The sequence below is a fragment of the Pongo abelii genome, chromosome 15, assembly GCF_028885655.2.
Source record: "Pongo abelii isolate AG06213 chromosome 15, NHGRI_mPonAbe1-v2.0_pri, whole genome shotgun sequence".
NCBI lineage: Eukaryota > Metazoa > Chordata > Mammalia > Primates > Hominidae > Pongo > Pongo abelii.
Window position 1 is genome coordinate 4,883,905 of NC_072000.2, and position 72,089 is coordinate 4,955,993.

Sequence of the window (72,089 nt, forward strand, 5' to 3'; positions counted from 1 at the left end):
TCGATTCCATTCCACCTACAATTGCATTCCATTCCGTAGTCCGTTGCATTCAATAACACATTCCGTTCCATTCCATACTTCTCCACATTCCATTTTATTCCATTCCACATTCCATTCCTTTCCATTCCATTCCTTTCCATTTTCCATTCCACTTTCCATTCCATTCCATTAAATTCAACATTCCATTTCATTCCTCTCCTTTCCATTCCACATTACATTCCACATTCCATTGCATTCCAAATTCCATTCCACATTCCATTCCATTAGATTCCACATTCCATTCCACTTCTCATTCTTTTCCATTCCATATTCCATTCCACATTCCACATTCCATTCCATTCCACATTCCATTTCCACTGCAGTCAATTCCATTCCACATTGCATTACATTCCTTTCCACATTCCATGCCATTCAACTCCATTCCATTCCACATTCCATTATATTCCATTCCATTCCATTCCACATTCCATTCCATTCCATTCCACATTCAATTCCATTATATTCCATTCCACATTACATTCCATTCCATTCCACATTACATTCCATTCCATTCCACATTACATTCCATTCCATTCCAAATTCAATTCAAATTTCCCTTACATTCCATTCCGCATTCCATTTCTTTCCATTCCAATCCATTCCTCATTACATTCCACATTCACTTCCATTCCATTCCACATTCGATTGCATTCCATTCCTTTCCATTCCAATATCCGTTCCATTCCATTCCACCTTCCTTTCCATTCCATTCCACATTCAATTGGTTTCCATTCCGCATTCCATTCCATTCAATAACACATTCCATTCCATTCTATACCACACCATATTCCATTTCATTCCATTCCACATACCATTCCATTCCATTCCACATACAATTGCATTCCATTCCGTATTCCTTTGCATTCAATAACAACTTCCATTCCATTCCATACCTCCCGACATTCCATTTCATTCCATTCTACATTCCATTTCTCTCAATTCCATTCCATTCCACATTCCATTCCCTTCCATTAAATTCAACATTCCATTTCATTCCACTCCTTTCCTTTCCACATTCCATTCCATTCCATCCCACATTGCATTCCATTCCATTCCACATTCCTTTCCACATTCCATTCCACATTCCATTCCACATTCCATTCCATTCCATTCCACATACCGTTCCACATTCCATTCCATTCCTTTCCACATTCCATTCCACATTCCATTTCATTCCATTCCACAATCCATTCCATTCCATTCCGCGTTCCATTCCACGTTCCATTCCATTCCATTCCACTTTCCGTTTAACATTTCATTCCATTGCATTCCACATTCCTTCCACAATCCATTCCATTCCATTCAAGATTCCATTCCACTTTCTATTCTACATTGCATTCCACATTCCATTACATTCCACATTCTATTACACATTCCATTCCATTCCATTCCGCATTTCATTCCCCATACCATTCTACATTCGATGCCATATTACCTTCCAATACAAATTCCTTTCCATATTACATTCTACATTCCATCCCATTCCATTCCACATTCCATTCTATTCCTTTTTACATTCCATTCTTTTCCACATTCAATTCCATTCCTTTTCCCATTCCATTCCATTCCATTCCACATTCCTTTCGATTACATTCCATTCCACATTCCTTTCCATTGCATTCCACATTGCATTCCGCATTCCCTTACATTCCACTCCATTCCATTCCATTCCACATTCGATTCCATTCCTTCTCACATTCCATTCTATTCCATTCCACATTCCATTCCGCTTTGCATTCCATTCTATTTCACATTCCATCACATTCCATTCCACATGCCATTCCATTCCATTCCACATTCCATTCCATTCCATTCCACATTCCATTCCATTCCATTTCACATTCCATTCCATTCCATATTCCATTCAATTCCATTCGATTCCATTCTACAATCCTTTAAATTGCATTCCACATTCCAATCCATTACATTCCATATTCCATTCCATTCCATTCCATTAAATATTCCTTTCCATTCCATTCCACATTCCATTCCGCATTCTCTTCCATTCCACTCCTTTCCATTGCATTTGTTTCCATTCCATTCCATTCCACATTCCATTCCATTCCACACCACATTGCATTCCACATTCCATTCCATTCCATTCCCCTTTCCTATCCTCTTTCAATTCCATTCCATTCCACATTCCATTCCATTCCATTTCACATTCCATGCCATTCATTTTCACTTTCCATTCCATTAAATTCCACAATCTATTCCACATTCCATTCGATTCCATTCCATTCCACATTCCTTTCCATTCCATTGCACACTCCATTCCATTCCTTTTTACATTCCGTTCCATTCTATTCCAGATTACATTCCATTCCACATTCCTTTGAATTCTGTTCCACATTCCATTCTCCATTCCCTTCCATTCCATTCCATTCCTTTCCTTGGCATTGCATTACACATTCCATTCCTTTCCATTCCATTCCACAATCCTTTGCTTTCCATTCCATTCCATATTCAATTCCATTCCATTCCATTCCATTCTATAATCCATTCTATTCCATTCCACATTCCATTCCATTCCACATTCCATAGCATTGCATTCCATTCCACATTCCTTTGCATTCCATTTCACATTCCATTCTCCATTCCCTTCCATTCCAATCCGTTCCATTCAATTCCATTGAATTCCAGAATCCTTTCCTTTATATCCCGTTTCACATTCCATTCCATTCCATTCCATTATATATTCCATTCAATTCCATTCCATATTCCATTCTATTCCATTCCATTCCATTCTACAATTCATTCCATTCCATTCCATATCCCATTCCATTCGACATGACATTACGTTCCACATTCCATTCCATTCCATACCACATTCCATTCTATATTCCATTCCATTCCATTCCATTCCAGATTCTATTCAATTCTATTCCACATTCCATTAGATATTCCATTCCACATTCCTTTCCATTCCATTCCACTTTACATTCACTTGCATTCCACATTCCCTTCGATTCCATTTCACATTCCATTCCAATCCTTTCCATTCCAGTCCACATTCCATTCCATTCCACATTTCATTCCATTCCATTCCACATTCCATTCCACATTTCATTCCATTCCATTACACATTTCATTCCATTTCATTCCACATTGCTTTGCATTCGATAGCACATTCAATTCTACATTCCATTCCACATTGCATTACATTTCCTTCTACAAACGATTAAACATTTCATTCCACATTCCATTCCATTCTACCTTCCATTCTGCATTCCATTGATTTCCATTTCTCTTTCTTTCCACATTCCATTCCAATCCGTTCCAAATTCCGTTCCATTCCATTCAATTCCATTCCACCTTTCATTTCATTGCATTCTACATTCCATTCCATTCCATTCCACATTCCATTACATTCCATTGCACATTGCATTCCATCATCCATTCCATGTTCCATCAAATTCCATTCCACAATCCATTCCACATTCCTTTACTTTCCGTTACACATTCCATTCCACATTCCATTCCATTCCTTTCCACTTTCCATTTCATTCCATTCCACATTCCATTCCCCATTCCACTACTTTCCATTCCTCATTCCATACCACATTCCATTCCACATTCCATTCCATTCCATTCCATTCCGCAATCCATTCCACTTTCCATTCCATTCCATTCCACATTGTATTCCACATTCCATTCCATTCCGTTGCACATTTCATTCCATTCCATTCCATTCCAATGCACATTAAATTCCATTCCATTCTACCTTCCTTTCCATTCCATTCCACATTGCATTCCATTCCATTCCACGATATATTCCACGTTCCATTCCACCTTCCATTCCACGTCCCTTTCCAGTTTACACTCCATGTTCCATTCCATTCCATTCCACTTTCCATTCCATGTTCCATTCCACTTTCTATTCCACATTCCATTCGACATTCCATTCCATTCCTTTGCACATTCCATTCCACGACCCATTCTGCATTCCATTCCATTCCATTCCACATTCCATTCCACATTCCATTCCATTCCACAATTCATTCTACATTCCACTCCATTCCATTCCACATTCCACACCATTCCCTTCCACATTCCATTCCACATTTCACTCAATTCCAATCCACATTCCATTGCACATTCCATTCCAGATTGCATTCCACATTCCTTTCCATTCCATTCCACATTTCATTCCATTCCATTCCACTTTCCATTCCTTTCCATTCCACATTCCATTCCATTCCATTTCAAATTCCATTCTTTCCATTCCATTCCATTCCTCATTCCATTCCATTCCATTCCAAATTTCATTCCATTCCTTTATATTCCACATTGCATTCCATTCCATTGGAAGTACCAGTCCACCTTCCATTCCATTGCATTCCACATTCCATTCCATTGCACTCCACATTTCATTTCATTGCATTCCATTCGATTGCATTCCACATTCCATTCCTTTCCATTCCATTCTACATGCCATTCCATTCCATTCCACATTCCATTCCACATTACTTTCCATTCCATTCCACATTCCATTCCACATTCCATTCCATTCCATTCCACTTTAGATTCCATTCCATTCCACAATCCATTCTATTTGCATTTCACATTCCATTCTCTACCATTCCACACTCCATTCCATTCCATTCCACATTCCATTGCATTCCATTCCACTTTCCATTCCTTTCCATTCCATTCCACATTTCATTCCATTCCATTCCACTTTCCATTCCTTTCCATTCCACATTCCATTCCATTCCACACCACATTCCATTCCACATTCCACATTCTATTCAATTCCATTCCATTCCAGTCCACATTCCATTCCATTCCATTCCATTCCATTCTATATTCCATTCTGTAGTATTCCACTTTTGATACCTTTCCACATTACATTCCAATCCATTCCAGTCCAGTCCAAAATCCATTCCCATCCTTTCCATTCCACTTTCCATTCTATTTCATTCCGTATTCTTTCCATTCCTTTCCATTCCATTTCATTCCGTATTCTTTCCATTCCTTTCCACATTCCACTCCATTCCATTCCACTTTCCATTCCATTCCATTCCACGTTCCTTTCCACATCCCATTCCACATTCCATTTCATTCCATTCCATTCCAAATTCCATTCCATTCCATTCCAGTTTCCATTGTACATTCCATTCGATTCCACTCCAGTCAATATTCCATTCCACGTTCCATTCCACTTTCCATTCCACGTTCCGATACTTTCCATTCCATTCCACGTTCAATTCTACTCCTTTCCACTTTCCATTCCACGTTCCATTCCACGTTCCTTTCCACGTTCCATTCCACTTTCCATTCAACATTGCATTCATTCCATTAAACATTCGATTCTACATTCCATTCCATTCCGTTCCACATTCCATTTCACATCCCATTCCATTCCATTCCATTTCACATTGCATTCCACATTCCATTACATTCCATTTCAGTCCATATTCCATTCCATTCTATTCCCCATTCCATTCCTTTGCATTTTACCTTCCAGTATATTCCATTCCACATTCCATTCCATTCCATTCCATTCCTCATTCCATTCCACATTCCAATAAATTCCATTCTATTATACATTCCATTACATTCGATTCTACAATCCATTACATTCCATTCCACATTGCAATCCATTCCATTCCATTCCATATTCCATTCCATTCCACATTCCATTCAACTATCCATTCCATTCTATTCCACATTCCATTCCACATTCAATTGCATTCCATTCCATATTCCATTCCATTCCATATTCCTCTCCATTCCACATTCCATTCAACATTCCATTCCATTCCATTCCACATTCTATTCCACTTTCAATTGCATTCCATTCCACTTTCCATTTAATTCCATTCAGTTCGTTTCCTCATTCCTTTATATTCCATTCTACTTTCCATTCCACATTCTATTCCACGTTCCATTCCACGTTCCATTGCACGTTCCATTCCACGTTCCATTCCACGTTGCATTCCACTTTTCATTTCATTCCATTCCATTCCATTCCTTTCCATTCCATTCCATATTCCGTTCCATTCCATTCCATTCAACTTTCCATTCCATTCCATTCCATTCCACATTCCATTCCATTCCATTCCACAATCCATTCCACAATCCTTTGCATAACTTTCCACAACATTCCACATTCCATTCGATATTCCATTCCACATTCCATTCCATTCCATATTCCATTCCATTCCACATGTCATTCAACATTCCATTCCATTCCATTACACATTCTATTCCACATTCAATTGCATTCCATTCAACGTTGCATTCCATTCCATTCAATTCCATTCCATTTCCCATTACATTACATTCAACATTCCATTCCACTTTCTATTCCACGTTCCATTCCACGTTCCATTGCACGTTCCATTCCACGTTGTATTCCACATTTCATTTAATTTCATTCCATTTCATTCCTTTCCACATTCCATTCCACATTCAACTCCATAAAATTCCACATTCCATTCGATATTCCATTCCACATTCCATTCCATTTCAATCCAGATTCCACTCCATTCCATTCCATTCCATTCCACAATGCACACCGTTCCATTCCACATTCCATTCCATTCCATTCCACATTCCATTCCTTTCCAGATTGCCTTCCATTACATTCCATTCCACATTCCTTTTCATTCTACATTCCATTCCATTATCTTCCTTTCTACATTCCATTCCACATTCCATTCCATTACAGTGCATTCCACTTTCCATTCCATTCCATTCCACTTTCAATTCCATTGCATTCCACATTGCAGTCCATTCGATTCCATATTCCGTTCCATTCCATTGTACATACCAATCCATTCCATTCCACATTCCATTCCATTCCACCTTAAATTCCACATTCGATTCCACATTTCATTCCATTCCATTCCATTCCACATTCCATTCCATTCCATTCCACTCCACATACTCTTTCATTCCATTCCATATTCTATTCCTTTCCATTCCATTCCATATTCTATTCCATTCCATTCCATTCCTTTCCTTTCCAATCCATTCAATATTCAGTTACATTCCATTCCATTCCACTTTCCATTCCATTCCTTTCCATTCCACATTCCATTCCATTCCATTCCATTCCACATTCCATTCCACATTCCTTTACATAACATTCCACAACATTCCACATTGCTTTCGATATTCCATTCCGCATTCCATTCCATTCCACATTTCATTCAACTTTCCATTCCATTTCATTCCACATTCTATTCCCCATTCAATTGCATTCCTTTCAACGTTCCATTCCATTCCTTTCAATTCGATTCCATATTCCATTACATTCCATTCAACATTCCATTCCACATTCTATTCCACGTTCCATTGCACGTTCCATTCCACGTTCCATTCCACGTTGTATTCCACATTTCATTTCATTTCGTTCCATTCCATTCCATTCCAAATTCCGTTCCACATTCAATTCCATAACATTCCACATTTCATTCGATATTCCATTCCACATTCCATTCCACATTCCATTCCATTTCATTCCACATTCCACTCCATTCCATTCCTTTCCATTCCATTCCACAATCCATTCCATTCCACAATCCATTCCATTCCATTCCATATTGCCTTCCATTCCATTCCACATTCCATTTCATTCCACATTCCATTCCATTCCATTCCATTCTACATTCCTTTCCACATTCCATTCCATTCCAGTGCATTCCTCTTTCCTTTCCATTCCATTCCATTTTCAATTCCATTCCATTCCACATTGCAGTCCATTCCATTCCACATTCCGTTCCATTCCATTCCACATTCCATTCCATTCAGTTAAACTCCACATACCCTAACATTCTATTCCATATTCCATTCCATTCCTTTCCTTTCCATTCCATTCCACATTCCATTCCATTCCATTCCATTCCTCTTTCCATTTCATTCCATTCCATTCCACATTCCATTCCATTCCACATTCTGTTACACATTCCATTCCAAATTGCATTTCATTCCATTAATCATTCCATTCCATTCCATTACACGTTCCACCCCATTCCCTTCTACGTTCATTTCCACCTTCCATTCCACGTTCCATTCCATGTTCCATTCCACGTTGCTTTCCACATTCCATGCCATTGCATTCCACTTTCCATTCCGTTCAATTCCAATCCAGATTCCATTCCACATTCCGTTCCATTTAATTCCAAATTTCATTCCATTCCATTCCACATTGCATTCTATTCCATTCTACTTTCCATTCCATTCCATTCCATACCCTTCCACATTTCATTCCACATTGCATTGCATTCAATTCCACATTCCGTTTCACACCATTCTACATTCCATTCCACATTCCTTTCCAATCCATTTCACTTTCCCTTCCATTCCACTCCTGACTCCATTCCATTCCATTCCATTTCACATTCAATTCCATTCTACTGCACATTCCATTCGACATTCCAATCAATTCCATTCCACATCCCATTCCACATACCATTCCATTCAGTTTCACATTCCCTTCCATTCCTTTCCATTTCACATTCCATTCCATTCAATTACACATTAAATTCCATTCCCAATTCCCTTCCATTTCATTCAAATTTCCATTCCATTCCATTCCACGTTCCATTCCATTCTATTCCACATTGCATTCCATTCCGTTCCATATTCCATTCCATTACATTGGACGTTCCATTCCATTCCATATTCCCTTCCATTCAACATTCCATTCCGTTCCACATTCCATTCAATTCTATTCCATTCCATGTTCCATTCCATTCCTTTCCACCTTCCATTCCATTTCATTCCACATTGCATTCTACTACATTCCAAGTTCCATTCTATTCCATTCCATTCCACATTCCATTCTATTCCATTCCACATTCCATTCCACCTTTCATTCGATTCCATTACACATTCCTTTCCATTATATTCCACGTTCCATTCTATTCCATTCCATTCCACATTCCATTCCACATTGCATTGCATTCTATTCCACAATCCATTCCTTTCCATTCCACATTCCATTCCTCATTCCATGGTATTCCATTCCACATTACATTCCATTCCATTCCACATTGCATTCCATTCCATTCCACATTCCCTTCCATTCCATTCCACTTTCAATTCCAAAATCCATTCAGTTCCATTCCACATTCCGTTCCACATTCCGTTTCATTGCATTCCACATTTCATTCCACATTCAATTCCATTCCATTCCAGATTCTTTTCCACATTAAATCCCAATTCATTTCATATTGCATTTCTTTCTTTTCCATTCCATATTCCAATCCACATTTCATTCCAATCCACTTTGCTTTCCATATTGCATTCCACATTAAATTCCACGTTCCATTCCACATTCCATTCCATTACATTTTAGTTTCCATTCCACATTCCATTCCATTCCTTTCCACATTACATTCCACATATCATTCCACGTTCCATTCCACTTTCCATTCCATTCTATTCCAAATACCACCCAACATTGCATTAGAATCCATTCCACATTCCATTCCATAGCATTCCACATTCCATTCCACATTCCATCCCATGTTCCATTCCACATTCCATTCCATTCCATTCCACCTTCCATTCCATTCCATTCTACTTTCCACTCCACATTCCTTTCCTTTCCATTCCACATTGCATTCCAATCCATTCCAAATTCCATTCCATTCCATTCCACATTCTATTCCACATTCCTTTGCATTCCAGTCCACGTTGAATTCCTCGTTCCATTCCATTCCTTTCCACATATCATTCCACTTTCCATTCCACAGTCCATTCCACCTTCCATTCCATATTCCATTCCGTTCCATTCCACATTCCATTCCATTCCATTCCACATTCCATTCAATTCCATTCCACAATTCATTCCATTCCATTATACTTTCCATTGCACGTTCCATTCAACGTTCCATTCCATTCCATTCCATGTTCCATTACATTCCATTCAACGATCCATTTCTTTCCATTCCACGTTCCATTCCAGATTCCATTTCACATTCCATTCCACCTTCCTTTCCACCTTCCATTCCATTCCATTCAATATTCAGTTCCACATTTCATACCACTTTCCATTCCACAATCTATTCCACATTCCATTCCTTTCCATTCCATTACATTCCGCATTCTTTTCCATTCCATTTCGCATTCCATTCCATTCCATTCCACATTCTAATCCAGATTCCATTACATTCCATTCCACATTCAATTCCACATGCCATTCCACTCCATTCCACATTCCATTCCATTCCATTCCATTCGTCATTCAATTCCATTCCATTCCACATTGCATTCAATTCCATTCCATTCCATATTCCATTCCATGTTTCATTCCACTCCACGTTGCATTCCATACTCCTTTCCACATTCGATTCCACGTTCCATTCCTCATTTCATTTCACATTCCATTGCATTCCACGTTTCCTTACACTTTGCATTCCACGTTCCATTCCACATTTCATTCCACTTTCCATTCCATGTTCCAATCCATTCTATTCCACGTTCCGTTCCATTCCATTCCACGTTCCAAACCGCATTCCATTCCACGTTCAATTCCACGTTCCATTCCATTCCATTCCACTTTCCATTCCACGTTCCATTCGACGATACATTCCACCTTCCATTCCACATTTCATTCCATTCCATTTCATATTCCATTCCACATTCCATTCCACATTTCTTTCCATTCCATTCCAAATTGCATTCCATTCCATATCACATAACATTCCTTTCCAATCCATTGCATTCCACATTCCACTCCATTCCATTCCTTTCCACATTCCACTGCATTCCACTACACGTTACATTCCACGTTCCATTCCACTTTCCATTCCACGTTCCATTCCATTCCCCATTCCATTTCACATTCCATTCCATTCCATTCTACGTTCCATTCCACATTCCATCCCATTCCATTCCACCTTCCATTCCATTCAATTCCGTTCCACATTCCATTTGATTGCATGTGGCATTCCATTCCATGCCATTCCACATTTCATTCCACATTCAATTCCATTCCATTCCACATTCCATTCTATTAAATTGCACATTTCATTCCATTGCATTCCACGCCAAATTCCATTTTACTCCATTCGGAATTCCATTCCACTCCATTCCACATTCCATTCCATTCCATTCCACATTCCATTCTATTACACAATCCATTCCACATTCCATTCCATTCCACGTTCCATTCCATATTCCAAGCATTCCATTCCACGTTCCATTTCACATTCCATTCCACATTCTTCCACATTACACGTTCCATTCCTCATAGCATACAAGGTTCCATTCCACAACATTCCATTCCACGTTCCATTCCATTTTTCATTCCAGGTTCCATTCCACGTTCCATTCCACTCCATTACACCTTCCATTCCATTCCATTCCACTATCCATTTCATTCCGTTCCACATTCCATTCAACAGTCCATTTCACATTCCATTCCACATTCTATTGTACATTCCATTCCGTTCCATTCTATTCCGCATTCCATTCCATTCCATTGCACATTCCATTCCATTTCATTGCACATTCCATTCCACATTCTATTCCACATTCCATTCCATTCCATTGTATTCCACATTCCATTGCATTCCATTCCACATTCTATTCCACATACAATTCCAGTCCATTCTATTCCACATTCCATTGCATTCCATTCCACATTGTGTTACATTCCATTCCACATTCAATTGAACATTCCATTCCACATTCCATTCCACAATCCATTCCATATTCCATTCCACATTCCGTACCATTCCATTACACATTCATTCCATTCATCTCTACATTCCATTGCACATTCCATTCCAATCGTTCCATCCACATTCCATTCTACATTCCATTAAATTGCATTCCACATTCCATTCCTCATTCCATTTCACATTCCATTCCAAGTTCCATTCCATTTTGCATTCTTTTCAATTCCATGTTCCATTCCATGTTCCGTTCCATTCCATTCCACGTTCTGTTTCACATTCCATTCCACATTCCATTCCACTCTCCATTCCACATTCCATTACAAGTTGCACTCCAAGTTTCATTCCAGGTTCCATTCCACATTCCATTCTACATTCCATTCCACTTTCCATTCCAGATTCCATTACATTCCATTCCACATTGCATTCCACATTCCAAGAATGGAATGGAATGGAATATGGAATGGAATGTGGAATGCATTCCATTCCACATTTCAATCCACATTGCATTCCATTCCAGACCACATTCCATTCCACATCCCCTTCCATTCCATTCCACATTCCAATCCATTCCACTCCACATTCCATTCCACATTCCATTCCACATTCCATTCCATTGCATTCCAGATTCCATTCCACATTCCAATCCATTACATTCCACTTCCCATTCCACGTTCCATTCCACCATTCATTCCACATTCCATTCCATTCCATTCCACGTTCCATTCCACATTCTATTGCCCATTCCATTTCACTTTCCATTCCTCATTCCATTCTACTTTCCGTTCCACGTTCCATTCCAAGTTCCATTCCATTCCATTCCCCGTTCCATTCCACATTCTATTCCATTACATTCCACTTTACTTTCCACATTCCATTCCACGTTCCTTTCCATATTCCACCCCATTCCATCGCACATTCCATATTATTCCATTCCATTCAATTCCAAAATCCATTCCATTCCTTTCCACTTTCCATTCCGCATTGCATTCCATTCCATTCCACATTCCGGTCCTTTCCATTCCACATTCCATTCCATTCTATTCGACATTCCATTCCACATTCCATTTCACGTTCCTTTCCACATTCCATTCCTCGTTACATTCCACGTTCCATTCCACTTTCCATTCGACGTTCAATTCCATTCAATTCCATGTTCCATTCAACATTCCATTCCATTCCATTTCACTTTCCTTTCCACATTCCATTCCACATTCCATTCCACGTTACATTCTGTTCCACTCCACATTCCATTCCAGTTTCCATTCCACATTCCATTCCATTCCATTCCACGTTCCATTTCACATTCCATTCAACATTACATTCCACTTTCCAAACCATTCCATTCCACTTTCCATTCCACTTTCCATTCCATTCCATTCGGTGTTGCATTCCACATTCTATTCCATTCCATTCCAAATTGCATTGCACACTCAAATCCATTCAATGGTACACTATATTCCACATTCGTTTCTATTCCATTCCACGTGGCACTCCACGTTCCATTTCATATTCCATTGCACATTCCATTCTACGTTCCACTCCATTCCATATCGCGTTGCATTCAACATTCCATGTAATTAAATTTCACGATCCGTTACATACTACATTCCACATTCCATTCCACATTTCATTCCACGTTCCATTCGACGATCCATTCCACGTTCCATTCCACGTTGCATTCCCTTCCGTTTCACGTTCCATTCCAAATTCCATTCCACATTCAATTCCATGCCATTCCACACTCCATTCCACTTTCCCTTCCATTCCATTTCTCATTCCATTCGACATTCCATTCAACATTCCATTCCATTCCATTCCACATTCTATCCCAGATTCCATTCCATTCAACTCCGCATTCAATTCCACATTCCATTCCATTCAATTCCACATTCCATTCCATTCCATTCCGCATTCCCTTCCACATTCTCTTCCAAATTCCATTCCATTCCATTCTAATCCACATTCCATTCCTCATTGCATTACTTTCCATTCCACATTCCATTCCACTTTCCATTCGATTCCATTCCATTCCACATTCCGTGATATTCCATTCCGCATTCCATTCCACATTGCATTCCATTCCAGACCACATTCCATTCCACATCCCCTTCCATTCCATTCCACATTCCAATCCATTCCACTCCACATTCCATTCCACATTCCATTCCACATTCCATTCCATTGCATTCCAGATTCCATTCCACATTCCAATCCATTACATTCCACTTCCCTTTCCACTTTTCATTCCACCATCCATTCCACATACCAATCCATTCCTTTCCACGTTCCATTCCACTTTCCATTCCATTCCATTCCACGTTCAATTCCACATTCCATTGCGCATTCCATTCCACGTTCCATTCCACATTCCATTCCACTTTCCATTCCATGTTCCATTCCACATTCCATTCCATTCCATTCCCTGTTCCATTCCACATTCTCTTCCATTACATTCCACTTTACATTCCACATTCCATTCCGCATTCCTTTCCACATTCCAACCGATTCCATCGCACATTCCATAATATTCGATTCCATTCAATTCCTAAATCCATTCCATTCCTTTCTACTTTCCTTTCCACATTGCATTCCATTCCATTCAACATTCCGTTCCATTCCATTCCACATTCCATTCCATTCTATTCCACATTCCATTCCACATTCCATTCCTCGTTCCTTTCCACATTCCATTCCTCGTTATATTCCACGTTACATTCCACGTTCCATTCCACTTTCCATTCCATCTTCAATTCCATTCAATTCCATGTTCCATTCAACATTCCATTCCGTTCCATTCCACTTTCCTTTCCACATTCCCTTCCACATTCCATTCCACGTTACATTCTTTTCCACTCCACATTCCGTTCCAATTTCCATTCCACATTCTATTATATGCCATTCCACGTTCCATTTCACATTCCATTCAACATTCCATTCCACATTCCAAACCATTCCATTCCACTTTCCATTCCACATTCCATTCCATTCCATTCAGCGTTGCATTCCCCATTCCATTCCATTCCATTCCAAATTGCATTGCACACTCCAATACATTCAATTGTACACTACATTCCACATTCGATTTTATTCCATTCCAAGTTGCACTCCACCTTCCATTTCACATTCCATTCCACGTTCCACTCCATTCCATATCACGTTGCATTCAACATTCCATTCCATTAAATTTCACGATCCATTCCGTACTACATTCCACATTCCATTCCACATATCATTCCATCTTCCATTCGACGATCCATTCCACGTTCCATTCCACGTTGCATTCCATTCGTTTCGCGTTCTAAATTCCATTCCACATTCCATTCCATGCCATTCCACATTCCATTCCACTTTCCCTTCCATTCCATTTCTCATTCCATTCGACATTCCATTGCATTCCATTCCACATTCTCTTCCAGATTCCATTCCATTCCACTCCACATTCAATTCCACATTCCATTCCATTCCATTCCGCATTCCCTTCAACATTCTATTCCAAATTCCATTCCATTCCATTCTATTCCACATTCCATTACATTCCATTCCTCATTGCAGTACATTCCATTCCACATTCCATTCCACATTCCATTCCACTTTCCATTCGATTCCATTCCATTCCGCATTCCGTGCCATTCCATTCCACATTCCATTACACTGCATTCCACATTCCATTGTACATTCCATTCCATTCCACCTTCCATTTCAAATTCCATTCCATTGCATTCCACTTTGCATTCCAGTTTCCATTGCATGGCATTTCACTTTGCCCTCCACATTACATTCCACATTCCATTCCACGTTCCATTCCACATTCCATTTCACCTTCCATTCCACGTTCCTTTCCTTGTTCCATTCCATTCCATTCCACGTTCCATTCCACCTTCCATACCATTCCATTCCACGTTCCATTCCATTGCAGTCCACGTTCCATTTCATTCCATTCCATGATCCATTTTCCCTTCCATTACACTTTCCATTCCAGCTTTCATTCCTTTCCATTCCCCATTCTATTCCCCTTTCCATTCCATTAATTTCCAATTCCCATTCCATTCAATTCCACTTTCCTTTCCATTCCATTCCATTCCATTCCACATTCCATTCCATTCCATTCCTCAATCCATTCCATTCCATTCCATTCCATTCCACATTCCACACCATTCCATTAAATTCCACATTCTATTCCATTCCATTCCACATTGCATTCCATTCTTATCCATTCCATACCATTCCACATTCCATATCATTCCATTAAATTCCACATACTATTCTATTCCATTCCACTCCACATTGCATTGCACTCTAATCCTTTCCATTCCATTCCACATTCCACTCCACATTCCATTCCCTTCCATTACACATTCCATTCCCTTCCCTTACACATTCCATTCCCTTCCATTCCACATTCCATTCCACGTTCCATTCCAAGTTCCATTGCATTCCATTCCACATTCCATACCATTCCATTCAATTTCATTCCGTATTCCATTCCTTTCCATTCCACATTCTATTCCACATACCGTTCCATTCTATTCAACATTCCATTGCATTCAATTCCGCATTCCATTCCTTTCCAATCCACTTTACAGTCCACCTACCATTCCATGTTCCATTCCAAATTCCATTAAACATTCCATTCCACGTTAAATTCCATTCCATTCTACGTTCCATTCAACGTTCCATTAATATTTCCGTTCCACATTCCATTACATGTTCCTTTCCATTCCATTCCACGCTCCATTCCACGTTCCATTCCACATTCCCTTACACATTCCATTATACGCTGCATTCCGTATTCCATTCCATGTTCCATTCCACTTTCCATTCCAAGTTCCATTTCACGTTCCATTGAATTCCATTCCATGTTCCATTCTGTTCCATTGCACATTACATTCTGCATTCCATTCCACATTCCATTCCACATTCCATTACTTTCCATTCCACATTGCATTCCACATTACATTCCACGTTCCATTCCATTCCTTTCCACATTCCTTTCCACATTGCATTCCATTCCAGTCTACATTCCATTCCACATTCCAGTCAATTCCACTACACATTCCAAACCATTCCATTTCACATTACATTCCACATTCCTTTCCACGTTCCATTCCATTCCATTCCAGATTCCATTCCACATTACAATCCATTGCATTCCATGTTCCATTACACTTTCCATTCCACAGTCCATTCCACATTCCATTCCACATTCCATTGCATTCCATTCCATTTTCCATTCCACTTTCCATTCCATTCTCCATTCCAATTTCCATTCCATTCCATTCTACGATGCATTCTATATTCCATTGCCCATTCCATTCCACGTTCCATTGCCCATTCCATTCCACGTTCCATTCCACTTTCCATTCCACGTTCCATTCCATTCCACTCCCCTTTCCATTCCACGTTCTATTCCGTTTCATTCCACTTTCCATTCCACATTCCATTCCATTCCATTCCACATTCCATACCATTCCATTCTATTCCATTCCACAATCCATTCCATTCCTTTCCACATTCCATTCCAATTTGCACTCCATTCCATTCCACATTTCATTCCATTCCATTCCTCTTTCACTTCCACGATACATTCCACTTTGCATTGCTCGTTCCATTCCACATTCTATTCCACGTTCCATTCCACGTTCCATTCCGTTCAATTTCACGTTCCTTTCCATACTAAATTCCACATTCCTTTCCACACTACATTCCACATTCCATTGCACATACCATTCCACGTTCCATTCTACGATCCATTCCATGTTCCATTCCACGTTGCATTGAATTAAATTTCGCGTTCATTCCATATTCCATTCCACGTTCCAGTTCACATTACGTTCCACATTCCATTCCATTCCACATTCCTTTCCACATTACTTTCCACATTCCATTCCATTCCAATTCTCATTCCATTTCACATTCCATTCCACATTTTATTCCACATTTCATTCCGCATTGCATTCCACATTCCATTCCATTCCATTCCACATTCCATATCACATTCCGTTCCACTGCATTCTATTCCATTCAATTCGACATTGCACTCCATTTCGTTCCATTCCGCATTCCATTGCTTTCCATTCCACATTCCATTCCATTCATTTCCACATTTCATTGCATTAGATTGCGTTCCATTCCACATACTATTCCATTCCACATTCCATTCCACATTCCATTCCACGTTCTATTTCACGTTCCGTTCCATTCCATGCCAATTTCTATTTCATTCCATTTAACATTCCATTCCATTCCCTTCCACATTTCATTACATTCCATTCCACATTGCTTTCCACATTTGATTCCATTCCATTCCACATTCCATTTCACATTCCATTCCATTCCATTCCATTCCATTCCACGTTCCATTCTACATTCCATTCCTCATTCAATTCCACTTTCCATTCTTCATTCCATTCTCATTCCATTGCATTTCATTCCACATTCCATTCCACATTCCATTGCGTTCCAATTCACATGCCATTCCACGTTCCATTCCATCCCTTGCCATTCCATTCCACATTCCATTCCACATTCCATTCCACATTGTATTCCATTCCATTTCACATTCCTTTCCACATTCCATTCCATTCCATTCCATTCCACTTTCCATTACACATTCCATTCCATTCCATTCCACATTCAATTCCACATTCCATCCCACGTTCCATTCCACATTCCATTACACGTTCCATTCCACGTTACATTCCACGTTCAATTCCACTCCATTTGACATTCCATTCCCATTCCATTCCATTCCATTCCAAGTTCCATTCCAGATTCCATTCCACTTTCCATTCCATTCCATTCCACTTGCAATTCCACGTTCCATTCCATTCCATTCCACGTTCCATTCCACCTTCCATTGCATTCCATTCCGAGTTCCATTCCACATTCCATTCCATTCCAAATTCCATTCCATTCATTTCCAAATTTCATTGCATTCCATTCCCTACCATTCCACATACTATTCCATTCAATATTCCATTCCACATTCCATTCCACTTTCCTTTCCTTGTTCCATTCCATTCCATTTCACATTCCATTCCATTCCACATTCCATTCCACATTCTATTCCATTCCATTCCATTCCACTTTCCATTCCATTCATTTATTGCTTTCCATTCCATTCCACTCCTCATACCATTACATTCCACGTTCCATTCCACATTAGAAACCACACTCTATTCCACGTTCCTTTCCATTCCATTCTACTTTCCATTCCACTTTCCATTCCGTTCCATTCCACGTTCCATTTCATTCCATTCCACTTTCCATTGGATTCCTTTCCACATTTCATTCCATTCCTTTCCACACTCCAGTCAAAATTCCATTCCACTTTCCATTCCACATTCCATTCCGGGTTCCTTTCCCTTCCATTCCACTTTCCATTCCACTTTCTATTCCATTCCATTCCACATTCCATTCCATTCCATTCCACTTTCCATTCCACTCAATTTCACTTTCCATTCCATTCCTCTCTACTTTCCATTCCACATTCCATTCCACTTTCAATTCCATGTTCCATTCCACATTCCATTCCATTACATTCCACGTTCCATTCCACATTGCATTCCATTCCACGTTCCATTTCACATTCCATTGCACATTCCATTCCACACTGCACTCCGTTCCATTCCACTTGCCACTCCACAATGCATTCCACACTCCATTCCACATTCAATTCTACATTACATTCCACATTCCATTTCATTGCATTCCACATTGCATTCCACATTCCATTCCACTTTCCACTCCACTTTCCATTCCATTCCATTTCACTTTCCATTCCACATTCCATTCCACATTTCATTCCTTTGCATTCCACATTCCATTCCACATTCCATTCCATTCCATTCCACATTCCATTCCACATTGCAATCTAAATTCCATTCCATTCCTTTCCATATTCCTTTCCATTCCATTCCACATTCCATTCCACATTGCATTCCATTTCCTTCCATATTGCATTCCACATTCCCTTTCACATTTCCATTCCGTTCCATTCCACATTTCATTCCACATTGCATTCCATTCCATTCCACATTCCCTACCACATTCCATTCCACATTCCATTCCGTTACATTACACATTCCATACCACCTTCCATTCCATTGTATTCCACGTTCCATTCTATTGCATTCCACATTCCATTCCACATTCCATTCCATGTTCCATTCCATTCCATTCCACGTTTCATTCTACATTCCATTTGACGTTCCATTCCATTCCATTCCACGTTCCATTCTACGTTCTGTTTGAGTTTCCATTCCAAGATCCTTTCCACGTTCCATTCCATTCCATTCAACATTCCATTCCAAGCATTCCACTTTCCATTCCACTTTCCATTCCATGTTCCATTCCATGTTCCATTCCACATTCCATTCCATTCCACTGCACGTTCCATTCCATTCCACTGCACGTTCCATTCCATTCCATTCCACGTTCCATTTCATACCATTCCACGTTCCATTCTACATTCCTTTTCACATTCTATTCCACCTTTCTTTCCATTCCAATCCACGTTCCATTCCACACCATTCCACATTCCAATCCATTCTATTCCTTTCCACATTTGATTCCATTCCATTCCATTCCATTCCATAATCCATTCCATTCCATTCCTCGTTCTATACTATTCCATTCCATTCCACCTTCCATTCCACATTCCATTTGACCTTCCATTCCATTGCATTCCACATTCGATTCGATTCCATTCCATTCCAGTCCATTACACATTCTATTACATTCCATTCCCCATTCCATTGCATTCCTTTCCACATTCCATTCCACGTTCCATTCCACGTTCCTTTCCACATTCCATTCCATTCCGTTCCATTCCATCCTGGATTCCTTTCCTTTCCATTCCAAATTATATTTGACATTCCATTCCATTCCATTCCACATTCCGTTCCACATTCCATTACCTTTCATTCCACATTTGTTTCCGTTCCATACCACATTCCATTCCGTTTCATTCCACATTCAATTCCACATTCCATTACCTCCCATTCCACATTCTTTTCCATTCAATTCCACATTCCATTCCACGTTCCATTCCACATTCCATTTCTCATTCCATTCTATTCCATTCCATTCCATTCCATTCCGGAATCCATTCCATTCCATTCCACATTCTATCCCACATTCCATTCCATTCCACCCCACATTTCATTACTCATTACATTCCACTCTATACCACATTACACTCCATTCCATTCCACGTTCCATTCCATTCCGTTCCAGATTACTTTCCGCATTCCATTCAACAATACATTCCACATTGCATTCCATTCCATTCCAAATTCCATTCCATTCCACATTCCATTCCACATTCCATTCCACATTCCATTCCATTCCATTCCGCATTCCATTCAATTCCATTCCACGTTTCTTTCCAGATTCATTTCCACACTCCATTCCACGTTCCATTCCATTCCATTCCAAATTCCTTTCCACTTTCCATTAAATTACATTCCACCTTCCATTCTACATTCCATTGCCTATGCTATTCCACGTCCCATGCCACATTGCATTTCACGTTCCATTCCACGTTCCATTCCAAGTTCCATTCCATTCAATTCCACGTTCCCTTCCACATTCTATTCCATTCCATTCCACGTTCCTTTTCCCATTTCATTGCTTTCCATTCCACGACCCATTCCACATTCCGTTGCACATTGCATTCCACATTCCGTTCCTTTCCTTAAAACATTCCATTCCACATTACTTTCCATTTTCCATTCCGTCCTATTCCACATGCCAATCCACAATAAATTCCACATTCCATTACAAATTCCATTCCACATTCCAGTCCACATTACCTTCAATTCCATTTCACATTGCATTCCACATTCCATTCCATTCCATTCCACATTCTATTCCACATTCCATTCCACATTCCATTACACATTCCGTTCCACGTTGCCTTCACATTCCATTCCATTCCTGTCCACGTTCCATTCAAAATTCCATTCCATTCAATTCCACATTCTATTCCACATTGCATTCCACATTCCATTCCATTCCATTCCACATTCCATTCCATTCCATTCCACATTCCATTGTGCATTCCATTCCATTACATTCCGCATAGCATTCCACATTCCATTCCAAATTCCCTTCTTCATTCCATTCCATTCAATTCCACATTCCATTCCAAATTCCATTCCGTTCCATTACACATTCCATTCCATATCCCATTCCACGTTAACTTCCTTATTCCATACTCATACATTCCACATTCCATTCCACTTTCCATTACATTCCATTCTACATTACATTTCACATTCCATGCCACATTCCATTACACATTCCATTCCACATTCCTTTCCACATTCCCTTCACATTCCATTCCATTCCATTCCACATTCCATTCCACTTTCCAATTCTTTCCATTCCACATTCGATTACATTCCTTTTCACATTGCATTCCATTCCATTCCACATTACATTCCACATTCCATTCCACGTTCTATTCCGTTCCATTCCTCATTTCATTTCACGTTCCATTACACATTCTATTCCACATTCCATTCGACGTTCCTTTCCATTCAATTCCACATTCCATTCCAAATTCCATTCCACATTCCATTCCACTCCATACCATTCCATTCCGCGTTGCATTCCATACCATTCCACATTCCATTCCACATTCCATTCCACTTTCTATTCCACATTCCTTTCCAATCCAATCCACGTTCCATTCCATTCCATTCCACTTTCCATTCCACATTCCTTTCCACATTCCATTCCACGTTCCATTCCACGTGCCATTCTTCATCCCAATCCACGTTTGATTCCAAGTTCCATTCCCCATTCCATTCCATTCCATTAAATTTTCCATTCCACATTCCATTCCATATTCTGTTCTACGTTGCATTACGTTCCATTTAACATTCCATTCTGTCTTCCGTTTCAGATTTCATTCCACAAACCATTATATTCCATTCTATTTTCCATTCCACATTCCATTCCACATTCCATTCCACATTCCATTCCTTTCTATTCCACATTCCATTCCACCTTCCTTTCCACATTCCATTCCACATTCCTTTTCATTACATTCTATTCCACATTCCATTTCACATTCCATTCCATATTCCATTCCATTCCACATTCCATTCCATTCTATTCCACATTCCATTGCGCATTTCATTCCATTCCAAATTCCAATCCATTCCATTAAATAGTGCATTCCACATTCCATTCCATTCCATTCCACATTGCATTCTATTCCACATTCCATTCCATTCCACATTCCATTCCATTCCATTCCGTATTCCATTCCATTCCATTCCATTTTATTGCACATTCCATTCCACATTCCATTCCATTCAATTGCACATTCCGTTCCACATTCCATTCCCTTCCATTCCAAATTTTCTTCCATACCATTCCAAAGAATTCCACACCACATTCTGTTATATTCTATTCCATTCCACATTCCATTCCATTCCATATTCCATTCCACATTCCATTTCATTCCACATTCCATTCCATTACATTGCACTTTCCATTACATTCCACTCCACATTCCATTCAATTACATTCCATTCCACATTCCATTCCTTTCCATTGCATTTCACATTCCATTCCATATTCCATTCCATTCCATTCCACCTTCCACGCCACATTCCATTCCACATTCTATTCCTTTCCATTCCACATTCCTTTCCACAAACCATTCCATTCCATTCCTCATTCATTCCACAATCCATTCCACCCCATTCCACATTCTGTGCCACATTCCTTTCCATTCCATTCCAGATTCCTTTCCATTTCATTCCATATTCCGTACCACATTCCATTCCATTCCATTCCACATTCCATTTGATTACATTCCTCATTCAATTCCACTTTGCATTCCACTTTCCATTCCATTCCATTCCACGTTCCGTTCCACGTTCCATTAGGCGTTTCATTCCACGTTCCATTCCACGTTTCATTCCATTCTATTCCACGTTCTATTCCATTCCATCCCACATTCCATTCCATTATATTCCACATTCCATTCCATTCCATTCCACATTCCATTCCATTCCTTTCCACGTTCCATTCCATTCCATTCCATGTTACCTTCCGCTTTCCAGTCCACATTCCATTCCACGTTCCATTCCTTTCCATTCCTCTTCCCATTCCATTCATTTCCACGTTCTCTTTCATTCCATTCCACGTTCCATTCCACATTCCATTTGACATTCCATTCCACCTTCCATTCCATTCCTTTCCGTTCGATTCCATTACACATTCCATTCTATTCCATTCCATTTCACCTTCCATTCAATTCCACATTCCATTCCACTCCATTATATTCGAATCCAAATCCCATTCCATACCATTCTGCATTCCATTCCTTTCCATTCCATTTCACATTCCATTTCATTCCATTCCACACTGCATTCCTTTCGATTCCACACTCCATACCATTCCATTCCATTCCCTTCCACATTCCTTTCCACATTCTATTCCCTTCCGTTCCACTTTCCTTTCCATTCCATTGCACATTCCTTTACATTAAATTCCATTCCATTCAACATTCCATTCCACATTCCACTCCTTTGCATTCCACATTCCATTCCATTCCATTCCACATTCCATTCCACATTGCATTCTCTTCCATTCCACATTCCATTCCATTCCGTTCCTCATTCCATTCCACATTCCATTCCACTTTCTATCCCACGTTCCATTCCATTTCGTTCGTCATTCCATACCATTCGTTTCTTTTCCTTTCCTGATTCCTTTCTATTCTACTTCAATTTCTATTCAACTTTCCATTCCATTACATTCCACATTCCATTCCACATTCCATTCCAGGCCATTGAACATTCCATTCCTTTCCATTCCACATTTATTCCACATTCCATTCCACGTTCCATTCCATTCCATTCCACGTTTCATTCCACGTTCCATTCCACATTCCATTCCACTTTCCATTCCATTAGATTCCACGTTCCATACCACATTCCACTCCATTCCATTCCAAATCCCATTCCACATTCCATTCCTCTTTCCATTCCATGCTCCATTCCACATTCCATTCCACGTTCAATTCCAGATTCCATTCTAAGTTATATTCCACGTTCCATTCCATTCCATTCCACCTTCCACTCCACATTGCATTCTACTTTCCATTCCACTGTCCATTCCGTTCAATTCCACATTGCATTCTACAATCCATTCCACATTCCATTCCATTCCATTCCACATTCCATTCCACATTGCGTTGCATTCCATTCCACATGCCATTCCACATTCCATTCCACATGCCATTCCAATCCATTCCTCTTTCCACTTCACGTTAGATTCCATCGTCCATTCCACATTCCATTACAAGTTCCATTCCATTCCTTTCCACCTTCCACTCCACTTTCCATTAATTTCCACTCCACGTTCCCTTCCACATTCCATTGCACGTTCCTTTCCACGTTCCATTTCATTCCATTCCATTCCACATTCCATTCCACTCCATTCCACATTCCATTCCACAATCCATTCCATTACATTTCATTCCATTCTACGTTCAGTTCCACATTCCATTCCACATTCCATTCCATTCCATCGCACATTCCATTCCACATTTCTTTCCACATTCCATTCCACATTCCATTCCACATTATATTCCACATTCCGTTCCACATTCCATTCCAAATTCCATTCTACATTCGATTCCACATTCCATTCCATTCCATTCCATGTTCCGTTCCACATTAGAAACCACATTCTATTCCACGTTCCTTTCCATTCCATTCTACGTTCCATTCCACTTTCCATTCCGTTCCATTCCACGTTCCATTTCATTCCATTCCACTTTCCATTGGCTTCCTTTCCACATTTCATTCCATTCCATTCAAAATTCCATTCCACTTTCCATTCCACATTGCATTCCGGGTTTCTTTCCATTCCATTCCACTTTCCATTCCACTTTCCATTCCATTCCATTCCACGTTCCATTCCATTCCTCTCCACTTTCCTTTCCACATTCCATTCCACTTTCAATTCCATGTTCCGTTCCACATTCCGTTCCACTTTCAATTCCATGTTCCATTCCACATTTGATTCCATTACATTCCACGTTCCATTCCACATTGCATTCCATTCCACGTTCCATTTCACATTCCATTCCACATTCCATTCCAAATTCCACTCCATTCCATTCCACGTGCCACTCCACAATGCATTCCACATTCCATTCCACATTCAATTCCACATTACATTCCACATTCCATTTCATTGCATTCCACAATGCATTCCACATTCCATTCCACTTTCCACTCCACATTCCCTTCCATTCCATTTCACTTTCCATTCCACATTTCATTCCATATTTCATTCCTTTGCATTCCGCATTCCGTTCCATATTCTATTCCTTTCCATTGCACATTCCATTCCACATTGCAATCTAAATTCTATTCCATTCCATTGCACATTCCTTTCCATTCCATTCCACATTAGATTCCACATACCATTCCATTTCATTCCACATTTCATTCCATATTGCATTCCACATTAGATTCCACATACCATTCCATTTAATTCCACATTTCATTCCATATTGCATTCCACATTCCCGTTCACATTTCCATTCCGTTCCATTCCACATTTCATTCCACATTCCATTCCATTCCATTCCACATCCACTACCACATTCAATTCCACATTCCATTCCGTTCCATTACACATTCCATACGACATTCCATTCCATTCCATTCCACGTTCCATTTTATTGCATTCCACATTCAATTCCACATTCCATTCCACGTTCCATTCCATTCCATTCCACGTTTCATTCTACATTCCATTTGATGTTCCATTCCGTTCCATTCCACGTTCCATTCTATGTTCTATTAGAGTTTCCATTCCAAGTTCCTTTCCACGTTCCATCCCATTCCATTCAACATTCCATTCCAAGCATTCCACGTTCCATTCCACTTTCCATTCCGTGTTCCATTCCATGTTCCATTCCACGTTCCATTCCATTCCACTGCACGTTCCATTCCACTCCATTCCACGTTCCATTTCATACCATTCCACGTTCCATTCTACATTCCTTTTCACATTCCATTCCACCTTTCTTTCCATTCCAATCCTTGTTCCATTCCACACCATTCCACATTCCAATCCATTCTATTCCTTTCCACATTCGATTCCATTCCATTCCATTCCATAATCCATTCCATTCCATTCCTCGTTCTATACTATTCCATTCCATTCCACTTTCCATTCCACATTCCATTTGACCTTCCATTCCATTGCATTCCACATTCGATTCGATTCCATTCCATTCCAGTCCATTACACATTCTATTACATTCCATTCCCCATTCCATTGCATTCCTTTCCACATTCCATTCCACGTTCCATTCCACGTTCCTTTCCACATTCCATTCCATTCCGTTCCATTCCATCCTGGATTCCTTTGCTTTCCATTCCAAATTATATTTGACATTCCATTCCGTTTCATTCCACATTCCATTCCACATTCTATTACCTTCCATTCCACATTTATTTCCGTTCCATTCCACATTCCATTCCGTTTCATTCCACATTCAATTCCACATTCCATTACCTTCCATTCCACATTATTTTCCATTCACTTCCACATTCCACTCCACGTTCCATTCCACATTCCATTTCGCGTTCCATTCCAATCCATTCCACTCCATTCCGGAAGCCATTCCATTCCATTCCACATTCTATCTCACATTCCATTCCATTAAACTCCACATTTAATTACACATTACATTCCACTCTATACCATATTACACTCCATTCCATTCCACATTCCATTCCATTCCGTTCCAGATTACTTTCTGCATTCCATTCCACCATACATTCCACATTGCATTCCATTCCATTCCAAATTCCATTCCATTCCACATTCCATTCCACATTCCATTCCACATTCCATTCCACATTCCATTCCATTCCATTCCGCATTCCATTCAATTCCATTCCACGTTTCTTTCCAGATTCATTTCCACACTCCATTCCACGTTCCATTCCATTCCATTCCAAATTCCTTTCCACGTTCCGTTAAATTACATTCCACGTTCCATTCTACATTCCGTTGCCTATGCTATTCCACGTCCCATGCCACATTGCATTTCACGTTCCATTCCACGTTCCATTCCAAGTTCTATTCCATTCAATTCTGCGTTCCCTTCCACATTCCATTCCATTCCATTCCACGTTGCATTCCACATTCCATTCCAGATTCCAATCCTTTCCATTCCGCTTTCTATTCCAGATTGCATTCCATTCCATTCCACTGTCGACTCCACATTCCATTCCATTCCATTCCACATTCCATTCCATTCCATTCTGCATTCCATTCCACATTCCATTCCACGCTGCATTACACATAGCATTACACCATCCATTCCACGTTCCATTCAAAGTTTCATTCCATGTTACATTCCATTTCATTCCACGTTCCATTGCACATTCCATTCCATTCCACGTTCCATTGCAGATTCCATTCCATTCCTCTGACTGTTCCACATTGCATTCCACATTCCATTTCAAATTCCATTCCATTCCATTCCAAATTCCATTCCATTCCATTCCACATTCCATTATATTCCAATCCACATTCCTTTCCATTGCATTCCGCATTCCATTCCACATTGCCTGCATTCCATTCCACATTCCATTCCACATTCCGTTCCACATTCAATTCCAATCCATTCCACTTTCCATTTCAGGTTTCTTTCCACTTTCCATTCCACATTCCATTCCACGTCCCATTAAATTCCACTCAACTTTCCACTCCACTTTCCATTCGTTTCCATTCCATGTTCCATTATACATTCCATTGTACATTCCATTCCACGTTCCATTCCATGTTCCATTCCACGTTCCATTCCACGTTCCATTCCAACGCATTACACGTTCCATTCCATTCCTTTCCACGATCCATTCCACTTTCCATTCCACAATCCATTCCACAATCCATTCTGTTCCATTCCATTGCATTCCACGTTCCGTTCCACATTCCATTCCACTTTCCATTCCGTTCCATTCCACATTCCATTCCACATTCATTTCCACGTTCCATTCCACATTCCATTCCATCGCATTCCACTTTCCATTCCATTCCTTTCGACGATCCATTCCACTTTCCATTCCACATTCCATTCCACAATCCATTCCGTTCCGTTCCATTGCATTCTGCTTTCCATTCCACATTCCATTCCACATTCCTTTCCACATTCCATTCCACAATCCATTCCATTGCATTCCATTCCACAATAAATTCCACATTCCATTCCACATTCCTTTACATTCCATTCCACATTGAATTCCATTGTAGTCCTCATTCCATTCCACATTCCATTCCATTTCATTTAAACATTCCATTCCATTTCATTCGACATTCCATTCCACCTTCGATTCCATTCCACATTCCATTCCACACTCCATTCCATTCCATTCCACATTCCATTCCAAATTCTGTTCCATTCCATTCCACGTTGTGTTCCACATTCCATTCCACATTCAATTCCACATTCCATTCCACATTCCATTCAATTCCACTGCATTCCATTCCACATTCCATTCCACATTCCGTTCCATTGCAATCCACATTCCATTCCACATTCCATTCCATTCCATTCCATTCCCAGTTCCATTCCACTTTCCATGGCACATTCCATTCCACCTTTAATTCCACGTTCCATTCCACTTTCCATTGCATTCCATTCCTCGTTCCATTCCACATTCCATTGCACATTACATTCCTTGTTCCATTGCACATTCCATTCCACATTCCATTACACGTTCCATTCTATTCATTTTCCCATCCACATTCCATTCCTTTCCATTCCACATTCCATTCAAGTATATTCCACATTCCACTTTCCAGTCCATTCCATTCAACGTTCCATACCTGTTTCCATTAGAATATCCATTCCACTTTGCATTCCACTTTCCATTCCATTCCATTCCACGTTCCATTCCATCTTCCCTTCCATTCCATTCCATATTCCATTCCATCCCATTTCACGTTCCAATCCACATTCCTTTCCACGTTCCATTCCAAGTTCCATTCCACGTTCCATTCCACATTCCATTCCATTACATTCCACCATCCATTCCACATTCCATTCCATTCAATTACATGTTCAATTCCACTCCATTCCAGGTTCCATTCCACATTCCATTCCCCATTAAATTCCACGTTCCATTCCACTTTCCATTCCATTCCATTCCACATTCTATTCCATTCCATTCCACATTCCATTCCACATTCCTTTCAATTCCATTCCATTCCATATTCCATTCCACATTCCGTTTCATTCCTTCCCACATTCCCTTTCATTCCTTTCCACATTCCTTTCCACGTTCCGTTCCATTCTATTCCTCGCTCCATTCCACCTTCCATTCCATTATCCATTCCACGTTCCATTACACCATCCATTCCATTGCATTCCACGTTCCATTCCACATTACACTCACATTTCATTCCACATTCCATTAATCATTCCATTCTCCATTCCATTCCATTCCATTCCACATTGCATTCCATTGCAGTCCACATTCCATTCCACATTCCATTCCGTTCCATTTAAACTTTCCATTCTATTCCATTCCACGTTCCATTCCACCTTCCATTCCATTCCAATTTAAATTCCACATTCCATTCCACACTCCATTCCATACCATTCGACAAATCATTCCACATTCCATTCCATTCCATTGCAAGTTCCATTCCATTTTCCATTCCACTTTGAATTCCACATTCCATTGCAAATTCCATTCCATTGCATTCCACCTTCCATTCCACATTCCATTCCACTTTCCATTTCACATTCCATTCCATTCCATTCCGCTTTCCATTCCACTTTGCATTCCTCCTTCCATACCATTCCATTCCAAGTTGCATTCCACTTTCCATTCCATTCTATTCCACGTTCCATTTCACCTTCCATACCATTCCATTTCATGTTCCATTCCACTTTCCATTCCATTCCTTTCAATACTCTATTTCACATTCCGTGGCACATTCCATTCAATGTTCCATTCCACATTCCATTCAACGTCTCACTTCACGTTCCCTTAAGTGTTCCATTCCATTCCATTACATGTTCCATTCCACATTCTTTTCCGTTCCATTCTACGTTCCATTCCACATTGCATTCCACTTTCCATTCCACATTCCATTCCATATTCCATTCCTTTGCATTCCACTTTCCATTCTGCATTCCATGGTCTTCCATTCCACATTCCATTCCACATTCCTTTCACATTCAATTCCACATTCCATTATATTCCATTTCACATCCCACACCGCATTTCATTCCACACAGCATTCCATTCCATATCCACATTCCATTCCACACTGCATTCCACAAATGCTTTCACATTCCGTGCCATTCCATTCCACATTCCATTCCACATTCCATTCCATTTCTTCCCACATCAAATACCACATTCGATTCCACATTCCTTTCCATTCCATTCCACATTCCATACCACATTCAATTACACTCCAGTAAACATTCCATTCCATTATATTCCACATTCCATTCCACATTCAGTTCCACATTCCATTCCATTCTGTTCCATCTTTCATTCTACTTCCTGTAGACATTCCATTCCATTTCATTCCGTGTTCCATTCTACGTTCTATTAGAGGTTCCACTCCATATACCATTCCACGTTCCATTCCATTCCACGTTGCATTCCATATTCCCTTAGATTCCATTCGATATTCCATTCCATTCCGTTCAACATTCCATTCCATTCAATTACAACTTCCATTCCTCTTTCCATTCCACGTTCCATTCCACTTTCCATTCTATTCCATTCCATGTTCCTTTCCATTCCATTCCATGTTGCATTTCATTCCATTCCATGTTCCATTCCACATTCCATTTCACATTCCATTCCACTTTCCATTCCATTCAATTCCACATTCCATTCCCTACCATTCCGAATTCCTTTCCATTCCATTCCATTCCACATTCGATTCCAAACCATTCCACATTGCATTCCATTACATTCCACAATCAAATCCATTCCATTCCATTCCATTCCACATGCCATACCGATCCATTCCATTCCACCTTTCATTCAAAATTTCACTCCACGTTCCATTCCATTCCATTCCAGATTCCATTCAATTCCATTCCATTCAAATCTATTAAATATTCCATTCCACATTCCATTCCCTTCCATTCTACATTCCATTCCATTCCACGTTCCATTTACAAGTTCCATTCCACGTTCCATTCCACCTTCCATGCCACGTTCCATTGCATTTCATTACATGTTCCATTCCATTCAATTCCATTCCATTCTGTTCCATTCCATTCTTGATTCCTTTCCATTTCATTCCATATTATGTTCGATATTCCATTCCATTCCATTCCACATTCCATTCCATTCCATTCTACTTTCCATTCCATTCCATTCCACATTCCTTTCCTTTCCATTCCAAATTACATTCCACTTTCCATTCCACGTTCGATTCCTCATTCCAATCCACGTTCCATTCTACGTTCCATTCAATTCCATTCCAAGTTCCATTCCACGATCCATTCCACATTCCACTCCACGTTCCATTCTCCGTTCCATTCCACTGCATTCCACGTTCCATTTCACGTTCCATTCCACATTCCACTCCACGTTCCATTCTACATTCCATTCCATTCCATTTCACGTTCCATTCCACGTGCCATTCCACATTCCACTCCACGTTCCATTCTACGATACCTTCCATTCCACGTTCCTTTCCATGTTCCATTCCACATTCCATTCCACATTCCATTTATTTCCATTCCACATACTATTCCATTAAGTTCCACTTTCAATTCCTTTGCAATCCACATTTCCTTCCATTCCATTCCACATTCCATTGCACTCCATTCCACATTCCACATTCCATTTCACGTTGCATTCCACTTTCCATTCCACGTTGCATTCCATTCCATTTCACATTGCATTCCTCATACCGTTCCATTCCATTCCAATTTCCATTCCATTCCTCCTTCCATTCCACATTCCATTCCATTCCATTCCACATTCCATTCCTCATTCCAACCGCCATTCCATTCTATTACATTCCTCATTCAATTGCATTTCATTCCAAATTCCATTCTATCCCATTCCTCATTCCATTTCATTCCATTCAAATTTCCATTCCCTTCCTGTCCCCATTCCATTCTATTCCATTCCCCATTCCATTCCTTTCCATTCCGCATTCCATTCCACATTTAATTCCCGATTCAATTCGACGTTCCTTTCGTCTTTCTATTTCATTCAATTACATTCTATTCCACATTCCATTCCACATTCCATTCCACATTCCATTCCATTCCATTCCACATTGCATTCAAAATCCAATCCACATTCCATTCCACATTACATTTCATTCCATTCCAAGTTACATCCTATTCCATTCCACATTCCTATCCCCATTCCATTCCAATCCACATTCCATTCCATTGAGTTCAATTCCTCATTCCATTCCATTCCATTCCAAATTCCATTCCACTCCATTCCACATTCCATTCCATTCCATTCCACATTCCAGTCCACATTCCATTCCATTTCATTCCACATTGCACTCCACATTCCATTGCATTCCATTAAACTTTCCTTTCTACATTCCATTTAATGTTACATTCCATTCCATTCCACTCCTTATTCCACCTTCCATTCCACGTTCCATTCCACGTTCCTTTACACAATCCATTCCACGTTCCATTCCACGTTCCATTCCACCATCCATTTCATTGCATTGCACGTTCCATTCCTGTTTCCATTCCACATTCCATTCCGTTCCATTCCATTCCACTACACATTCCATTCCATTCCACTTTCCATTCCTGTTTCCATTCCACATTCCATTCCATTCCATTCCACTCCATATTCCATTCCATTCCATTCCACTTACCATTCCATTCCGTTCCACATTCCATTCCACATTCCATTCCATTTCATTCCACATTCCATACCACATTCCATTCCATTCCCTTCCATATTCCATTCCTCATTCCGTTCCATTGCATTCCACATTCTGTTCCACATTCCACTGCATTCCATTCCATGTTTCATTCCATTCCATTACACTTTCCTTTCCATTCCGTTCCACTTTCCATTCCGCATTCCATTCCATTTAATTCCACATTCCATTTCACTTTCCATTCAATTCCATTCCACATTCCACTACATTCCACCTTCCATTTCAAGTTCCATTACACGTTCCATTAGACGTTACATTCCAGATCCCATTCCATTCCATTCCAAGTTCCATTCCATTCCATTCCACATTCCACTCCATTCCTTTCCATTCCACCCCATTCCAATCCATTCCACATTCCATTCCATTCCATTCCACATTCCATTCCATTCCTTTCCATTCCACATTCCATACCATTCCCTTCCATTCCACATGCCATGGCTTTCCATTCCACATTCGATTCCTTTCCATTCCACATACCATTCCTTTCCATTCCACATTCCGTTCCATTCCATTCCACATTCCATTCCATTCCATTGCACATTACATCAAATTGCATTCCATTCCACATTCCATTTTTTTCCATTCCAAATTCCAATCCATTCCATTTCACTTTCAATTCCATTAATTTGCACATTATATAAAATTGCATTCCATTCCACATTCCATTTATTTCCATTCCACATTCAAATCCATTCCATTTCACATTCCATTCCATTCCAGTCCACATTGCATTCCACTCCATTGCAGTTTCCATTCCACATTGCATTCCATTCCAGTACAAATTCCATACCACATTCAATTCATTTCCTCTAAACATTCCACTCAATTAAATAGCACGTTCCATTCCACGTTCCATTCCTCATACCATTCCAAATTCCATTGCACTTTCCATTCCATTCCATTCCGCTTTCCATTCCACTTTCCATTCCATTCCATTCCACGTTCCATTCCCCATTCCATTCCCCATTCTATTCCAAGTTCCATTCCACATTCAAATCTGCATTCCATTCTACGTTCCATTCCATTCCATTCCACGTTCCATTCCACATTCCTTTCCACTCCTTTCCACAGTGCATTCCATATTTCTTTCGTTTCCATTCCACATTCCATTTCACTTTCCATTCCCCATTCAATTACACATTCCATTATACATTCCTTTCCTCATTACATTCCATATTCCATTCCGCATGCCATTCCATTCCACTCCATTCCACATTCCATTCTACATTCCATTCTACATTCCATTCCACATTCCGTTCCACATTCCTTTCCTTTCCATTCCATTCCATATTCCAATCCACATTCTATTCCACATTCCATTCCACATTCTATTCCATTCCATTCTGCATTCCTTTCCCCATTCCGTTCCATTCCTTTCCACATTCCATTCCATTCCATTCCACAATCCCTTACACACTCCATTGATTTCCATTGCGCTTTCCATTCCACATTCCATTCCATTCCATTCCATTCCTCATTCCATTCCACATTCCATTCGACATTCCATTCCATTCCATTCCACATTGCATTCCACATTCCATTGCACATTCCATTCCATTCCACTCTATTCCACATTCCATTCCACATTTGATTCCATATTCCATTCCTCATTCCATTCCACATTCCATTCCACATTGAATTCCATTCCACCGCATTCCACATTCCATTCCTCATTTCATTCCACATTCCATTTCTCTTTCCATTCCATTTCCTTCCACATTCTATTCCACATTGCATTCCATTCCACATTCCATTCCATTCCATTTCGTCCCATATACCATTCGAAAACATTGCACATTCCATTCCATTGCATTCGGTTGCATTCCATTCCACATTCCGTTCTGTTCCATTCCATTCCATTCCACAATCCATTCCATTACATTCCACATTCCATTCCATTACACATTCTATTCCCCATTCCATTCCATGTCATTCCATTCTATTCCATATTCCATTCCAATAAATTCCATATACCATTGCATTCTATTCCACATTCCATTCCATTCCGTTTCAGTGGAATGTGGAAAGGATTGTGGAATGGAAGGAAATGGAATGTGGAATGAAATGTAATGTAATAGAAGGTTGTGTGGAATGGAATGGAATGTGGAGTGGAATGGAGTGGAAACGGGAATGTAATGGAATTTTATGTGGAATGGAAGGGAATGTAAAGTGGAATGGAATGTGGAATATAATGTTGAATGGAAGGTGGAAAGAAATGGAATGAGACCAAGAATGGAATGTGGAATTTAATGGAAGGGAATCGAAAGTGGAATGGAGTGTGGAATTTAATGTTTAATGGTACGTGTAAAGAATGGAATGGAATGCGGAATGGAATGCGCAATTGAATATAATGGCAAGGAATGGAATGTGGAATGTAACGTAGAATGGAACGTTGAATGGAACATGGAATGGCATGTGGAATTTAATTGAATGGATTGTGGAGTGGACTGGAATGGAATGGAATGGAAGTGTATGTGGAATTCAATGGAATGGAATGTGGAATGGAATGTGGAATTCAATGCAATGGAATGTGGAGTCTAATGTGGAATGTAATGGAATGTGGAATTGAATGGAATGGAATTGATTGAAATGTGGAATGGAATGGAAATTGGAATGGAATGGAATGCAACGTGGAATGGAAGGGAATGAAATATAGCATGGAATTGAATGGAAAGTGGAATGGAATGGAATGGAATGTGGAATGGAAAGGAATGGAATGTGTAATGGAATGTGGAATGGAATGTGGAATGGAATGGAATGGAATGTGCAATGGGATGTGTAATGGAATGTGAAATGGAATGGAATGGAATTTGGAATGAAAGTGGAATGGAACGTGTAATCGAACGTGGAATTGAACGTGGCATGGAATGGAATGGACTGTGAAATGGAATTGAAAGGAAATTGGAATGGAATGGAAGAGAATGTGGAATTTAATAGGACGGAACGGAATGTGGAATGGAATAGAATGGAATGCGGCATGGAATTGAATGGAATGTGAATGGAATGGAACGGAAAGTGGAATGGAATTCCCAAAGGAATGTGGAATTTATTGGAATGGAATGTAGAATGGATTGTGGAAAGTAATGGAATGGAATGGAATGGAATGAAATGGAATGTGGAATGGAATGAAATGGAATGTGTAATGGAATGGAATGGAACAGAACGGAATGTGAAATGAAATATAATGTTATGTGGAATGGAATGGAATGGCATGTGGAATGGAATGCAATGGAATGGAATGTGGAATGGAATAGAATGGATTGTGAAATGGAATGTGAAATGGAATGTAAACGAATGTGCAATGGAATGTCAAATGAAACGGAATGGACTGTGGACTGAAATGTGGAATGGAATGGAATGTAATGTGGAAAGGAATGGAATGGAATATAAGGTGGAATAGAATTGAATGAAATATGGAATGGAATGTGGAATTGAATGCAATATTGAATGGAAATTAATGGAATGGATTGCGGAATGGAATGGAATGAGGATTGTAATGGAATGGAATGTGGAATGGAATGGAATGTGAAATGGAATGGAATGATAAGTTGAAGAGATGGAATGTAATGGAATGTGGAACAGAAAGTGAAATTGAACGTGGAATGCAATGGAATGGAACATGGAATGGAATGGAATTGAATGTTTAATGGAATGGAATGGAAAGTGGAATGGAATGGAAGGGGATGTGGAATGGAATGGAATGGAATGGAATGGAATGTGGAATGGAATGGAATGAAATGGAATATGGAATGGAATGCAGTGTGGAATGCAATGGAATGGAATGGAATGTGGAATGGGGTTTAATGGAATGGAACGTAAAATGGAATGTGGAATTGAATGTGGAATGGAATATGGAATAGAACGTGAAATCGAATGGAATGGAATGTAGAATGGAACGTGGAAAGGAATGGAGTATGGAATGTAATGGAAAGGAATGAAGAACAGAATCTTGAAATGGAAGTGGAATGGAATGGAATGGAATTTGGAATGGAACGTGGAATGAAATGGAATGGAATGTGGAATGGAATGTGGAATGGAATTTGGAAATGAAAATGGAATAAAATGAGGAATGTTATGTGGAATGGAATGGGAAATGGAATGTGGAATGGAAAGTGGAATGGAATGGAATTGAAAGTGGAATGGAACTTAGAAAGAATGGAATGGAATTTGGATTGGAATGTGGAATGGAATGTGGAATAGAAAGTGGAATGCAACGTAGAATGGAAAGGAAAAGAATGTGGAAAAGAATGGAATGAAACTTGGAATACAATGTGGAATGAAAAGTGCAATGGAAGGTGGAGTTGAACGTTGAAAGAAATGGAATGGAACATGGATTGGAATGTGGAATGGAATGGAATTTTATGTGGAATGGAATGGAATTGAATGTGGAATGGAAAGGAATGAAATATCGAACGGTATGTGGAATGGAACAAAGAATGCAATGCGGAATGGATCGTGGAATGGAATGTGGGATGCAATGGAATGGAACTTGTAATGAAATGCCAAATGGAATGTGGATTGGAACGTGGAATGAAACGATGAATGGAATGGAATGGAAAGTTGAATGGAATGGAATGGAATGAGGAATGGAATGTGGAAAGGAATGCAATGGAATATGGAAGGGAATGGAATGGAAAGTGAAATGCAAATGAATGGAACGAGGAATAGGACGTGGAATAGAACATGGAATTCGACGTCGAATGGAAGGTGGAATGGAATGGGTATTGGAATGGAATGGAATGTGGAATGGAATGGAATGTGGAAAGGAATGGAATGGAATTTGGAATGGAAAGGAATGGAATGTGGAATGGAATGGAATCTCTAATGTGGAATGGAATGGAATGCAATTTGGAATGGAATGGAAAGCAAAGTGGAATGGAACGTGGAGTTGTAAGTGGAATGGAAGGGAATGGAAAGTGGAATGAAATGGAAAAGAATGAGGAATGGAATGGAATGGAATATGGAATGGAATGGAAGGGAAAGTGGAATGGAATGGAATTGAAGGGAATGTGGAATGGAATGGAATGGAATGGAATGCGGAATGGAATGAAATGGAATGGGGAATGGAATGAAATGGAATGTGGAACGGAATGGAATGGAATGGAATGTGGAATGGAAGGGAATGGTATGGAATGTAGAAAGGCATGGAATGGAATGGAATGGAATAGAATGGAATGTGGAATGGAATAGAATGGAATGGAATGTGAAATGGAAAAGAATGATATGTGGAATGGAATGGAAAGGTATGGAATGTGGAATGGATTGGAATGGAATGGAATGGAATGTGTAATGCAAAGGAATGGAATGTGGAATGAAATGGAATAGAATATGGTATGGAATGGATGGAATGGAATGCGGAATGTTATGGAATGAAATGTGGAATGGAATGTAATGGAAGGGAATGGAATGCAGAATTCAATGGAATGGGAAGTGGAATGGAATGGAATGGAAGGTGGAATTGAAGGGAATGGAATGGAATGGAAGGTGGAATGGAAAGTGGAATGCAATGAGGAATGGCACGTGAAATGTTATGGAATGGAATGTGGAATGGAACATGGAATGGAATGGAATAGATGGTGGAATCTGACATAGAATGGATCATGGAATGGAAAGTGGAATGGAACGTGGAATGGAATGGAATGGAAAGTGGAATGGAAGGTGGAATGGAATGGAACGTGGAATGGAACACGGAATGGAATATGGAATGGAATTGTGAATGGAACGTGGAAAGGAATGTAATGGAATGTGGAACAGAAAGTGTAATGTAATATATAATGAAATGTGGAATGCAATGTGGAGTGGAAGGTGAAATGGAAGGGAATGGAATGTCTAATGGAACGTCGAACTGAATGAAGTAGAAACTGGAATGGATCGTGGAATGGTATGGAATGGAATGTGGAATGGAATGTAATGTGGAATGGAAAGTGGAATGGAATGGAATGAAATGTGGAATGGAATCGAATGGAGTGTAGAACGGATTGTGGAATGGAATGTGGAATGGTATGTGGAATGCAATGTGGAATGGAATGTGAAACGGAATGGAATGGAATGTGGAATGGAACTTCGAATGGAATGGAGTAGAAGGTGGAGTGGCACGTGGAATGGAATGGAATGGTATGTGGAATGGAATGTGGACTGGAATGTGTAATAGAATGTGGAATTGCATGTGGAATTGAAGGGAACGGAACACAGAATGGAAAGGAATGGAATGTGAAATGGAATGTGGCATGGAATGGAATGGGATGTGGAATAGAATTTGGAATGGAATGGAATGGCATGTGGAATGGAATGGAATGGAATGTGGAATGGAATGTGGAAGGGAATTGAATGGAATCTGGAAGAGAATGTGGAATGTAACGTGGAATGTAATGTGGGATGGAAAGGAATGAAATGTGGAATGAAATGTGGATTGTGATGGAATGGAATCTGGAATGGAATGGACTGGAATGTGGAATGAAATGAGGAATAGAATTTAATGGAAAGTGGAATGGAATGTGGAATGGAATGGAATGGAATGGAATGTGGAGTTGAATGGAATGGAATGAGGAATGGAAGGTGCAATGGAATGTGCAATGGAATGGAATGAAATGTGGAAAGGAAGGTTGTTTGTTATGGAATGGAATGTGGAATGGGAAGGAAAGGATTGTGGTATGCAATGTGGAATAGAATGTGGAATGGAATGTGGAATATAATGCAATGGAACTTGGAATAGAATGTGGAATGGCATGTGAATTGGAATGCAATGTAATGTGGAATGCAAAGTGGAATGAAATGCAATTGAATGAGAATGGAATGAGATTGGAAAGTGGAATGGAATGTGAAATAGACTGCTGAATGGAATGTAGAATGGAATGTGGAATCTAATGTGGAACGGAATGGAATGGAATGTGGAATGGAATGTGAATTGGAATGCAATGGAATGCAGAATGGAATGTGGAATGAAATGCAACAGAAGGAGAATGGAATGTGGAAGGGAATATTAATTGGAATGCAATGGAATGTGGAATGGAATGTGGAACGGAATGGAACAGAATGTGGAATGGAAAGTGGAATGAAACGGAATAGAATGTGGAATGGAATGTGGAATGGAATGTGGAATGGCAAGTGGAATGGAATGAAATGTGGAATGGAAATTGGAATGGAATGGAATGGAATGTGGGATGGAACCTGGAATGGAACGTGGAATGGAACGCGGAATGGAAAGTGGAATGGAACGCGGAATGGAACATGGAATGAAACGCGGAATGGGATGTGCAATGGAATGTGGAATGGAAAGTTGAAAGGAGTGGAATGGAACGTGGAATTGAACGTGGAATGGAATGGAAAGGAATGCAGAATGGAATCTGGAATGGAACGTGGAAAGCAATGTGGAATGGAACGTAGAATGAAATGTGTAATGGAATGTGGAAGGGAATGTGGAATGGAACGGAATTGAATGGAATGGAATGAAGAATGAAACGTGCAATGTATCGTGGTATTGAATGTGGAATGGAACGTGGAATGGAACGTGAAATGGAATGTGGAATGGAATGTGGAATGGAATATGGAATGGAACGTGAAATTGAATGGAATGGAATATAGAATGGAACGTGGAATGGAATGGACTGGAATATGGAATGGAATATGGAATGTAATGGAATGGAATGAAGAACTGAATCTCCAAATGAAAGTGGAATGGAATGGGCAATGGAATGTGGAATGGAACGTGGAATGGAATGGGGTGGAAAGTGGAATGGAACTTGGAAGGAATGGAATGGAACTTGGATTGGAATGTGGAATAAAATGTGGGATGGAAAGTGGAATGGAACTTGGAAGGAATGGAATGGAACTTGGATTGGAATGTGGAATAAAATGTGGAATGAAAAGTGGAATGGAACGTAGAATGGAATGGAAAAAAATGTCGAAAAGAATGGAATGAAACTTGGAATACAATGTGGAATGCAATGTGGAATAGAAGGTGGAGTTGAACGTGGAATGAAATGGAATGGAACGTGAAATGGAAAGTAGAATGGAATGGAATGGAATGTGGAATGGGAAGGAATGAAACGTCGAATGGGACGTGGAATGGAAGAAGGAATGCAACGTGGAATGTATCGTGGAATTGAATGTGGAATGCAGTGGAATGGAACTTGGAATGAAATGTGAAAAGGAATGTGGATTGGAACGTGGAATGAAACGATGAATGGAATGGAATGCAAAGTTGAACGGAATAGAATGGAACGAGGCATGGAATGTGGAATGGAATGGAATGGAATATGAAAGGGAATGGAATGGAATGTGAAATGCAAAGGAATGGAACGTGGAATAGGACGTAGAATGGAACACGGAATTCGACGTCGAATGGAACATGGAATGGAATGTGGATTGGAATGGAATGGAATGTGGAATGGAATGGAATGGAATGTGGAATGGAAAGTGGAATGGTATGGATTGGAGTGAAATGCGGAATGGAAAGGAATGGAATTTAATGGAATCTGCAATGCAATGTATTGGAATGTGGAATGGAATGGAAGGGAATGGAATGGAATGGAAGGGAATGGAATGGAATGGAATGGAATGTGTAATGTAATTTGGAATGCAATGTATTGGAATGTGGAATGGAATGGAAGGGAATGGAATGGAATGCAATGGAATATGGAATGGAATGGAATTGAATGGAATGGAATGTGGAATTGAATGGATTGGAATGTGGAATGGAATGGAATGGAACGTGGAATGGATTGTGGAATGGAATGTGGAATGGATTATTAATGTAATGGAGTGGAATGTGGAATAGAATGGAATGGAATGGAATGTAGAATGGAATGTGGAAAGAATAGTAGAAAGGAATGGAATGGAATGTGCAATGGAATGGAAAGGAACGTGTAATGGTATGGAATGGAATGGAATGGAAAGTGAAATAGAATATGGAACGGAATGTGAAAAGGAATTTGGAAGGGAATGTGGAACAGAATGAAATGGAACCTGGAATGGAATGGAATGGAAAGTAGAATGGAATGGAATGGAACGTGAAATGGAATGTGGAACGGATCATGGAGTGGAAAGAGAAATGGAATGTAGAATGGAATGTGGAATGGAATGGATTGGAGTGTGGTATGAAATGTGGAATGGTATGGAATGGAATGTGGAATGGAATGTGGAATGGACTGCAATGGAATGAGAAAGGAATGTGGAAAGGAATGGAATGGAATGTGGAATGGAATGTTAAATGGAATGGAATGGAATGTGGAATGTAATGTAATGGAATGCAACATCGAAAGAAATTGAATGGAATGGAATGGAATGCGGAATGGAATATGGAATGGAATGTGGAATGAAATGTGGAATAGAATGGAATGGAATGTGGAATGGAATGTGAAATGTAATGGATTGGAATGTGGAATGGAAAGTGGAATGGAATGTGGAATTGAATGGAATGGAATGTGGAATGTAATGGATTGGAAAGTGGAATGGAGTGCAATGGAACTTGGAATGGATTGTGGAGTGGAATGTGCAATGGATGGTTTAATTGAATGGAATGGAATGTGGAATAGAATGGAATAGAGTGGAATGTGGAATGGAATGTGGAATGGATCGTGGAATTGAATGGAATGGAATGTGCAATGGAATGGAATGGAAAATGTAATGGAATAGAATGGAATGGAATGGAATGGAAAGTGAAACAGAATGTGGAACAGAATGTGAAAAGGAATGTGGAATGGAATGTGGAACGGAATGAAATGGAACGTGGAATGGAATGGAATGCAACATGGAATTTAATGGAATGGAACGTGAAATGGAACGTGGAATGGATCATGGAGTGGAAAGAGGAATGGAATGTGGAATGGAATGAAATGGAGTGTGATATGAAATGTGGAATGGAATAGAATAGAATGTGGAATGGAATGTGGAATGGAGTGCAATGGAATGAGAATGGAATGTGGAATGGAATGGAATGGAATGTGGAATGGAATGTGGAATGGAATGGAATGGAATGTTGAATGTAATGGAATGGAAAGGAAAGTTGAATGAAATGGACTGGAATGGAATGGAATGCGGAATGGAACATAGAATGGAATGTGGAATGGAATGTGGTATGGAATGTGGCATGGAATGTGGAATGAAATGTGGAATAGAATGGAATGTAATGTGGAATGGAATGGATTGGAATGTGGAATGGAATGTGAAATGGAATGTGGAATGGAACAGAATGGAATGTGGAATGGAATGTGGAATGGAATGTGTAACGGAAAGTGGAATGGAATGGATTGTGGAATGGAACATGTAATGAAATAGAATGGTTCATGGAATGGAAAGTGGAATGGAATGTGGAATGTAATGTGGAATGGAATGTGGAAAGGAATGGAATGGAATGTGGAATACATTGTGGAATTGAGTGTGGAATGGAATGGAATGTAACGTGGATTGGAATGTGGAATAGACTTTAATGGAATGTGGAATATAAAGTGGAATGGAATGTGGAATGTATTGTGGATTGGAACTGAATAGAAGGAGGAATGGAAGGTGTTATGAAATGTGGAATGGAACTTGAAATGGAATGCAATGTACTGTCGAATGCAACCTGGAATGGAATGGAATGGAACATAGAATGGAACGTGGAATGGATCATTTAATGGAAAGAGGAATGGAATGTGGAATGGAAAGAGGAATAAAATGGAATGGAATGTGGTATGAAATGTGGAATTGAATGGAATAGAATGTGGAATGTAATGTGGGATAGAATGGAGTGGAATGAGAATGGAATGTGGAATGGAATGGAGTGCAATGTGGAATGCAATGTGGACTGGAATAGAATGGAATGTGGAGTGGAATAGAATGGAAGGAGGAAGGGAAGGGAATGGATAGTGAAAAGGAACATGGAATGGAATGTCAAATGGAAAGTTGGATGGAACGTGGAATGCAATGTGGAAAGTAATGGGGAATGGAACGTGGAATGGAACGTCTAATGGAATCTGGAATGGAATGGTAATGGAACGTGCAATGGAATAGATTGTGGAATGGAATGGAATCTGGAATGGAACATAATGGAATGGAATGGAATGGATTGGAATGTGGAATGGAATTGAATGGATTGGAATGTGGAATGGAATGGAAAGGAATGTGGAATGGAATAGAATGTGGAATAGAATGGAATGGAAAGGCATGTGGAATGGAAAGTGGAATGGAATAGAATGGAAAGTGGAAAGGAACGAAATGGAATGTGGAATGGAAAGTTCAATGGAATGGAATGGAACGTGGAGTGGAACGGAATGAAAAGATTGGTGGAATGCAATGGTATGTGAAATGGAATGTGGAATGGAACGTGGAATGGAATGGAATGCAATGTGGAATGGAATAGAATTGACTGTGGAATGGAACATGGAATGGAATGGAATGGAAAGTTGAATGTAATGGAATGGAAAGTGGAATGGAATGGAATGGAATGTGGAATTCAATTGAATGGAAAGTGGAATGGATTATGAAATGGAATGGAATTGAAGGTGGAATGGAATGGAATGGAATGTACAAAGGAATGGAATTCGAATTGGATTGTGTAATGGAATGGAAGTGAAGGTGCAATGGAATGGAATGGAACGTGGAATGGGATGGAATGGAATGTGGAATGGAATAGAAAGGAATGAGGAATGGAATGGAATGCAATACGGAATGGTATGGTATGGAAAGGAATGGAATGCAATGGAATAGAATTTGTACTGGAATGGAATGGAATGGAATGGAATATGGAATGGAATGGAAAGCAAAGTGGAATAGAATGGAATGGAATGCGGAATAGAATCAAATGGAATGTGGAATCGAACTTGGAATGGAATGGGGAATGTAACGTGGAATACAACGAGGAATGGAATAGGGAATGTAAAGTGGAGTGCACCTTGGAATGGAAAGGACTGGAATGTGGAAAGGAATGGACAAGAACGTGGAATGGAATGTAATGGAACGTTGAAGGGATTGGAATGGAATGTGGAATGGAATGGAATGGAATGGAATGTGGAATGGAATGGAATGGAAAGTGGAAAGGAATGTGGAATGGAAGGTGGAATGGAACGTTGCATGGCAAGTGGTATGGAACATGGAATGGAATGTGGAAAAGAATGTGGAATGGAAGCTGGAATGGAAGGTAATGGAATGTGGAATTGAATGGAATGGAACGCTGAAAGGAATTGAATGGAATGGAATGGAAATTTGCATGGAATGGAATGGAGTGGAAGGCGGAAATGAATGGCATGGAATATGGAATGCAATGTGCAATGAAATGGAATGGATTGTGGAATGGAATTTATTGAAACATGGAATGGAAGTTGATGGAAACTGGAATGGAATGGAATGGAATCTGCAATTGAATGGAAGGCAATGTGGAATGGAACAGAATGAAATGTGGAATGGAATGCAATGGAATGTGGAATGGAATGTGGAAAGGCCTGGAATGGAAAGTAAAATGGAATGTGGAATGCGATGGAGTGGAACGTGGAATGGAACGTGGAATGGAATGTGGAATGGAATGTCGAATGGAAAGTGGTATGCAACATGGAATGGAACGTGGAAAAGAAGGTGGAATGGAACGTGGAATGGAAGGGAATGGAAGGTGGAATGGAATGGAAGGGAACGTGGAATGTAATTGAATGGAATGGAATGGAATGTGCAATGGAAAATAATAGAACTTGGAATGGAAAGGAATGGCATTTGGAATGGAACTTGGAATGAAATGGAATGGAAAGTGGAATGGAATGCAACGGAACGTGGAATGGAATGGAATGGAACCTGGATTGGAATGGAATGGAATGTGCAATTAAATGCAATGGAATATGGAATGGAATGGAATGGAACTTTGAATGTAACGTGGAATGGAATGGAATGGCATGGAATGGAATGTGGAATGGAAAGGAATGGAATCTGGAATGGAATGGAATGGAATGCAATGTGCAATGGAATACAATAGAATGTGGAATGGAACGGAAAGTAATGCAATGGAATGGAATGTGGACTGGACTGGAATGGAATGGAATGGAATGTGGAATGGAATGGACTAGAATCAGGAATGGAATGTGGAACGGAATGAGGAATGGAACATGCAATGAAACGTGGAATGGAACATGGAACGGAACATGGAATGGCACGTGGAACGGAACATGGAATGGAATGGAATAGAATATGGTATGCGATAGAATGGACTGTGAAATGGAACGTGGAATGGAATGGAGTTGAATGTGGAATGGAATGCAATGGAACGTGGAATGGAATGGAATGTGGAATGGAAGGGAACGGAACGTGGAATATAATGGAGTGGTATGTGTAATGGACTGTTGAATGGCATGGAAAGGAATGTCGAATGAAATGGAATGGAATGGAATGAGGAATGGACTGTGTAATGGAATTGAATGGAATGTGGAATGAAATGGAATGGAATGGAATGGAATAGAATGCGAAATGGAATGGAATGGAACATGAATTGTAACGAAATAGAATGTGAAATGCAATGGAATGGAATGTGGAATTTATTGCGGAGTGGAATGTGGAAAGGAATGGAATGGAATGTGGAATGGAGTGGAATGATATGTATAATGGAATGTGTAATGGAACGGAATAGAATGGAATGGAATGTGGAATGGAATTGAATTTGGAATGGAATGTGGAATGGAATTGAATTTGGAATGGAATGTGGAATGGAATGGAACGGAATGTGCAATGGAAAGGAATGGAATGGAGTACGGAATGGAATGGAATATAATGTGCAATGGAATGTGGAATGGAATGTTAAATGGAATGTGGAATGGAATAGATTGGAAGGTGGAATGGAATGTACAATGGAATGGAATGGAAATACCAAAGGAATGTGAAATGAAATTGCATGTAATGTGGAATTGCATGGAATGGAATGTGGAATGGAAAGAGGAAAGGAATGGAATGTGGAATGGAATAGAATGGAATGTGGATTGGCATAGAATGGAATGTAATATAATGGAATGGAATGTGAAATGGAACGGAGTGTAAAGTGGAATGCAATGTGGAATGGAAGGGAATGGAATGTGGAATGAAATGTGGAATGGAGTGGAATGGAACTTTGAATTGAATGAATGTGCAATGGAACGTGGAAAGGAACGTGTAATATAACGTGGAATGGAATTTGGAATGGAATGGAATGGAAAGTGGAATGGAATGCAATGGATTGTGGAATGGAATGAAATGTAAACTGGAATGGAATGTGGAATGAAATGGAATAGAATGTGGAACGGAATGGAATGGTGTGTGTAATTGAACGTGGAATGGAATGGAAAGGAATGTGGAATGGATCGCAGAATAGAAACTGGAATGGAAAGTGGAATAGAATGAAATGTGAAATGTAATGACGAATGTAATTTAAAGTAATGTGGAATGGATGGTGGAATGGAATGCAATGTGGATTGGAATGGAATGGAATGTGGAATGGAATAGAATGGAACATGGAATTGAATGGAATGCAGTATTAAATGGAATGGAATGTGAAATGGAATGGACTGGAATGTGGAAAGAAATGTGGCATGGAATGGAACGGAATGTGGAATGGAATATGGAATGGAATGGAATGGAAGTTGGAATTGAACGTGGAAAATAACTTGGAAAGGAAGGTGGAATGGAATTTGGAAAGGGATGTGATATGGAATGGAATGGAACGTGGAAAGGAACGTGGAATGGAACGTGGAATGAAACGCGGTATGGAATGGAATGGAATGTGAAATGGGATAGAATGGAAAGGTAAGTGGAATGGATAGTGGAATGGAATAGAATGGAATATGGAATGGAATGTGGAATGAAACAGAATTTAATGTGTAAAGGAATGGAATGGAATGTGTAATGCCACGTGGAATGTAATGGAAAGGAATGTGGAATTTAACGTAAAATGGAATGTGGAAAGAATTCAATGGAATGGAATGTGAAATGGAATACGTATTGAAATGTGGAATGGAAAAGAATGCAATGGAATGGAACGTGTAATGCAAAGGAGGAAACGGAATGTGGAATGGACTGTGGAATGGAATGGAATGGAATGTGGAATGGAATAGAATGGAACGTGGAATGGAACATGGAAAGCAATGTAGAATGAAACGTGGAATGGAAAGTGGAATTGACCGTGGTATGGAATGGAATGGAATGTGCGACAGGACAAAATGGAATGGTATCTGGAATGGAGGGTGCAATGGAATAGAATGGAATGTGGAATGCAATGCAGAATGAAATGGAATAGAATGTGGAAGGAAATGCAATGGAATGTGTAATGCCACGTGGAATGGAATAGAAAGGAATTTGTAATATAACGTGGAATGGAATGGGGAATGGAACGTGGAAAGGAGTAGAATGTGTAATGGATTGTGGAATGGAATGTGGAATGCATGTGGAATGAGATGGGATGGAATGTGGAATGGAATGTGGAATGGAATGGAATGGAATGTGGAATGGAATGGAAGGGAATGTGGAATGGAATGTGGAATGGAATGGAATTTGAAATGGAAGGTGGAATGGAAAGTGGAATAGAAAGTGGAATTGACCGTGAAAAGAAATGGAATGGAAGGTGGAATGGAATGTGAAATGGAATGGAAAGGAACTTGGAAAGGAATGGAATGGAATGGAATGGAATGGAAAGTCAAATGGAATGGAATAGAATGGAATGGAATGGAACGTGGAATGGAACATGGAATGGAAGGTGGAATGGAATCTGGAAGGGATTGGAATGTAATCTCTATTGGAAGGGAATGTATGTGGAATGGAATGGAATGGAATGCAATGGGATGAAATGTGGACTGGAATGGAAAGTAATGGAATGGAATGTGGAATGGAATAGAATGTGGAATGGAATGGAATCAGGTATGGAATGTGCAATGGAAAGAGTAATGGAACGTGGAATAGAATGCGGAATGGAATGCGGAATGGAACGTGGACTGGCACTTGGAATGGAATGTGTAATGCTACGTGGAATGGAATGTGGATTGGAACGTGGAATGGAAGGGAATGTGGGATGGAATCTGGAATGGAATGGAATGGAATGTGGAATGGAAGTTGGAATGGAATGTGCAATCGAATGTGGACTGAAACTTGAATGGAACATGGAATGGAACGTGGAATGGAATGGAATGGACAGTGGAATGGAAAGAGGAAAGGAATGTAGAATGGAACAAGGAATGGAATGGAATGGAATGGAATGGAATGTGGAATATATTGGAATGGAATGTGGAATGCCATTCAATGGATTATGGAATGGAATGTGGAATGTATTGTAATGGAAAGGAAAGGAATAGAATGGAATGTATTATGGAATCGAATGGAATGGAAAGGAATGGCATGTGGAATGGAAAGGAATGTGGAATGGAATGGAATGGAAAGTGGAATGGAATGTGGAACGGAATGGAATGTGGATTGGAATGGAATGAGGAATGTAATGGAAAGGAAAGTGGAATGGAATGTGGAATGGAATGGAATGGAATGGAATGTGAAATGAAATAGAATGGAATGTGGAATGCAATGGAATGGAATGTGGAAAGAAAAGTGGAAAGGAATGCAATGGAATGTGGAATGGAGTGGAATGATAGGTGGAATGGAAGGTGTAATGGAACGGAATAGAATGGAATGGAATGGAATGTGGAATGGAATTGAATGTGGAATGTAATGGAATGGAATGTGGAATCGAAAGGAATGGAATGGAGTACGGAATGGAATGGAATATAATGTGCAATGGAATATGGAATGGAATGTTTAATGGAATGTGGAATGGAATAGAATGGAAGTTGGAATGGAATGTGCAATGGAATAGAAAGGAAACTCCAAAGGAATGTGGAATGAAATTGAATTTAATGTGGAATGGCATGGAATGGAATGTGGAATGGAAAGAGGAATGGAATGGAATGAGGAATGGAATGGAATGTGGATTGGGATGGAATGCCATGGAATGGAATGGAAGGGAATGTGAAATGGCATGGAGTGGAATGTGGAATGGCACGTGGAAAGGAATGGAATGTGGAATGAAATGTGGAATGGAATGGAATGGAACATTGAATTGAATGTGCAATGGACCTTAGAAAGGAACGTGAAATGGAATATGAAATGGAACGTGGAATGGAATTTGGAATGGAATGCAATGGAAAGTGGAATGGAATGCAATGGAATGTGGAATGGAATGAAATGGAAAGTGGAAAGGGATGTGGAATGGAATGGAATGGAATGTGGAATGGAATGTGGAATGGAATGGAAGAGAAAGAGGAATGGAATGGAATGGATTGTCGAATGGAATGGAAAGGAATGGAATGGAATATGGTATGGAATGAAACGGAATGGAATGTGGAATTGCAAGGAATGGAATGTGGAATGGAATTGAAGGGAAAGAGGAATGGAATGAAATGGAATGACGAATGGAATGGAATGGAATGGATTGGAATATGGTATGGAATGAAGCGGAATGGAATGTGGAATGGAATGGAATGGAATGTGGAATGGAATGGAATGGAATGGAATTTGGAATGGAATAGAAAGGAATGGAATGGAATTGAATGTGGAATGGAATGGAATGGAATGTGGAATGGAAGGGAATGGAATGGAAAATGGAATGGAAAGTTCAATGGAATGGAATGGAATGTGGAACGGAAAGTGGAATGGAATAGAATGGAAAGTGGAAAGGAATGAATGGAAGATGGAATGGCAAGATCAATGGAATTGAATAGAAAGTGTAATCGAATGGAATGGAAAGTTTAGTGGAATGGAATGGTATGTGAAATGTAATGTGGAATGGAACGTGGAATGGAATGGAGTGGAATGTGGAATGGAATAGAATGGACTGTGGAATAGAGCATGGAATGGAATGGAATGGAAAGTTGAATGGAATGGAATGGAAAGTGGAATGGAATGGAATGGAATGTGGAATTCAATGAAATGGGAAGTGGAATGGATTATGGAATGGAATGGAATTGAAGGTGGAATGGAATGGAATAGAATGTGCAATGAAATGGAATGGAATGTGGATTGGATTGTGGAGTGGAATGGAATTGAAGGTGAAATGGAAGGGAATGGAATGTTTAATGGAGTGCAATGGAATGTGGAATGGAAACGAATGGAATGAGGAATGGAAAGGAATGCAATATGTAATGATATTGTATGGAATGGAATGGAATGCAATGGAATAGAATGTGGACTGGAATGGAATGGAATGGAATTTAGAATGGAATGGAATGCAATGTGGAATGGAATGGAATGGAATGCGGAATGGAATCGAATGGAAGGTGGAATCGAACTTGGAATGGAATGGGGAATGTAACGTGGAATGCAACGTGGAATGGAAAGGGAAATGTAACGAGGAGTGCAACTTGGAATGGAAAGGACTGGAATGTGGAATGGAAAGACCTGGAACGTGGAATGGAATGTAATGGAGCGTGGAATGGATTGGATTGGAATGTCGAATGGAATGGAACAGAATGGAATGTGGAATGGAATGGCATGGAAAATGGTATGGAATGTGGAATGGAACTTGGAATGGAACGTCAAATGGCAAGTGGTATGGAACGTGGAATGGAATGTGGAAAAGAATGTGGAATGGAAGCTGCAATGGAGGGAATGGAATGTGGAATGGAAAGGAATGGAGTGGAACGTGGAATTGAATGGAATGGAATGTAGAATGGAAGGTGCAATGAAATGAAATGGAAAGAGCAATGGAATAGAAAGGAGCATGGAATGGAAGCTAATGGAACCTGGAATGGAATGGAATGGAATCTGCAATTGAATGGAATGCAATGTGGAATGGAAAGTGGAATGGAACGTGGAATGGAATGTCGAATGGAAAGTGGTATGGAACAAAGAATGGAACGTGGAAAAGAAGTTGGAATAGAACGTGGAATTGAAGGGAATGGATTGTGGAATGGAATGGAAGGGAAAGTGGAATGGAATTGAATGGAATAGAATGGAACGTGCAATGCAACGTATTAGAACATGGAATGGAATAGAATGGCATGTGAAATGGAACCTGGAATGGAATGGAATGGAATGTGCAATTAAACGGAATGGAATGTGGAATGGAATGGAATGGAATGTGGAATTTAACATGGAATGGAATGGAATGGCATGGAATAGAATGTGGAATGGAATGGAATGGAATGTGGAATGGAATGGAATAGAATGGAAAGTGGAATGAAATAACATAGAACGTGGAATGGAATGGAATGGAATGCAATGGAAAGGAAAGTGGACTGGAATGGAATGGAATGGAATGGATTGGAATGGAATGGAATGGAATGGAATGTGGAATGCAATGCAATGGAATGTGGAATGGAATGGAAGGGAATCAGGTATGGAATGTGGAACGGAATGAGGAATGGAACATGGAGTGGATCGCGGAGTGGAACGCGGAATGCCACGTGGAATGGCACGTGGAATGGAACGTGGAATGGAATGGAGTTGAAAGTGGAATGCAATAGAACGGACTGTGAAATGGAACGCGGAATGGAATGGAATGGAATGTGGAATGGAAGGGAATGGAACGTGGAATGGAATGGAATGGAAAGTGGAATGGAATGGAATGGAAGTTGGAATTGAATGGAATGGAATGTGGAATGGAATGGAATGGAAAGTGGAATGCAATGGAATGGAATGTGGAATAGAATGGAATGGAATGGAATTGAATGTGGAATGGAATGGAATGGAATGTGGAAGGTAATTGAATTGGATGTGGAATGGAATGGAATGGAATGCGAAAAGGAATGGAATGGATTATGGAATGGAAGGGAATGGAATGGAATGTGGAATGGAATGGAATATAATGAAGAATGGAATGGAATGGAATGTGGAATTGAATGGAATGGAATGTGGAATGGACTGTGTTATGGAATGGAATAGAATGTGGAATGAAATGGAATGGAATGGAATGGAATAGAATGCGAAATGGAATGGAATTTAACGTGAATTGTAAAGAAATCGAATGTGAAATGGAATGGAATGTGCAATGGAATGCAGAGAGGAATGTGAAATGGAATGGAAAGGAATGTGTAATGGAATGGAATGGAAAGTGGAATGGAATTGAATGGAGTGGAATGAGGAATGGAATGGTATGGAATGGAATTTAATGTGGAATGGAATGGAATGGAATGTGGAATGGAAGGGAATGAATTGGAGTACAGAAGAGAACGGAATATAATGTGCAATGGAATGTGGAATGGAATGTTTAATGGAATGTGGAATATAATGGAATGGAATGTGGAATGGAATGTGCAATGGATTGGAAAGGAATCCCCAAAGGAATGTGGAATGAAATTGAATGTAATGTGGAATGGCATGGAATGGAATGTGGAATGGAATGTGGAATGGAATGGAAAGTGGAATGGAATGGAATGGAATGGAATGTGGATTGGTATGGAACGGAATGTAATGGAATGTGAAATGGAATGGAGTGAAACGTGGAATGGAATGTGGAATGGAATGGAAAGGACTGTGGAATGAAGTATGGAATGGAATGGAATGGAAGGAAATGTTGAATTGAATGTGCAACGGAACGTGGAAAGGAACGTGAAATGGAACATGGAATAGAACGTGGAATAGAATTTGGGATGGAATGGAATGGAAAGTGGAATGGAATGCAATGGAATGTGGAATGGAATGCGGAATGGAATGGAATTGAATGTGGAATGGAGTGGAATGGAATGCGGAATGCAATGTGGAATGGAAAGTGGAATAGAACATTGAATGGCAAGTGGTATGGAACATGGAAAGGAATGTGGAAAAGAAAGTGGAATAGAAGCTGGAAAGGAAGGGAATGGAATGTGGAATGCAATGAAATGGAACGTTGAATGGAATTGAATGGAATGGAATGGAATGTGGAATGGAGTGGATTGTGGAATTTACTGGAATGGAATATGGAATGGAACGTGCAATGAAATGTAATGGAACGTGGAATGGAATGGAATGGAACGTTGAATGGAACGTGGAATGAATCATGGAATGGAACGTGGAATGATTCTTGGAATGGAATGTGTAAAGGAACATGGAATGGAAAGGAATGGAATGTGGAATGAAATGTGGAATGGAATGGAATGACATGTGGAATGGAACGAAATGGAATGGAAAGTGGAGTGCAGTGGAATAGAATGGAATGAAATGGAGTGTGGAATGGAATGGAATGGAAAGTGGAATGTAATGGAATGGAATGTGGACTGGTACGTGCAATGGAATGTAATGGAATGTGGAATGGAATGTAGAATGGATCGTGGAATGGAATGGAATGGAACAGAATGGAATGTGAAATGGAATGTGCAATGGAATGTGGAATGGAATGGAATGAATCGAATGGCATGAAGAATGGAATGAATTGGAATGTAATGGAATGAAATGTGTAATGGAATGTGGAATGGAATGGAACGAGGAATGGCATGGAAAGAGGAATGGAATGGAATGGAATGTGGAATGTAATGCAATGTAATGTGGAATAGAATGGATTAGATACCGGAATGGAATGTGGAGTGGAAAGTGGAATGGAATGGTATGGAATGCAATGTGGAATGGAATGGAATGGAATGGAGTAGAATGGAATGGAATGGAATGTGGAATGGAATGGAATGGAATGTGGAATGGAATGGAATGGATTGGAATATGGAAAGGAATGGAATGGAAAGGAATGGAAAGTGGAATTTAATGGAAATTATGGAGGAATGGAAAGGAATGGAATGGAAAGTAATGGAATGGAATGTGGAATGGAACAGAATAGAATGTGGAATGGAATGGAATGGAATGGAGTTGAATTTGGAATAGAATGGAATAGAATGGAAGGGAATGGAACGCGGAATGGAATGTGGAATGTAATGGAATGGAATGTGGAATGGAAAGGAATGAACTGTGGAATAGAACGTGGAGTGGAATGTGGAATGGAATGGAATGGAATGGAAAGAACAATGGAATGTGGAATGGAATGGAATGTGGAATGGAATGGAATGGAATGCGGATTGCAATGGAATGAAAGGAATAGAATGCCGAATGGAATGGAACAGAATGCGGAATGGAATGGAATGGAATGTGGAATGCAATGGAATGGAATGCAGTGGAATGTGGAATAGAATGGAATAGAATGGAATGGAATGGAATGGGGAATTGAATGTGGAATGGAATGGAATGGAAAGTGGAATGGAAAGGAATGAAATGTGGAATAGAAAGTGGATTGGAATGTGGGATGGAATGGAATGGAAAGAATAATGGAGTGTGGAATGGAATGGAATGTGGAATGTAATGGAATGGAAAGTGGATTGGAATGGAATGGAATGGAATGGAATGGAATGGAATCTGGAATGGAATGGAATGGAATTGAGTGGAATGTGGAATAGAATGGAATAGAATGGAATGGAATGGAATGGAATGGAATGGAATGAAATGGGGAATGGAATGTGGAATGGAATTCAATGGAATGTGGAATGCAAAGGAATGAAATGTGGAATAGAATGTGGAATGGAATTTAGAATGGAATGGAAAGAATCATGCAATGTGGAATGCAATGGAATGGAATGGAATGGGGAATGGAAAGCAATGGAATGAAATGGAATGGAATCGAATGTTGAATGGAATCAAATGGAATGGAACGAGGAATGGAGTGGAATGGAACGATGAATGGAATGTGAAATGGAATGGATTCTGGAATGGAACGTGTAACGGAATGAGGAATGCAACCTGGAAGGGAACGTGGAAAGGAATGTGGAATGGAACATGGAATGAAATGTGGAAAGGAAAGTGGAGTGGAATGTGGAATGGAATGGAATGGAATGTGGAATGCAATGGAATGGAATTGAATCGAATGTTTTAATGGAATTGAAAGGAAGGGAGTGGAATGTGGAATGCAATGGAATGGAATGTGCAATGGAATGTGTAATGGAATGTAATGGAATGTGGAGTGGAATGGAAAGGAATGTGGAATGGAATGGAATGGAATATAGAATGGAACATCGAATGGAACAGAATGGAATGTGGAATGGAACGTGGAATGGAATGGAATGTGGTATGGAATGTAGAATGCAACGCTGAAAGAATGGAATGTGGAATGGAATGGATTGGAATGGGGAATGGAATGTGGTATGGAATGAAATGGATTGTGTAATGGAAAGCGGAATGTAATGGAATGGAATATGGATTGAAACGTGGAATGGAATGAAGTGGAATGTGGAATGGAAAGTGGAATGGAATGTGGAATGGAACACGGAATGGAATGAAATGTGGAATGGAATGGAGTGGAATGCGGAATGAAAGGCAAAGGAATGGAATGCGGAATGGAATAGAATGTGGAATGGAATGGAAAGGAATGTGAAATAGAAAGGGATGGCATGTGGAATGGAGTGGAATGGAATGTAGAACGGAATGGAATGGAAGGTGGAATACAATGAGGAATGGAATGGAATGGAATATGGAATGGAATGTGGAATGCAATCTTGAATGGAATGTGGAATGTAATGGAAAGTAAAGAGGAATGCAATGTTCAATGTAATGGCATGGAATGTGTAATGGAATGGAATCGAATGTGGAATGGAATGTGGAATGGATTGGAATGCAACGTGGAACGGAATGTGGAAAGGAATGGAAATTGATTTGGAAGGTAATGGAATGTGGAATGGAATGTGGAATGGAATGCAAACGAATGTGGAAAGTAATGTGGAATGGAATGGCATGGAACGTGGAATGGAATGGAACGGAACGTGGAATGGAATGGAATGCGAAATGGAATGGAATAGAATTTGAAATGGAATAGAATGGAATGTGGAATGGAATGGAATGGAATGGAATGGAAGGTGGACTGGAATTGAATGGAATGGAATGGAATGTGGATTGGAATGGAACGCAATGTGTAATAGAATTTGGAATGGAATGGAACGGAATTTCAAATGGAATGGGGAATTGAATGGAAACGAATGTGGAATGGAATGTGAAACACTTGGAATGGAATGTGGAATCAAATGGAATGAAAAGTGGAATGGAGTGAAATGGAATGGAATGTACAATGGAATGGAATGGAATGTGGAATGAAACGTGGAATGGAATGGAATGTGGAATGAAATGGAATGAAATGTGGAACGGATCGTAGAATGGAATGGAATGGAATGGAATTGTAGAATGGAAAGTGGAATGGAACATGGAATGGAATGTGGAATGCAATGTCGAAAGGAATGTGGATTTGAATGTTGAATGGAAAGATGAATGGGATGGAATGGAATGTGGAATGGAATGGATTAGAATGTGGAATTGAATGGATTGGATTGCGGAATGGAATATGGAATGCAATGTGGAAAGGAATGGAATGGAATGTGGAATGGAATGGAATGGAATGGAATGTGAAATGTAATGGAAAGGAATATGGAATGGAAAGGATTGGATCAAGGAATGGAATGCAATGGAACGTGGAATGGAATAAAATGTTAGGTGTAATGGAATGGAATGGAATGTGGATTGGAATGGAAACGAATGTGGAATGGAATGGAATCGAATGGAATTTTGACTGGAATGGAATGGAATGCAATGAATGTGGATTAGAATGGAAGGGAACCTGGAATGGAATGTGGAATGGAATGGAATGTAATGCGGAATGGAATGTGGAATAGAATGGAATGGAATGTGGAATGCAATGTTAAAGGCATGGAAAGGAATGTGGAATGAAATGCAATCAAAGTGTAATAGAATGGAATGGAATGTGGAATAGAATGGAACGGACAGTGGAATGGAACGTGGAATGGAATGGAATGGAACATGGATGGAAACGGAATGGAATGGAACGGAATGGAATGGAACGGAATGGAATGGAATGGAATGGAATGTGGAATGGAATGGAATGGAAGGTGGAATGGAATGGAATCGTATGTGGAACGGAATTTGGAACTTAATGGAATGTAATGGAATGGAATCTGGAAAGGAATGGAATGTGGAATATAATGGAATGCAATGTGGAATGGAATGGAAAGCAATGTGGAATGAAATGGAAAGGAATGTGGAATGGAATCTGGAATGGAATGAATTGGAATGTGGAATGGAATGTGGAATTGGAAAAAATGGAATGTGGAATTGAATGGAATGGAACATGGAATGGAATGGAATGCAACGGAATGTGGAAGGGAATGCGGAATGGAATGGAATGTGTATTGGAATCGAATGGAATGGAATGGAAAGTGGAATGGAATGGAATGGTATGGAATGGAATGTGGAATGGAATCGAATGGAATGGAATGGAATGTGGAATGGAATGTAATGTAATGTGGAATGGAATGGAATGGAATGTAGACTGGAACGGAATGGAATATGGAAAGGAATGTGGCATGGAATGGAATGGAATGTGGAATGGATTGTGTATTAGAATGTGGAATGTAATGTGCAATGGAATGTGGAATGGAAAGGAATGGAATGTGGATTAGAATGTTAAATGTAATGTGGAAAGGAATGCGCAATGAAATATGGAATTGAATGTGGAATGGAATGGAATGGAACGTGGAACGGAATGGAATGGAATGGAATATGCATTGGAATGGAATGGAATGGTACGTGGAGTGGAATGGAATGGAATTGAATATGGAATGAAATGGAATGGAATGGAATGTAGAATTAATTGAATGCCATGTGTACTGGAAGAGAATGGTATGGAAAGTGGAGCAGATTGGAATGGAATGTGGAATTGAATGGAATATACTGTGGAATTGAATGTGGAATGGAATGGAATGGAATGTCAAATGGAATGGAATGGAATATGGAATGCAGTGGAAAGGAAAGGAATGGAATGTGGAATGTTATGTGGAATGTAATGGAATGTAATGTGGAATTGAATTTGGAATGGAATGGAATTTGATGGAATGGAACTGAATGTGGGATGGAATGCAATATAATGTAGATTGGAATGTACTGCAATATAATGGAATGTGCAATGGAATGGAATGGAATCTCTACTGGAATGGAATGGAAAGTGGAATGGAATGTGGAATGGAATGGAATGGAATGTGGAATGGAATGTGGATTCCAATGGAATGCAATGTGGAATGGAATGCGGAATTTAATGGAATGGAATATGGAATGGAATGTGGAATGGAATGGAAAGGAATGCGGAATGAAAAGTGGAATGGAATAGAATGGAAAGTGGAATGGAATGTGGAATGGAATGGAATGGAATGTGGTATAGAATGTGGAATGGAAAGGAATGGAATGTGGAATGGAATATAATGGAATGTGGAAGGGAATGTGGAGTGGAATGTGTAATGGAATGGAATGGATTGTTGAATCAAATGTGCAATGGAATGGAACGGAATGGTATGGAATGTGGAATGGAATGGAATGGAACGTGGAAAGGAATTGAATGGAATGTGGAAAGGAATGGAAAGAAACGTGGAATGGCATGGAATGGAATGTGGAATGGAATGTGGATGTGGAATGAAATTTGGAACGGAATGGATTGGAATGAGGAAAGAAAAGTGGAATGGAATGGAATGGAAAGAGCTTTGGAATGTGGAATGGAATGGATTGTGGAAAGTAATGTGGAATGGAATGGAATGGGACCTGGAATGGAATGGAATGGAATCTGGAATGCAATGGAATGGAATGTGGAATGCAAAGTGGAATGGAATGGAATATGGAATGGAATGGAATGGAATGGAATGTGTAATGGAGTGGAATACATCGTGGAATGGAATTTGAAATTTAATGCAATGGAAAGTGGAATGGATTATGGAATGGAATGGAATTGAATGTGCAATGGAATGTGGAATGGAGTGGAATGAAACATGGAAAGGAACGTTCAAAGGAATGGAATGCAATTTGGAACGGAATGGAATGGAATGAAATGTGGAACGGAATGAAATGGAATGGAATAGAATGTGGAATGGAATGTGGAATGTAGTGTGGAATTGAATGTGGAATTGAATGGAATGGAATGTGTAATGGAACATGGAATGCAATGGAATGGAACGTGGAGTTGAATGGAATGGAATGTGCAATAGAATGTGGAAGGGAATGGAATGCAACCTAGAATGGAATGGAATGGAAAGCGGAATGGAACGTGGAATGGAAAGTGGAATGGAACGTGGAATGGAACGTGGAAAGGAATGGAGTGCAATGTGCAATGGAGTTGAATGCAATGTGGAATGGAAGAAAATGAAATTAGGAAAGCCATGGAAAGAAATGTGTAAGAGAATGTGGAATGGAATGGAATGGAATTTGGAATGGAATGTAGAATGTAATGGAAAGCGGAATGGAATGGAGAAGAATGGAGTTTGGAAAGGAAAGTGGAAAGGAATGGAATTGAATGCGGAATCGAATGGTATGGAATGTTGGATGGAATGGAATGGAATGTGGAATGGAATCTGGAATGGAATGGAATGGATTGTGGAATGGAATGTGGAATGGAATAGAATGGAAAGGAATGTGAAAAGGAAAGTGGAATGTAATGGAATTGAATGTGGAATGGAATGGAATGGAGCGTGGAATGGAATGTGTAATGGAACGTGGAATAGAATGGAATGCAATGTGAAATTTAATGTGGAATGGAACGTGGAATAGAATGGAATGGAATGTGGAATGAAACGTGGAATGGAATGGAATGGAAAGCGGAATGGAATGGAATGCAATGTGGAATGGAACATGGAATGCAACGGAATGGAATTTGGAATGGAAATGAATGGAACGTGGAATGGAATGGAATGGAATATGGATTGGAATGGAATGCAATGGAATGGAATGTTTAATAGAATGTAGAATGGAATGGAAAGGAACGTGGAAAGGAATGGAATATGATGTGTAATGGAATGTGGAATGGAATGGAATGGGCAATGGAATATTTAATGAAATGGAATACAATGCATAAAGGAAGGGAATGGAATGTGGAATGGAACGTGGAATGGAATGGAAAGGAATGTGTAATGCAACGTGGACTGGAATGTGGAATAGACCGTGGAAAGGAATGGAATGTGGAATGGAATCTGGAACAGAAGGGAATGGACTTTGGAATGCAAGATGGAATGGCATGTGCAAAGGAATGTGGACTGAACCATGGAATGGAACATGAAATGGAACGTGGAATGGAATGGAATGGAATGTGGAATGGAACGTGGAATGGAACGTAGAGTGGAAGGCGGAATGGAATGGAATGGAATAGAACAGAATGTGGAATATATTGGAATGGAATGTGGAATTCCATGGAATGGAATGTGGAATGGAATGTTTAATGGAATGGAATGGAATGTGTTGTGGAATCGTAATGAATGGAAGGGAATGGCATGTGGAATGGAATGAAATGTGGAAAGTAATGGAATGGAATGTGGAATTGAATGTGGAATGGAATGGAATGTGGAATGGAATGGAATGGGGAATGGAATGGAAAGGAATGTGGAATGGAACGTGGAATGGAACGTGGAATGGAACGTGGAAAGGAATGGAGTGCAATGTGAAATGGAGTTGAATGCAATGTGGAATGGAATGGAATGGAACTTGGAATGCAATGGAAAGAAATGTGTAAGGGAATGTGGAATGGAATGGAATGGAATTTGGAATGGAATGTGGAATGGAATGGAAAGCGGAAAGGAATGGAGTAGAATGGAATGTGGAATGGAAAGTGGAAAGGAATGGAAAGGAATGCGGAATCGAATGGTATGGAATGTTGGATGGAATGGAAAGGAATGTGGAATGGAATCCGGAATGGAATGGAATGGAAGGTGGAATGGAATGCGGAATGGAATGGAATGGAACGTGGAATGGAATGTGTAATCGAATGGAATGGAATGGAATGGAATGGAATGTGTCATGGAATCGAACTGAATGGAAGGGAATGGCATGTGGAATGGAATGGAATGTGGAAAGGAATGGAATGGAATGTGGAATCGAATGTGGAATGGAATGGAATGTGGAATGGAATGGAAAGGAATGTGGAATGGAATGTGGAATGGAATGCAATGGAATGGAATGTGAAGTGGAATGGAAGGGAATGTGGAATGCAATGGAATGGAATGTGGAATGCAATGTGGAAAGGAATGGAATTGAATGTGGAATAAAGTGGAATGGTATGTGGAAAGGAATGTGTAATGGAACGGAAAGGAATGGAATGGAATGTGGAATGGAATGGAATGTGGAATGGAATGAAATGGAATGTGGAAAGGAACGTGGACTGGAACGTGGAATGGAACGCAGAATGGGAGGGAATGGAACGTGGAATGGAATGGAATTGAATGTGGAATGGAATTGAATGGAATATGCAATGGAATGGAATAGACTCTGGAATGGAATGTGGAATGGAATGGAATCGAATGTGGAAAGGAATGTGGAATTGAATTGAATGGAACTTGGAATGGAAAGTGGAATGGCGTGGAATGGAAGTTACTGTGGAATGTAATGGAATGTGGAATGGAAGGTGGAATGCAATGGAATCTAAAGTGGAATGGAATGTGGAATGGAATGGAATGGAATGTGGAATCTAAAGGAATGGAATGTGGAACGGAATGTTGTAGAATATGTAATGGAATATTGAATGGAATGGAGTGGAATGTGGAATAGAATGGAATGGAATGTGGAATGGAATGGAATGGAATGTTCAATGGAATGCCGATTAGAATGCAATGGAATGTGGTATGGAATGTCCAACGTGGAATGGAATGGAATTTAGTGTTCAACGCAACGTGGAATGGAATGGAATTGAATGTGTAATGGAATGTGGAATGGAACGGAATGGAACGTGGAATGGAATAGAATGGAACGCAGAATGCATCTGAATAGAATGCGGATTGGAATGGAATGCAATGGAATTTGGAGTGGAATGGAATGGAATGGAATGGAACGTGGGATGGAATGTGGAATGGATTCGAATGGAATGAGGAATGGAATGGTATGGAATGGAATGGAAGGTGAAATTGCATGCACAATAGAAGGGAATGGAATTTGGAATGGAATTGACTCTATTCTGGAATGGAATGTGCAAGGGAATGAAATGAAATACAGAATGAAATGGAATGGAATGCGGAATGGAATGGAACGGTAAGGAATGTGGAATGGAATGGAATGCAATGTGGAATGGAATGTGGAATGGAATGGAGAAGAAAGTGTAATAGAATGTAGAATTGAATGGAGTGGAAAGGGGTATGGAATGGAATGGAATGTGGAATGGAATGTGGAATGGAATGGAATAGATTGGGTTGTGGAATGGAATGTGGAATGGAATGGAATGGAAAGTGGAATGGAACGTGGAATGGATCATGGAATGCAATGTGGAAAGGAAAGTGGAATGGAACGTGGAATGGAAAGTGGAATGGAAAATGGAATGGAATGTGGAATGGAATGTTGAAAGGAATGGAATGGAATGAAATGTGGACTAGAATGGAATGGATTGTAATGAAATGTGGAGTGCAATGTGGAATGGAACGGAACGGAATGGAATGGAATATGCAATGGAATAGAAAGGAATGTGGAATGGAACGTGCAATGGAATGGAAGGGAATGTGGAATGTAATGTGGAATGCAATGGAATGGAAGGTGGAATGTAACGTGGAATGTAATGGAATGGAACGTGGAATGCCATACAGTGGAACGTGGAAGGGAATGAGGAAAGAAACGTGCAATGGAAAGTGGAATGGCACTTGGAATGGAACTGAATGCAAGTGAAGGGAATTGAATGGGACGAGAAATGTAATGGAATGGAAGGTGGAATGGAATGAAATGGAATGTGCAATGGAATTGAATGGAATGTGGAATGGAATGTGGAATGGAATGGAATGCAAAGTGGAATGGAATGGAATGGAATGTGGATTGGAATGGAATGGAATGGAATAGAATGTGGAATGCAATGGAATGGAATGTGGAAAGGAATGGAATGGAATGTGGAATGTAATTTAATGGAATATCGTTGGGAATGGAATGGTATGGTATTTGGAATGAAATGGAATGAAATGTGGAATTGAAGGTGGAATGGAATGGAATGGAACGTGGTGTGGAACGTGGAATGGAACATGGAATGGAATGTGGAATGGAATGTGGAATGGAATGGAATGGAAAGTGGAATGGAAAGGAATGGTATGTGGAATGGAAAGGAATGGAATGTGGAACTTAATGGAATGGATTACGGAATGGAATGTGGAATGAATCGCATGGAATGTGGAATGGAACGCCTAATGGAAAGTGGAATGGAACGTGCGATGGAATGGAATGGAACGTGGTATGGAATGTGGAATGGAATATGGAATTTAATGGAATGGAATGTGGAATGGAATGGAATGTGTAATAGAACGGAATGGAATATAAAGGGGAATGCAATGTGGAATGGATTTTGGAATGGAATGGAATGGAATGTGGAATGGAACGTGGAATGGAACGTAGAGTGGAAGGCGGAATGGAATGGAATGGAATAGAACAGAATGTGGAATATATTGGAATGGAATGTGGAATTCCATGGAATGGAATGTGGAATGGAATGTTTAATGGAATGGAATGGAATGTGTTGTGGAATCGTAATGAATGGAAGGGAATGGCATGTGGAATGGAATGAAATGTGGAAAGTAATGGAATGGAATGTGGAATTGAATGTGGAATGGAATGGAATGTGGAATGGAATGGAATGGGGAATGGAATGGAAAGGAATGTGGAATGGAACGTGGAATGGAACGTGGAATGGAACGTGGAAAGGAATGGAGTGCAATGTGAAATGGAGTTGAATGCAATGTGGAATGGAATGGAATGGAACTTGGAATGCAATGGAAAGAAATGTGTAAGGGAATGTGGAATGGAATGGAATGGAATTTGGAATGGAATGTGGAATGGAATGGAAAGCGGAAAGGAATGGAGTAGAATGGAATGTGGAATGGAAAGTGGAAAGGAATGGAAAGGAATGCGGAATCGAATGGTATGGAATGTTGGATGGAATGGAAAGGAATGTGGAATGGAATCCGGAATGGAATGGAATGGAAGGTGGAATGGAATGCGGAATGGAATGGAATGGAACGTGGAATGGAATGTGTAATCGAATGGAATGGAATGGAATGGAATGGAATGTGTCATGGAATCGAACTGAATGGAAGGGAATGGCATGTGGAATGGAATGGAATGTGGAAAGGAATGGAATGGAATGTGGAATCGAATGTGGAATGGAATGGAATGTGGAATGGAATGGAATGGGGAATGGAATGGAAAGGAATGTGGAATGGAATGTGGAATGGAATGCAATGGAATGGAATGTGAAGTGGAATGGAAGGGAATGTGGAATGCAATGGAATGGAATGTGGAATGCAATGTGGAAAGGAATGGAATTGAATGTGGAATAAAGTGGAATGGTATGTGGAAAGGAATGTGTAATGGAACGGAAAGGAATGGAATGGAATGTGGAATGGAATGGAATGTGGAATGGAATGAAATGGAATGTGGAAAGGAACGTGGACTGGAACGTGGAATGGAACGCAGAATGGGAGGGAATGGAACGTGGAATGGAATGGAATTGAATGTGGAATGGAATTGAATGGAATATGCAATGGAATGGAATAGACTCTGGAATGGAATGTGGAATGGAATGGAATCGAATGTGGAAAGGAATGTGGAATTGAATTGAATGGAACTTGGAATGGAAAGTGGAATGGCGTGGAATGGAAGTTACTGTGGAATGTAATGGAATGTGGAATGGAAGGTGGAATGCAATGGAATCTAAAGTGGAATGGAATGTGGAATGGAATGGAATGGAATGTGGAATCTAAAGGAATGGAATGTGGAACGGAATGTTGTAGAATATGTAATGGAATATTGAATGGAATGGAGTGGAATGTGGAATAGAATGGAATGGAATGTGGAATGGAATGGAATGGAATGTTCAATGGAATGCCGATTAGAATGCAATGGAATGTGGTATGGAATGTCCAACGTGGAATGGAATGGAATTTAGTGTTCAACGCAACGTGGAATGGAATGGAATTGAATGTGTAATGGAATGTGGAATGGAACGGAATGGAACGTGGAATGGAATAGAATGGAACGCAGAATGCATCTGAATAGAATGCGGATTGGAATGGAATGCAATGGAATTTGGAGTGGAATGGAATGGAATGGAATGGAACGTGGGATGGAATGTGGAATGGATTCGAATGGAATGAGGAATGGAATGGTATGGAATGGAATGGAAGGTGAAATTGCATGCACAATAGAAGGGAATGGAATTTGGAATGGAATTGACTCTATTCTGGAATGGAATGTGCAAGGGAATGAAATGAAATACAGAATGAAATGGAATGGAATGCGGAATGGAATGGAACGGTAAAGAATGTGGAATGGAATGGAATGCAATGTGGAATGGAATGTGGAATGGAATGGAGAAGAAAGTGTAATAGAATGTAGAATTGAATGGAGTGGAAAGGGGTATGGAATGGAATGGAATGTGGAATGGAATGTGGAATGGAATGGAATAGATTGGGTTGTGGAATGGAATGTGGAATGGAATGGAATGGAAAGTGGAATGGAACGTGGAATGGATCATGGAATGCAATGTGGAAAGGAAAGTGGAATGGAACGTGGAATGGAAAGTGGAATGGAAAATGGAATGGAATGTGGAATGGAATGTTGAAAGGAATGGAATGGAATGAAATGTGGACTAGAATGGAATGGATTGTAATGAAATGTGGAGTGCAATGTGGAATGGAACGGAACGGAATGGAATGGAATATGCAATGGAATAGAAAGGAATGTGGAATGGAACGTGCAATGGAATGGAAGGGAATGTGGAATGTAATGTGGAATGCAATGGAATGGAAGGTGGAATGTAACGTGGAATGTAATGGAATGGAACGTGGAATGCCATACAGTGGAACGTGGAAGGGAATGAGGAAAGAAACGTGCAATGGAAAGTGGAATGGCACTTGGAATGGAACTGAATGCAAGTGAAGGGAATTGAATGGGACGAGAAATGTAATGGAATGGAAGGTGGAATGGAATGAAATGGAATGTGCAATGGAATTGAATGGAATGTGGAATGGAATGTGGAATGGAATGGAATGCAAAGTGGAATGGAATGGAATGGAATGTGGATTGGAATGGAATGGAATGGAATAGAATGTGGAATGCAATGGAATGGAATGTGGAAAGGAATGGAATGGAATGTGGAATGTAATTTAATGGAATATCGTTGGGAATGGAATGGTATGGTATTTGGAATGAAATGGAATGAAATGTGGAATTGAAGGTGGAATGGAATGGAATGGAACGTGGTGTGGAACGTGGAATGGAACATGGAATGGAATGTGGAATGGAATGTGGAATGGAATGGAATGGAAAGTGGAATGGAAAGGAATGGTATGTGGAATGGAAAGGAATGGAATGTGGAACTTAATGGAATGGATTACGGAATGGAATGTGGAATGAATCGCATGGAATGTGGAATGGAACGCCTAATGGAAAGTGGAATGGAACGTGCGATGGAATGGAATGGAACGTGGTATGGAATGTGGAATGGAATATGGAATTTAATGGAATGGAATGTGGAATGGAATGGAATGTGTAATAGAACGGAATGGAATATAAAGGGGAATGCAATGTGGAATGGATTTTGGAATGGAATGGAATGGAATGTGGAATGGAATGGAATGGAATGTGCAATGGAATGTGGAAAGGAAAGAGGAATGGAACAGAATGGAATGTGAAACGGAATGGAATGGAATGTGGAATGGAATGGAATGGCATGTGGAATGGAATGTGGAAATAATTGTGGAATGGAACGGAACGGATTGTGCATTGGAATATGGAAAGGGCCGTGCATTAAATGTGGAATGGAAAGGAATGCAATGTTGAATGGAATGGAATGGAATGGAATGTGAAAAGGAGTGTGGAATAGAAAGGAATGGAATGTGGAAAGGAACGTGGAATGGAATGGAATAGAATGTGGAATGGAATGTGGAAAGGAACGCAATGGACTGTGGAATGGAATATGGAATGCAGTGTGGAACGGAATGCGAAATGGAACGGAATGGAATGTGGAATGGAATGTGGAATGAAATATGGAAATGGATGTGGAATGGAAGGGAATGGAATGTGAAATGGAATGGAATGGAATGTCGATTCTAATGTGGAATGGAATGAAATGGGATGTGGAATGGAATGTGAAAAGTAATCTAGAATGGATAGGAATGGATTGTGGAATGGAATGTTGATTGGAGTGTGGAATGAAATGTGGAATGCAATGGAATGGACTGCGGAATGGAATGAGGAATGGTATGTGAAATGGAATTGAATGGAATGTGTATTTGAATGGAAAGGAATGTGGAATAGAATTGAATGGAATGGAATGTGGAATGGTATGTGAAATGGAATGTGGAATTGAACGTTGAATTGATTCAAATGGAACGTGGAATAGAATGGAAAGGAACGTGGAATGGAAAAGAATGGAACGTGGAACGGAACGTGGTATGGAACTTGGAAAAGACGTGCAATGGAATGCAGAATGGAATGGAATGGAATGTGGAATGGAATGTGGAATGGAATGCAATGGACTGTGGAATGGAATGGAACGGAACATCCAAAGGAATGTGGAATGGAATGTGGAATGGAATTTGGAATGGAACAGAAAGGAATGTTGAACGGAATATGGAATGGAATGAGTAATGGAACGTGGAATGGAATGGAATGGAACATGGAATGGAATGTGGAATGGAATGGAATGGAATGTAGAATGGATTGTTGAAAGGCATGGAATGGAATGGAATGTGTAATGGAATGTGGAATGGGATATGGAATGGAATGTGGAGTGAAAAGAATTGGAACTTGGAATGGAATGGAGTGGAACGTGGAATGGAATAGAATGGATCGTAGAATGGAATGTGGAATGCAACGGGTAATGGAATGTGGAATGGAATGTGGAATGGAATGGAATGGAATGTGAAATGGAATGAGGAGTGGAATGGAGTGGAATTTGGAATGTAATGTGGAATGCAAAGGAATGGAATGCACAATGGAATGTGGAATGGAATGGAATTGAATCTGGAATGTAATGAAATGGAATGTTGAATGGAATGTTGAATGAAATGGAAAAGAATGTGGAATGCAATGTGAAATGGAATGTGGAATGGAAAGTAATGGAATGTGGAACGGAATGGAATGGAAAGTGGAATTGAATTGAATGGAATGTGGAATGGAATAGAATGGAACGGAATGGTATGTGAAATTGAATGTGGAATAGAATGTGAAATGGAAAGTGGAGTGGAATGTGGAATCGAATGATATGGAACGTGAAATGGAATGGAATGGAACGTGGAAATTTATGGAATGGAACGTGGAATGGAAAGTGGAATGAAACGTAGAATGGAACATGGAAATTAATGAAATGGAATTTGGAATGAAATGCAATGGAATGTGGAAGAGAAAGTAGAATGGAATGCAATGGAATGTGGAATGCGAAGTCAAATGGAATGGAATGGAATGTGGAAAAGAATGGAAAAGAATGTGGAATGCAATGTGGGAAGGAATGGAATGGAATGTGGAATGGAATGGAATATGGAATGGAAAGTAGAATGGAATGTTGAATGGTATGGAACGGAATGTGGAACGGAATGTGGAATTGAATGGAATAGAATGTGGAATGGCATGGAAAGGAATGTGAAATGCAATGTGGAATTGAATGGATTGGAATTTGGTATGGAATGTGGAACGGAATGGAAGGCAGTGTGGAATCGAATGTAATGCAATATGGAATGGAATGGAATGGAACGTAAAATTGAATGGAATGGAATGTGTAATGGAATGGAATGCAATGTGGAATGGAACGTGGGATGGAATGGAATATAATGGAATGGAATGTGGAAAGGAATGGGGTGGAATGGAATGGAATGTGGAATGGAATGGAATGGAAAGGATTGGATTGTGTAATGGAATGAAATGGAATGTGGAAAGTAAAGGAATGGAATGGAATGTGGAAAGCACTGTAAAGGAAGTGAATGGAAAGCGGAATTGAATGGAATGGAATACAGAATGTAATGGAATGGAATGTGGAATGTAACTTAATGGAATGAGGAATGGAATGGAATGGAATATGGAATTGAATGGAACGGAATGGAATGTGGAACGGAATGCAGCTGAATGTGGAATGGAATGGAATGGAATGGAATGTGAAATGGAATTGAATGGAATGCGGTATGGAATGTGGAATAGAATGGAATGGAATGGAATGGAATGGAATGTGAAATGGAATTGAATGGAATGCGGAATGGAATGTGGAATAGAATGGAATGGAATGCGGAATGGAATGTGTAATAGAATGTGTAAAGGAATGGAATGGAATGTGGAATGGAATGTAGAATTGATGTGCAATGTAATTTAATGGAAAGTGGATTGCAAAGCAATTGAAGGTGAAATGGTATGGAATGGAATGGTATGTGAAATGGAATTGAGTGCAAAGTGGAAAGGAATGGGGAATACAGTGGAATGGCATTTGGAATGGAATGGTACGTGAAATGGAATTGAGTGGAAAGTGGAAAGGAATGGGGAATACAGTGGAATGGCATTTGGAATTGAATGTGGAATGGAATTGAATGGAATGCGTAATGGAATGTGGAAAACAGTGGAATGGAGTTTGGAATGGAAGGTGTAAAGGAATGTGGAATGGAATGTGGAATGTAATGGAATGGAATGTGCAATGGAAAGTCGAATTGAATTTGCAATGGAATGGAAGGGAAAGTGGAATGCAATGTAATTGAATGTGGAATGGAATAGAATGGAATGTGGAACGGAATTGAATGGAATGCGGAATGGAATGTGGAATAGAATGGAATGGAATTTGAAATGGAATGTGCAATGCAATGTGGAATGGAATGTGGAATGCAATAGAATGTAAAGTGGAATGGAATTTGGAATTAAATGAGCAATGGAATGGAAGGGAATGTGGAATGGAATGTGATGGAATGGAATGTGGAATGGAATGTGGAATGGAATGGAGTGGAATGTGGAATGGAAAGTTGAATGGAATGGAAAGGAATGTGGAATGGATAGTTGAATTGAAGGTGGAAAGGAATGGCATGGAAGGTGGAATGGAATGTAATGGAACGTGGAATGGAAAGTGGTATGCAACGTGAAAAAAACGTGTGATGGAACGTGGAATGGAAACTGTATTGGAATGGAAGTCAATGTGGCATGGAATGGAAAGGAATGTGGAATGGATTGAAATAGAATGGAATGGAAGGGAATGAGCAATGGAATGGAATGGAAAGTGGAAAGGAATGTGGAATGGAATGTGGAATGGAATGGACAGGAATATTGTATGGAATGGAATATGGAATGGAATGGAATTGATTGTGGAATGGAATTGAATGGAATGTGTAATGGAATGTAATTGAATGGAATGTGGAATGGAATGTGGAATAGAAGGGAATGGAAAGTGGTTGGAATGTGGAATGGAACGTGGAATGGAATGCAGTGGAACGTGGAATAGAACGTGGAATGCAACGTGGAATGGAACGTGGAATGGAGTGGAATGGAATGGAATGTGGAATGGAGTGGAATATAATG